The 56,952-nt window shown below is 47.5% G+C and overlaps 2 protein-coding genes across 2 annotated transcripts; both read left to right on the top strand.

The window, feature by feature from the left end:
• Nucleotides 1–31,191: 31,191 nt before the first annotated feature.
• LOC311105777 (olfactory receptor 11A1-like) lies at nt 31,192–32,154 on the top strand (the record flags this gene model as incomplete). Its single annotated transcript, XM_084147981.1, has 1 exon — nt 31,192–32,154. One exon carries the CDS (start codon nt 31,192–31,194, stop codon nt 32,152–32,154), a length of 963 nt encoding a protein of 320 aa, XP_084004107.1.
• Nucleotides 32,155–45,817: 13,663 nt separating this feature from the next.
• Nucleotides 45,818–46,780, top strand: LOC311105776 (olfactory receptor 11A1-like; the record flags this gene model as incomplete). Its single annotated transcript, XM_084147980.1, has 1 exon — nt 45,818–46,780. One exon carries the CDS (start codon nt 45,818–45,820, stop codon nt 46,778–46,780), a length of 963 nt encoding a protein of 320 aa, XP_084004106.1.
• Nucleotides 46,781–56,952: the final 10,172 nt, after the last annotated feature.

The raw sequence follows: 56,952 nt of genomic DNA, 5'->3' as shown, positions 1-56,952 counted from the left end.
GAGGTCCTGATCGATGAAATTATCCGCGGCCCCAGAGTCCACAAATGCTTGAATATGGTGCTGACAGTTGTCCCAGTGGAGGGTTGTGGGTAGTGACAGACGGTGACTGAGTAGCCTGGGGGTCACTGCACAGCTCATCAGGGCCTCCCCTTGTCCTGGCGAGCCCCAGCGTTTCCCGTCAGCTCTGGGCATGTAGAACGGAGATGGCCGAGACCTCCGCAGTAGAGGCAGCAGCCTTCGCGTTCCTGTGAGCTAAGACGTGTGCGTCACAGCTGCATGGGCTCCTGAGTGCTGGGCTCTGGGGGCTTGGGGTGCTCGGGGATCCGGGATACTGGGGTGGTGTCAAAGGGGTGCTGTCTCACTCGTTCTCGGATGCGGTTGTCGATCTTGATTTCCAGCGTTATCAGGGACTCGAGGTCCTCTCCCAGTTCCCGAGAGGCCAATTAATCCTTGACAGAGTTAGACAGACCCTGGTGGAAGGCGGTGACCAGTACCTCAGTATTCCACCCACTCTCGGTGGCAAGGGTGCTGAACTCAATGGCAAAGTCGACCACTGGTCTTGTCCCTTGGCGGAGGTAGAATAGCTGGCTCGACGCTTCTCGTCCTTCGACTTGGTGGTCGAAGACTCGTTGCAACTCAGAAGTGAAGGCCGATATGGAACTGCAGAATGGTGGCTGCTGTTCTCACACCGCCGTTGCTCACGCCAGGGCTTTGCCCGAGAGTAGAGAGATGATGTAGGCGATCTTGGCCTTATTGGTGTGGAACGAGGAGGGCTGTAGCTCGAACACCTGAGAGCACTGATTGTGGAACCCTTTACATCTTCCCGGGTGGCCGTCAAACCGCTCGGGGGCTGGGATCTTGGATTCACGGTACAGGTTCCTGGGGGATCTACAGCGACGACTTGAGCACTGGGCGCTGAGACTTGGGCAGTGGCTCCTCCTGGGTTGGGGGTGTGCAGTGGTTGGAGGGAGTCGGTAAGTGCCCGGAGAGTGTCTGATATTTGGGAGAGTTGTTCTTGCTGCCACCCCAGCAGTGCTCCATTGCGGGTTATAGCGTTCTTGATATGGTCAATCTCTGCTGGGTCCATTTTGGAGGCAGAAGCTTGCTGTGACATGATGTGACCGATTGAATGCTAGTTCACACCGCCAACTGAAATTCGACTCCAAACACCTCACTGCACACTCAAACACACCATATGCAAGTATTCCCTTTGTAGAACCGCAGAGTGAAGGAAAAGCAGCCAACAAGTGCTCAGCATATGTGGGAACTCCTTCAAAACTGTTGGAAAAGCATTCCAGGTGAATCTGGCTGAGAGAATGCAAAGAGTGTCCAAAGCTGTCATCAAGGCAAAGGCTGGCTACTTTGAAGAATCTCAAATATATTTTGATTTGTTTAACACTTATGGTTACTACATGATTAGATATGTGTTATTTCATAGTTTTGATGTCTTCACTATTATTCTACAATGTAGAAAATAGTAAAAATAAAGAAAAATCCTTGAATGAGTAGATGTTCTAAAACTTTTGACCAATAGTGTATGTCTATATATCTTCTAAGAGTTTAATTCGGGAGATGGGAACTCGTTAAACAACTTATTCCGTGGTGCCCCAAAATCCTAATGAGTTAATTGTTACATGATTAATTTAATTGAGTGACAATTAAACATATTTAGTTGATTCGATAAATAACTGTCATCATATTAAGGAAAGTCACATTACGACAGGGTGTTATTTACATGTATGGGAAGCGGCAAGACTATAGAGACCATAGCATTTATGATTATATATACTGTTACGCACGCCTCTCGGAAGAGGGAACGCAACACCCTGCTACAACTCAACTCTCCGTGGTGTGAAAGAGGTATGGGACTGTAGGTGTGAGTAAGGATGACAAAAGGCAGAGAATACCGTTAACAGGGAATTTATTCCTTCGCACAGTAAGTTTGGGGAAAAGGGGCTGGACGGAACCAAAGCCCCCTCTCCTACCTTACCTGCCTACCCACTACTTACTTAACTAGCACCACCTGGTGCACTAACCAAAATACAAGGGATGGTCCGCCCAGGTCTTTCCTAGTGTGCATAGACAGTCAACTTCTACGGGTAATGTATGCCCGCGGGCCTCTTGCCTAAGCACTCCCTAGGTGCCTTCCCCTTCCCCCCTTGGGAACAAATTAAACAGAATAATACAAACTGGTTCACAACAAAACCTGAGAAAAAAAACTAACTCAGGACATTAAAGATACTCTCTGAGCAACAAACTAACACAAAACATTTCAATCAGCTCTCACAGCAACAACTACACAGTACATACCAAATGTCTTAGCAACAACCAACATGCTATAACTCTCAGCAATTCTGGTTCCCCTCTTTTCTGAGCAACTGGGGCTTATATAGCTTCAGGAGGAGTTGGTAAATTGGAGACAGCTGCGTCCTGACGAGGGCGCGGTGTCAGCTCTCCAATCATCAATGTTTTGACCAATCAGCTGCTTGTTGGGGAATTTCAGGAACCCATTTCCTGAAATACATACATGAAAATACACAACCTACAACACAGAAACTGGGTAACGTAACACGCCCACCACAGAAAATGCAAACAGACAGTTTGTAATAACAAAAACCAACGCATCCCCAGTTATTAAACCCGTGATAGGGCGTCGGCAACCACATTTGCCGAGCCCTTCACATAGGCTATCTGTACATTATATCCTTGTACAATCAGAGCCCACCGCATAAGGCGGCGGTTCTGATTGTACATTTGCTTTAAGAACACTAACGGATTATGGTCCGTGAAGACCATAACAGGCAAGGCACTGGAGCCCACATATACCTCAAAGATCTGTAAGGCTAGCAATAAAGCCAGCGTCTCCTGTTCAATTGTGGAGTACCTTGACTGACACGAGTTGAACTTACGGGAGAAGAAACTGACGGGTCGATCCACTCCATCTTCATCTTCCTGCAAGAGAACCGCACCCACACCCACTATACTAGCATCTACCTCCAACTTAAAAGGTTTGTCAAAGTTGGGGGCGGCAAGCACTGGGGCACTACAAAGTAGCGCTTTAGCGGACTCAAAAGCATAGTTATAGTCCTGGGACCACATAAATGGTACCTTAGGACTAAGCAGAGATGTAAGGGGAGCTACTACCGTCGAGAAATTCTTACAGAATGTACGATAGTACCCTACCATCCCCAGGAATCTGCGCAACTGGCGGCGATTCGTGGGAGCAGGAAAAGCAACAATTGCTTCCACTTTGCCAGTTACTGGGCGCACTTGACCTCGTCCGAGTTGTTTCCCTAAGTAAGTCACAGTAGCCTTCCCAAACTCACACTTGGCCAAATTGAAGGTTAAAGAAGCATTCTCCAACCGCTGAAACACACTTTTCAAGGTGGCGAGATGATCAGACCAAGTAGACGAATGAATCACCACATCATCAAGGTAAGCAGTACAATTTGGCACATCGGCGAACACAATGTTAACTAGCCGCTGAAAGGTAGCAGGTGCATTACACATTCCAAAGGGCATCACAATGTATTGTACGAAGTTATCTGGCGTAATGAAAGCCGAGATGTCAGAAGCTCAAGAGGTCAGAGGCACCTGCCAATAACCTTTTAGCAAATCTAACTTGCTAACATAAGCAGCAGAGCAAATTCTATCAATGCAGTCTTCTAAGCGAGGTAGAGGAAAAGAATCAGACTTTGTAACGGCATTTACTCGACGATAGTCCGTACATAAGCGAGATGTACCGTCAGGCTTAGGAACAAGAATACACGGAGAACTCCAGGAGCTGTAACTGGGTTTTGCCATGTCATTCTGTAATAAATAAGCTACTTCACTTTTCATTACCTCCCTTTTCTTTGCATTAACTCAGTACGGATACTGTCTTATGGGAGCCGCGTTCCCCACATCCACGTCATGTTCCAAGATAGACGTGCGACTTGGAACGTCCTGAAACACATTGAGAAAACTGTTTATCAATAGGATAAGATGCTTAGTTTGCTCGTTATCAAAATGTTCCATTTGAGAGGGTAACTTTTTCAAGATCTCTGAATTACATAAGCGTTCACACTGCTGTAACGTATGGCGCAACTCCAACCCATCCTCTTTATCCTCCTCTAGGTCCAAGCCAGGCTTTAGCACAACCGCAGCCACACTGGAGACGGTGGCCTGGACCGGCTTACCTGAGGAACTGTTGGGAAAATCACGCACATAATATGCTTTCAGCATGTTAACATGACACACTCGGGAAGAACGCCTCCGATCTGGGGTCTTTATTACATCATTGGTGTCACTCAGTTTCTTTTCCACTAGATATGGTCCAGAAAAATGTGCTGACAGAGATGATCCAGGGATTGGCAACAAAACTAAAACTTGATCCCCTGGTGCAAAAGAACGGCCAACAGCCTTTTTGTCATAATGCAACTTCATGCGTTTTTGAGTAGAGGAGAGAGACTTTTGGGCTAACGCACATGCAGTGTGCAGTCTCTCCCGCATCTTACTGACATAATCCAACACATTTCTAGGGGCACTACTGGGTGTAGGAGATAAGATATGCTCCTTCAACACTTTCAGCGGACCCCTTGGGGTGTGTCCAAACACAAGGTCAGCAGGGCTGAACCCTAAGGACTCTTGTATTGCTTCCCTACTAGCAAATAGGACAAAGGGCACCCCCTCATCCCAATCGGTACTGGTATCCATGCAATACTTGCGTAGCATTGCCTTCAGTGTCTGATGCCAGCGTTCGAGAGCCCCTTGACTCTCCGGATGATACGGACTGGAGACCTGATGGGAAATACACAGCATCTTCAACACATTTGAGAACAGCTTTGACATAAAATTGGATCCCTGATCAGTTTGGATTACTTTAGGGAGTACAAACGTAGAGAAGAACTTTACCAGTGCCTTCACAACAGTCTTAGCCGTTATTGTACGGAGAGGAATAGCCTCTGGGTATCAAGTAGCACTGCACATTATTGTTAGTAAGAACTGGTTACCTGACCTGGTTTTCGGCAACGGACCTACACAATCAATTATCACTTTTTCAAACGGTTCCCCCACCACAGGAATCGGGCAGAGGGACGCACGAGGAACTGTTTGATTCGCTTTCCCAGTGAGTTGACATACGTGACATGTTTTACAATATTGGACAACGTCAGACTTCAAACCTGGCCAAAATTTTTTTTGAAGGACTCGGTTATAAGTCTTCGTGATCCTCAAGTGTCCGGACCAAGCCTGGTCATGGGCGAGTGACAGCACCTGCGGTCGGAACGGTGTAGGAACAACCACTTGACACACTTCACTCCAGTCACTAACGGTGTCATGAGCTGCCCATTTACGTATCAAAACTCCTGCTTCCATAAAGTAGGCAGTCTCCTTAGTTTTAGCTTCCTCAATGGACATTACCGAAGTAAAACACTTGCGAAGACTGGTGTCTCTCTTTTGACATTCAATCACCTTCTCAGGGGTGGCAGACAAAAGAATGTCATGTAATTGGGGCACGATTTCACTTTCCCCTGCCTTAGTTTTTACGGGAGTAGAAACTGTCAGCATAGCAGAAGGAATACTCAGTGCATTGTCTTCTACCTCAACCTTCTCAAAAATGGAACTAGCCAAATCCACCACATCTCCTAGCTTGCGAGATTGTGCCCTCGTTAACACACAAGCTGGAAAAACATGTGGAAATGCTTGAACCAGCTTATCATCTGCAATTCTGATTTCTGGGTTGTCTACTACCTCTAACACAGGAGGGACGTTACCACCAGCAATATAATTCCCTAGTAACAATGTAACTCCTTTTACTGGCAGTGTAGACACTACACCAACTCGGAAACATCCTGATACCAAGTCTGACACTAAGTGGACCCAGTGTAATGGTACATGTACTGTTTTTGTCTCGATCCCCTGTAATATGACATGCGAGCCACAATATGTTTCATGAGACCAGGGTAAAGCATCAGTAACCATTACTGACTGTGCCGCCCCGGTGTCTCGCAAGATTTGAATGGGCTTTTGATCAGCTTGTTCTCCAGTTAAGGAAACACAACCGGCAAATATAAACAGAGCATAGACAGGATCCGGTTTCTCAAATGCTGAATCAATAACTCGGTCCAACGGACGAGCCAAAGACTTGACTAAACCCATACTTTTCATTTTTGGGGTCGGTGACCGGGACTGTTTCGGTTTATTTTTCAAAACCGGGCAGTCCGCAATCACATGACCCTTTTGGTGACAGTAAAAACATTCACGGTTTTCATGAAAAGGCTTAGGGTTGTCAGAGGAAAAGTGACCTGAACGAGGCACTGATGATTTAATCGTTCGGTCTTCAAAACGAGGCGCACCAAAGACAGTCTGATTCTCACCTCCTTTTCCTTTTCAATTTCCATTTTCCTTATTTCAAGTTCAAACTGCATCTGTCTCTCTTTATCTTTTTGCTCCATTTCTAACCGGGCCAGCCTCACCTTAAGCCTAGCGGTCCCGCTTGAACGACCTGAAGCAGAAGATAAAGGATCGAATCGGGGCAATGTAAAGGGGGTACGAGCAACCCCTTCCTCCGTCCAGTCCTCCGACTTGGCATCGGAAGGTCTACCCGTCTCCTCTCCTGAAGCCTCCCGCTCCTCATCTTGAAATGAGAGAATTCGCTCTCTCATTAAACCCTCCCTGACTAGCACCAAAAGCTCCGCCTTTAGGGCTTTCTCAGGGACAACAATTCCATAATGGTGAGCAATAGCGAAAATATCTGTTTTCCGAAACCTCACCAAACTATCAACAGAGGGCGCTTCAATGAACTTGGAGATGGCTGAGGCAGCCATCTTGTATACAGCAGCCTCCTGAATAGACACAAACTAAACAAGTCACCCAAACTCACAACCTACCATCACACCTCAATCACAACTCAGAGAGCTCAGTGCAGCAGGGTCCGGTGGGTTTAATGAAATCCCGGACGAGCCCCCATTATGTTACGCACGCCTCTCGGAAGAGGGAACGCAACACCCTGCTACAACTCAACTCTCCGTGGTGTGAAAGAGGTATGGGACTGTAGGTGTGAGTAAGGATGACAAAAGGCAGAGAATACCGTTAACAGGGAATTTATTCCTTCGCACGGTAAGTTTGGGGAAAAGGGGCTGGACGGAATCAAAGCAAAGAAAGTAAATATCAAAGCCCCCTCTCCTACCTTACCTGCCTACCCACTACTTACTTAACTAGCACCACCTGGTGCACTAACCAAAATACAAGGGATGGTCCGCCCAGGTCTTTCCTAGTGTGCATAGACAGTCAACTTCTACAGGTAATGTATGCCCGCGGGCCTCTTGCCTAAGCACTCCCTAGGTGCATTCCCCTTCCCCCCTTGGGAACAAATGAAACAGAATAATACAAACTGGTTCACAACAAAACCTGAGAAAAAAACTAACTCAGGACATTAAAGATACTCTCTGAGCAACAGACTAACACAAAACATTTCAATCAGCTCTCACAGCAACAACTACACAGTACATACCAAATGTCTTAGCAACAACCAACATGCTATAACTCTCAGCAATTCTGGTTCCCCTCTTTCCTGCCTTTTCTGAGCAACTGGGGCTTATATAGCTTCAGGAGGAGTTGGTAAATTGGAGACAGCTGCGTCCTGACGAGGGTGCGGTGTCAGCTCTCCAATCATCAATGTTTTGACCAATCAGCTGCTTGTTGGGGAATTTCAGGAACCCATTTCCTGAAATACATACATGAAAATACACAACCTACAACACAGAAACTGGGGAACGTAACATATACTACTGAGACTATTTTTTTTTGGGTCGTTTAGCAGACGCTCTTATCCAGAGCGACTTACAATTAGTGAGTGCATACATTTTTCAAACTGGCCCCCCGTGGGAATCAAACCCAAAACCCTGGCGTTGCAAGCACCATGCTCTACCAACTGAGCTACAGGAGGGCCAGTATGACACGGAGACTATAGATACTGTAGAGAGTATAGATACTTATTATGGACAGAGCATGCCATCTACAGGGGACTGATAGACAGTGCAACCCAGTTAATGCATGTTGATCCCTCCAAAGCATGAAATATGAATCTTAAAATAATAAAAATTTAATAAATTTTTAAGCAGAAAGTGAATATCCAACAGCCATTTGAAATAACTATAGAGTAACCTTTAAAGGTATACCAAGATGAAGACAATGCCTTCCAATATGGAGAAAGTTACCATGTTTGTTTTGTTTTAAACCTTGCAATAGGGGGAAAAGCAGAATGTTGTTTGAGAGTGATCCATGTGTTTAAGCAGTAGTGATTGATGTCTTGCTATTGGGAAGGAAGTCCAAGTTGAGGGAAACAGATATGGAGACTAGTGAAAGTAACAATTGAGTGGTAATTGGCTTTCAGATAGCCCAATAATGCAATATCTTAGTAATTTCAAGAAATAAGACAGAGGGATTGAGCATTGCAATTTAAATTAGAGGCCGCTCACTCTTCAAGGCCTGGTCCACTGCTCTCGTGTTTAAGCCATCTGGTGTTTGGGTTAAGAGATAAGCTAACTGTGGAAAAATAGACAGCTGCCAGTACACACTGAACTCAAACAGGCTGTAAGAGAGACAGTGGGGAAATTTGGGACAGAGGTATGAATAATTGAATAAGACACGTTTTTGACCATTTCCAATTACTATTTCTCAATTCTATAGTTTGGGTAGCACCAGGGATTTAAGTAAGAAGGTAATGTCATCTAAAACAACAATAAGTTTCCATTACGTGGAATTGTGTCCAGAATGAAGTAGATCCAAGTAAATGTTTTAAGTACCGAATATTGAGCTGATAAGCCAGCACCAACTTTTTGAAGGTCTTAACAGATTTGTTAAACAACAGGTTTCATATTTTGACTAGTTTATAGCCCAGGGACAGTTTGTACAGAACATGCAACAGGTCAAAATGACAATGATTACAAGAGAGGAGCTCTGGGAATGTTTACTTTGGAAGGTGCCTATTCATCTTGACGAGATACTGTATCATCTGATGTGTCTGAAGTATAATTCTGTGTACGACTGACGGAATGTCCGCTACCAAGTTTTTTAAATGTATATCAATTATTCTGTATCTCTTCCTTTGAAAGGCTTCCTAAGGCAAGTGCCTTAGGAGAGCAGTTAAAGGTACCTGGATCCAGCTGTCAAGGGAGTTCCCAAATTAAGTAAGTCCTGGCCATTTTGTTTGAATACAAACATGAATGAATATTTGTTAGTGTTTTTTTGTGGGTTTTTCACGTTAGAAAGGATGCTGTACAAAAATGAAAGTTTCTATTTTCAGAGTTTTGGGTGCACACGTAAATTCTCTTGATTAGAAGAAATGTACTGAAAAACCCAATGTAAACCCGATACACAAAATATCTTTAAATAATGTCTGATGTACAGGAAAACAAACACTCACTTAATAGGGCTGACTGACCTCTGACTTCTGTTCTGGCCTGATCATCCTCACTAGAAAGACTGGAGACATTGGGTGAGATTTAAATTGGCTATGTAAACACTAATAATTAGAAGAAGTTTATCATTTATCAATAGTCCTATGTGTGATTTGGACCACGAGAAGGACAGAGAGAGCGCTGCCCCTGAATGAGGGACACCTGTCTCTAGCCTATTTTAGCATTACCAATGGGATACAATTATTTCCTTATGAAGTTATCAAGAGTTGTAATTCTATTTTGATTTGTTATTCTAATTTGTTTCTTTCAGATTTAACAGGCAGTGTTGTTGTTTGTCTGGATGCTGTCACACCCTGATCTGTTTCACCTGTCTTTGTGATTGTCTCCACCCCCTTCCAGGTGTCGCCCATCTTCCCCATTATCCCCAGTGTATTTATACCTGTGTTCTCTGTTTGTCTGTTGCCAGTTCATTTTGTTTGATCAAGCCTACCAGCATTTTTCCCCTTGCGCCTGTCTTTTTCAAGTTCCTGTTTTCCCGGTTATGACCATTCTGCCTGCCCTGACCCTGAGCCTGCTTGTCGTTCTGTACCTTGTCACACCACCCTGGATTACTGACCTCTGCCTACCCTTGACCTGTTGTTTGCCTTCCCCCTGTTTTTGTAATAAACTTTTGTTACTTCGACACTGTCTGCATCTGGGTCTTCTCCTGAAACGTGAGCGTACGAACTGGCCATGACTGACACAGCAGACTTGGGCCAGCTCCACAAAGCCATCTCCTCCCAAGGAGCCACCATTGGAAGGCATGAGGAGTTGCTTCGTGGTCTCATTGAAGGGTTCCACACCTAGGCCGAAAGCCATGATCAAGCGTTTAACACATTGCTGGAGCAATTCCGCGGGTTGTCTGTTAGGCAGCCTACCACGACGATAACCACCCAGCCCCTCAGTAATGGCTGTTAGCAGTGCGGCAACCCCGGTTTCCCGAGAACCCCGCTTACCTCCCCGGAACGCTTCGCTGGAGAGTCAGGAACCTGTCCGGCATTTCTCGCTCAGTGTTCGCTCATTATTGAGCTGCAGCCCTCCTCCTTCCCCTCGAACCGCTCTAAGATAGAGTACCTCATCACGCTGATGTCCGAGAGGGCTCTCGCATGGGCTATGGCAGTGTGGGAACAACAGTCGGCCGTATGCTTCAGTCTGGAGGAGTTCATGCAGGAGGTAAAGGTTTTCGATGCTCTATTGTCCGGGAGAGAGGCTGCCCGGAAGTTACTCCAGCTTTGGCAAGAATCCTGCAGTGAGGCAGACTATGCAGTGGATTTCCGCACGTTGGCAGCTGAGTGTGTTTGGAACACGGAAGCGCTGTTCGACACGTTCCTGCATGGAGTTTCGGAGGAAGTAAAGGACGAGCTTGCAGCCCGGGAACTACCGACGGATCTCAACTCGCTCATCGCCTTGACCATTGGGATCGATAGGCGACTACGGGAATGTAGGAAGGAGAGGAAGTCAGATTCCACCTCACCTCCGAGGCATCTCGGAAGACCCCGACGGCTCCATTGCCGAGAGAACCCAAGGCTACTCGAGTTCCCCCGAGAGTCTCAGAAGTCTGCCGATCCACCTCTTCACGAGCTGATGCAACTAGGCAGAGCTAGGCTGTCTCCAGCCAAACGGCAAAACAGGCTTCACACGAAGAGTTGCCTGTATTGCGGGAATATTGGTCATTTTGGGTCCACCTGTCCACTAAAAGACCAGGCTCACCGGTAGGAACGAGTACTCTGGTGGGCCATATGTTGAACTTTTCCTCTCCCCTTACTCGCACCCCTTTTCATGCCATCTTGCTGTGGGGGAACCAGTCAATCTCTCTAGGGTACTCATCGACTCTGGGGCCGATGAGAGCTTTATGGACGATACCCTGGCGTCCGAGCTGGGCATCCCCACTCAGCCCCTCTCCATTCCCATGGACGTTAGAGTGCTGGACGGGCGCTCTGTAGGCCGGGTCACCCACAATACCACCCCCATCAACCTACAAGTATCAGGGAACCACAGTGAGACAATCCAATTCCTGCAAATTAAGTCTCCTCAGGTTCTTGTGGTATTGGGTTTCTCTTGGCTCCAGCGACACAACCCCTTTATTGACTGGTCTACTGGTGCATCATGGGCTGGAGCCCGTTATGCCACGCTCATTGCCTGAAGTCAGCGCAGCCTGCCCCGGGACATCTTCCTGGGGCTTGGAAGTTGCCTCGGACCTCTCCCCATTCCCACGGAGTACCAGGACATCCGGGAGGTATTCAGTAAGGCCCGGGTGTGACGACCCTCCCACTCTGTCTGCCGAATTCTCTCTTTGTTCTTGTTTTCCTTAATATGATGTCGGTGGGCGGAGCTGGGAGTGTCATCAGAGAAATGGAACACACCTGGGCTCGGGTGTGTCACGGGATAAATATACCTTTCCCCCTTTCATTGTGGAGACTCTCTCCATGCAGACACTGTTGGTTTTTGGTTGTGGCTGCATTGTTTGTTTGCTTGCTTTGGCACCTTTCAACACTCATTATCACATCTATGCACGCATCCACTCACACTACTGATTACTGACTACACACACCATTGTTAATTTTATATAGTTTGCTTTAGTTAATCTTAACTTATCTCCATGTTTTCTCCCTATTTGATATGGGCTGCGAGCCAGTTCGTGACAAGTGGAGGCTCGTCTGGGATCATCATCATAAGGTTGGTTCCTAGACATTTTGGTGTATAGTATTTTGTTGTATTATGATGGGTTAATGTAACTTGGGATGCACTTTGGTTGGTATTCACTGCATAGTCTTATAAGTGTTTGGTATAGTGCCTTAGAGGGATTTTGGTTGTCCAGTGACGTTATCAAACGGTGCATTGCTTGGTAAAGTATGCCAGTAGGCATGTTTGGCTAACTGGTTAGAGTATTTTGTTTGAGAGAAAATGTGGAGTTAGTGTTCGATAAACTCTTTAGGTGCTTTGTTTGCATATTTTGGTACAACTTTTGAGTTGTGATGTTTGGTAGGCCCAGTGTTGGTTGCCTTTTGTTTGTTAAACTAGCCACTGTGGTGGGTAGTTTTGTGTGCTGCATTGGAGAGAGTACATTGGTTAGTTTCCAGGCCCCTGCCCAGGCTGGAAACTCTTGCTCTACTCGCTGTTGGGACATTGGTCCGAGGAGGTGAGTACAATCGGCTGTGTACCTCAGTGGGAGATTTGGGTAGGGTAGTGCTATTTGCTACCCGGAGCTTTAGCCTTTCTTTCCCCTGTTAGGCTTAGCAATGTGTTCCACTTTGGAATACGTTGGGCATGGTTATTTTGTTTGTTATTTTTGTGTGGTGTCCGTGGACGGAGCAATTGACTCGGGGTGCACATCCATGGCTTGGGTGGAATCCGCCAGCGTGCTGTTTTTTATTTCCCCATGACAGTGGGCTACAGTGCGTAATTACCCACCGCGAATCCGCATGAAGACTAGGGTTGAGTTATTGTAGGATTTGGGGAAGCTCCTTATATATATCTCTCATGTGGTGTCCAGTGTGATTGGCTTTTCTCTTGTTGTGGTCCGGTCTGGTGTGCTCAGCAGAAGGGAAGAGCGAGATTCTTTTTAGTATTTCTTTGTGACTATGGCATCTAATGTAGACGAGTTCATTCACATTGCATCAGAGGAACTGTTAGAATTATGTACTAAAGAACAGCTAGATACTCTGTTTCAGGGGCAGAGTTTCGTTTGCCTAGGGTTGAGCCTGGCTCCCGTGGTAAAGCTGACTTCGGTCAAATGTGTCACTACTGTCAGGGTTCAGGTCATTGAAAAAATGAATGTCCTGTTCTTAAGGATAAGAGGACATTCAATAATCGTGCTAACGTTAAACCTAGGCCTAAGGCGTTAGCAGCACCTGTCCCACATCAGTTCACTCCTGTCACTCCGTCTCATGCCCAGGTGCATGTGAAAGTCCCAATTGACCCAGATTATTTACCTTTCATTACGGACGGTTTTGTGTCTATGTTAGGAAGTAATGACCTAGTGCCAGTGAAGATCCTAAGGGACACAGGTGCATTCTCTGCTGAGACTGATTCAGGGAATAGTGTTTTAATTAGGGGAATTGGTTTGAACACTGTCAGTTCCATTGCATAAACTGATGCTGGATTCTGAACTGGTGAAAGGCGAGGTAGTTGTAGAGGTGCATCCTTCGTTGCCTATTGAGGGTATCGACGTTATCCTTGGGAATAACTTGGCTGGTGAACGTGCATGGCCTGTCGTGTCTATCTCTAGTGGTTTCCTGTAAGCCGTCATTTGTAGGGATTCCTGATGTTTGCGCGCAGAGTTTCCCAGAGGTGTTTTCTGCGTGCATAGTGACGTGTTCCATGAGCCGTGGTGACCTGGTCACAGCGCCGGCTAATGATGAGGGTACAAAGAAATCTGTCATTACTTTCCCTGTTTTCCCATTATGTGTGCCTCGCTCTGATCTAATCAAAGAGCAACAGGCTGACCCTACATTAGAAGAGTTGCGTGACAAAATTGTGCCTGTGGAACAGTTGGGAGATGTCGTCCATGGCTATTCTCTCCAGGATGATGTCCTGATGAGAAAATGGGTGCCTCATGGTAGTAGTTTTGTGGGGGAGGCAATTAGTCAGGTTGTGGTACCAGTTAAGCTTTGTGAGTTGGTGCAGAAAACTTCCCACAACAATGTTGCTGGACATCTGGGCGTGAAGAACACCAACAATCGCATACTGAGACATTTCTTTTGGCCTAGGTTAAAGAGGGATGTTTCTGCGTTCATCAAAACCTGTCACACCTGTCAATTAACGGGTAAACCTAATCAAGCTATTAAGCCAGTACCGCTGTTTCCTATTCCCATACTCAGCCAACCTTTTGAGTATCTGATTATTGACTGTTGGCCCTCTGCCTCGCTCTAAGAATGGTAGAAGTTACCTGTTCACTGTGATGTGTCAGACCACTAGGTTTCCTGCTGCCTATCCTCTCCGGTCTATCACGACTAAGTCTGTGCTAAAAGCTTTGACTCAGTTTCTCACTGTTTGGAATCCCTAAGGTCATTCAGAGTGATCAAGGTTCTAATTTCACCTCTAATCTCTTTGGTCAGGTTCTGGAACAGGTCCATATTAAACATAATTTGGCTAGCGCCTATCACGCGCAGAGTCAAGGAGAACTGGAACATTTCCATCAAACACTTTTTTGTTGAGAGCTTAATGTACAGAGATGGATAAGGATTGGGAGGAGGGGTTGCCTTAGTTACTGTTAGCCGCCAGGGAGGTTTCACAGGAGAGCACGGGTTTCAGTCCAAATTACCTAGTGTTCAGACATAGTGTTCGTGGATTTCTAGCGGTGCTCCAAGATGACTGGAAGTATCCTGAGCCACCTCAGTCTCTTATCTTATGTATTTGATTTCCGGTGATGCCTGTACGCTGCTGGTGAGATGGCTAAAGAGATGAAAGGCATATTTGATCGGCGAGCTGAGCCTCGTCACTTTAGTCCAGGTGACCAGGTTCTTGCTCTGCTGCCAATTGTTGGTTCTCCTTTTCACGGCAAGTTTCAAAGTCCATATACGGTTGTGCACCAGTGCACTAAGCAAAACTATCTAATTGCCACTCCGTAATGGCGGAAAGCGCATCAACTGTGCCATGTAAATCTGCTAAAACCCAATTACACATGTTCCTCTGGGGCCGAAGAGTGAGTACGCAGAGGACGGTAAACCTGTTCTTTTGGCCAGTACTGTTACATCGCTGGGTTCTTCTTTTTGTCATGCTAAGTCCATGCATGGTGAGGAGGATGTCCCTGGTCCCAACGATTATGTACTGCAGGGTAGATTGAAAATTTTTGGGGGGATAGCCTTCTCACTCATCTACCTGCTGATAGGAGAGACGAGTTGGTTGGTCTGATTCAGCGTTTTCCAGTTTTGTTTTCTGATACACCTACTCGTACAAACTTAATAGAACACGATATTGACGTTGGGGATGCTGACCCCATCCGTCAGCGGTTCTATAGAGTTTCTACAGAGAAACGGCGTTGTCTGGATGCTGAGATAAGGTACATGCTGGAGAGTGATTTTGCAGAACCTTCTTTCTCTAGCTGGGCTTCTCCCTGTATCTTGGTCAGTAAACCGGATAGGACAACCAGATTTTGTACGGATTACCGTAAGATAAACAGTGTCACTAAGCCAGATTAATTTCCTCTTCCTCGGATGGAGGACTGCGTTGATCAGGTCGGAGCAGCTAAGTTTGTGAGCAAGGTTGACCTGTTAAAGGGCTATTGGCAGGTGCCACTGACGAGTAGGGCACATGAAATCGCTGCCTTTATTACACCCTCTGGTCTGTACTCGTATTCGGTTATGAGTTTCGGCCTGCGTAATGCACCTGCCACTTTTCAACGTCTTATGAATAGGAGCATCTGTCCCGTATTCAAGCCTTGTTTCGACCGCCTGGCGGCGGGTCGCCTCACTATCAATCTGGCTAAGTGTGAGTTTGCTCATGCGACCATTACGTACCTTGTTAAGGTGGTTGAGCTGGGTGAAGTGTGTCCTGTTCGGGCTAAAGTAGTAGCTATTGATGCTTTTCCACCGCCAACTACTAAAAATGAACTGATGCGTTTCTTGGGAATCATTGGTTATTACCGTAGTTTCTGTAAGAACTTCTCTACCGTAGTCACTCCCCTGACAGATTTGCTGAAAGCTAAGGCGGTTTACATCTGGTCTGGATGCAAAGAGGTTACTTATTTCAACTCCGGTGCTGGCTGCTCCTTGCGTGGATTTGTCCTGTCCAAGCAAGTCCAAGTCCTGCTGCAAGCAGATGTGTCCAGCATTGATAGGCATGTTTCTTTTCCAAGAAATTTTACCGTTATCAGTACTAATCTGTGGTGGTAAAAGAAGCGCTAGTACTCATATAGACGCTAAAACACTTCGAGGTGAATGTCGGGTCAGGTGTAGTACCTATTGTGGTCCACACTGACCATAACCCTCTCACCTTCTTGAGGTCTATGATGTGTCCCAACCAGACGATAATGAGATGGTGTTTGTTTTACAGGCCATCCATCTCGATGTGTGGCACATCATGGGCACTGATAATGTTGTTGCTGACACGCTCTCTCGTGCGCCCAGGTCCTGAACGAATCTGGTCCTATTGATCGGTGCATGTCCACCGATCAATAGGACCAGATTCGTTTTCTCATACGCGTGGTCCTCGAGCGTATGCGTTTCGTCCACGTGACTGACTACTGTTTATTTTGTATATTTTGGGTTGTCATGTTGCTCCTGTTTTCTGTTCCCTGGTGTTCTCGTTTTCTTCTTTCCTCTTAAAGGTTGCTTCCTGTGCGCAAAGGTTGCTGAGGTCTGGGGAGAACAAGGTTGGCTGGGGCAGTGGGATCGGGGTAACCAGGGCAGTATTTTGTTTGTTGTATGTATGTATGGCTGGTGTGGTGTTCCGGGATCCTTGGTGGTCCCCGGTTTTATGTGTGGCTGGTGTGGTGTTCCGGGGTCCTTGGTGGTCCCCGGTTTTATGTGGGGTGGGGGGGCTTTGGCTGTTTTTGTTTGTTTGCTTTGGCACCTTTCAACACTCCTCATTATCACATCTATGCACACATCCACTCACTTACACTACTGATTACTGACTACACACACACCATTGTTAATTGTATATAGTTTGCTTTAGTTAATAAATATATTTTGTTATTCCTTATCTTCACGTTGTCTCCCTATTTGTTACGGGCTACGAGCCCTACAACTGCGGAATCGATCTTCGCCCAGGCACCACTCCGCCCCGGGGACGACTGTACTCGCTGTCGGGACTGGAGACCAAGGCTATGGAGACCTACATTGAGGACTCCCTAGCTGCCGGGTTCATCCGTCCTTCTGCCTCCAGTGGGCCAACGTGTTTTCCAAGCTGGACCTATGGGATGCCTACCACCTGGTGTGGATACGGGAGGGGGATGAGTGGAAGACTACCTTCAACACGGCCAGCGGTCACTACGAGTATCTGGTCATGCCATTTGGCCTTACCAATGCTCCAGCTATGTTCCAGGCCCTGGTTAATTATGTTCTCTGCGACATGTTGAACCAGTTCGTCTTCATCTACCTCGATGACATCCTCGTCTTCTCCCGCTCCGCCCAAGAACACGTGCTTCACGTCCGACAGGTCCTCCAACGCCTCCTGGAGAACCAGCTTTTTGTGATAGCGGAGAAATGCAAATTCCATCGCTCCACTATCCCCTTCCTGGGCTACATCATCGCAGCAGAGAGTGTACAGATGGATCCCGGGAAGGTGAGAGCGGTGGTGGATTGGCCCCAGCCTACGTCCAGAGTGCAGCTGCAACTATTCCTGGGGTTCGCCAACTTTATCCAGGCTTACAGTACCCTGGCTTCCCCCCTGTCTGCACTCACCTCTCCGAAGGTTCCGTTCACATGGTCCCCAGCTGCTGACCAGTCGTTCCGGGACCTCAAACATCATTTCACCACTGCTCCCATCTTGGTTCATCCTGACCCATCCCGCCAGTTCGTGGTGGAGGCTGATGCTTCGGATGACAGAGTGGGGGCGGTCCTGTCCCAGCATTTGGCCCTGGACCTCAAGTTACATCCCTGTGCCTTCTTCTCCCATCGCCTCAACACCACGGAGAGGAATTACGACATGGGGAATCGTGAGCTTCTCGCGGTGAAGATGGCATTGGAGGAGTGGGGGCACTGGCTGGAGGGGGCGCAACATCCATTCATTGTGTGGACAGACCACAAGAACTTGGAATATCTCCGCACCACCAAGCACCTAAATTCCAGGCAAGCTAGGTGGGCCCTGCTTTTCACCCGGTTCAACCTCTCCCTCTCATACCGACCGGGATCCAAGAATGTCAAGCCAGATGCGCTGTCACGCCACTATAGCCCCGCGGCTACACCCCCGGAATCCGAGACATTGGGGGGGGGGGGGGGGGGGGGGGGGGGGGTACTGTCACACCCAGATCGGTTTCACCTGTCTTTGTGATTGGCTCCACCCCCCTCCAGGTGTCGCCCGTCTCTCCCATTTATCCCCAGTGTATTTATACCTGTGTTCTCTGTTTGTCTGTTGCCAGTTCGTTTTGTTTCGTCAAGCATACCAGCGCTTTTCCCCTTGCTCCTGTCTTTCTCAAGTACCTGTTTTGACCATTCTGCCTGCCCTGACCCTGAGCCTGCCTGCCGTTCTGTACCTTGTCACACCACCCTGGATTATTGACCTCTGCCTGCCCTGACCCTGAGACTGCCTGCCATTCTGTACCTTTTGGAATCTGATCTGGATTACTGACCTCTGCCTGCCCTTGACCTGTTGTTTGCCTGCCCCCTGTTTTTGTAATAAACTTTTGTTACTTCGACACTGTCTGCATCTGGGTCTTCTCCTGAAATGTGATAGACGCATTAATCACGATATGAGTCGTGTCCAAAATGGGAATTGCCAGTCCCCTGGGGCCCTGGCCCTTTGGTAAAAAAACAAATCAATTTTGTTCACATGCCTGCCTATAAAATAAGAAATATACAGTACCATATCATACCTTCTTTATTTCCTGCTCTCATGACTCATTTGGTTACAGATGTCCATGCAGTTTCCACTGTGTACTGTTACCTACAGATCTTTTGCATGTACACATATGCATCTATTGAATTCAGCAATTTAGCAGTCATGTCCTATGACATAGAACATACAGTAGTCCTATGTCTACACCACAGCAGTCTGGAGAAAGACACCAGGTGATACAGACCTACATCCTGTTTTAATATATACACTACCAGTCAAACGTTTATACACACCTATTCATTCAAGGGCTTTTCTTTATTTTTACTATTTTCTACATTTTAGAATAATAGCGAAGACATCAAAACTATGATATAACACATATGGAATCATGTAGTAACCAAAAAAAGTGTTCAAAATAAACGAATCAAAATATATTTTTGATTCTTCAAAGTAGCCACCCTTTGCCTTGAAGACAGCTTTGCACACGCTTGGCATTCTCTCAACCAGCTTCACCTGGAATGCTTTTCCAACAGTCTTGAAGGAGTTCCCACATATGCTGAGCACCTGTTGGCTGTTTTTCCGTCACTCTACGGTCCAACTCATCCCAAACCATCTCAATTGGGTTGAAGTAGGGTGATTGTGGAGGCCAGGTCATCTGATGCAGCACTCCATCACTCTCCTTCTTGGTCAAATAGCCCTTACCAGATGGGATGGCGTATCGCTGTGGTAGACATGCTGGTTAAGTGTGCCTTGAATTCTAAATATATCACTGACAGTGTCACCAGCAAAGCACCCCCCATATCATACCTCCTCCTCCAAGCTTCACGGTGGGAACCACACATGCGGAGATCATCCGTTCACATCTATGGACTCTGTGTAATTGTGTTGAATGTCGTTGTCACTTTAATTACTATTATGTCCTCTTATATTAAAATTCTGACTATTTGTTTGAAATCTTCCATCAACGCCAGACAGAAAGCTTTCAGAACCTGTATTCCTCATCTGGCCTCAATGCTCAACTTCTCTTTCGGCTGTTTCTTAACTGTGCTCCAGAGTAGATTTGATAGGCCTATGAGAAATGTTCCAACTGTGCTTCACACTATTTTATCAGTGTACTTTCTGATGTGCCAGCCACTTTTTAATCCTATCGTGTATGGAGTTAGGATGGCTAAAATCAGACAGGCTTTTAAAAACATACTACCTGTAGGTCTCTACCCTAAAAGATTAACCAAACATTAGTGTGACCTTTTCTGTCCTGATTGTTAGATTTTTGTATTGTTGACTTGTGTGTTTTGTTACTTATAGGCTAGTTGCAATAATGAATGGGGGTGAGGACGGCAGAAATAATTTGCTAATTTGTGAAATATTGTCATTTACCTTCTATTCACTTGCTGATCTCCATTGGTTCCATGTCTCTCAAAGAATTGACTTAAAATGATCCTTGTGTACAAAGCCCTAAATGGCATCAAACCCTCCTACCTATCAGACCTACTCTCCCCTATGAACCTCCACGCACCCTAAGTTCAAGCCACGCCAAACTGCTCCATGCACCCAGGACCTGGCTCCACAGAATGGAGGACTGTTTATTTTCCTCCCAAGCACCACATCTTTGGAACTCCCTTCCTGACAATCTCAGGGCTCCTCAGAAAGTTGGGGCTTTAAATCAGGCCTTAAGATGTATCTTTATCGGCTGGCCTTCCCTTCCTCCTTGACTTTGATTGGTTCATGATATGGTTATAAATCAATATTATTTTTTCAAAATGTTTTTAGTTCATCTTTTATTCTATGCACTTTGAGATCATTCTTGTAATGAAAAGCACTTTACAAATGTTGTATATTATTATTATTAGTAGTAGTAGTAGTAGTAGTAGTTGTAGTTAAATAAATACTTGACTTCCTCTTCATTACTTAAATTGACACTTCTGCCTTATCCAAGTATCTAACAAATCAAGACATACAAAACCGTCTGGATTGATTGACAACAGTGAATAAATGTGATGTAAATGTGTAAAAGATAAGCCCAACTTACAGCCCACATGGCACTATTACATCCATCACTAATGGAAAATGGGTCTGTACGGTACATACAGTACAAGCATGATGATTGTTTGACATTTTGAAAGATACATCTCGGGAAATACTGTAAAATGAAAACAAACAAATTCGGTCATGAATCTGAATGCATGTCATGTTATCTGACGGCCAACTGTTTAATGTAACATGATATCTGTGTGCTAGCTAGCTGACAGATGGCCAGATACCTTTTTTGAGGTAAGGCGTCTTGTTTGTCCAGGGTCACTGTGAGATATGTTTGACCCAAATAATCCAGTAAGGGTCAATGTATTCCATCCATCCTTTAAAGATAAAAGGGTGCCATTTCAACACTTAATAGCCATATTTTGTTACTGTTAGTATTCTCAGCTACACTTAACATTGAACTGTTCTTTTGCCTGTGTAATAAAACAGTAATTACTTTTGGAGCAACATTTTATTAGTATGTTGTTACATAATACTTTGATAATTGCATTTTCATTGCATAGCAATGAGCTGAGTTTTTGTAACTCCTGTGAACAACAGGAATAGTGACTGTTCCTTATTCCAACTTATGTAATAACATTATTATGCAATTATAAACCAATTTACAAAGTCCTAGGTAACAATGTTGCTATTGTAATAATCAAAGTTACTACACATGTATAAGAACATGATGTAAAGTGTTACTGTATTACCTTATGTCTCTCATTATGAAAATACACTGATTCTACAAAACATTAAGAACACCTTCCTAATATTGAGTTGCAAATATATGTTTTTGTTCAGTGTAGTTGTAGTCACCTCCCAAAGTAACTATTTGTTCCCCCCAAAAATACACATATTTTTTTTATTTATTCAACATGCAACAATTTGACTGAGTTACAGTCCATATAAGGAAATCAGTCAATTGAAATAAATTCATTAGACCCTAATCTATGGAGTTCACATGACTGGGAATACGAATATACATTTGTTGGTCACAGATTCCTTTAAAAAAAATGGTATGGGCATGGATCAGAACCAGTCAGTATCTGGTGTGACCACCATTTGCCTCATGCAGCGCGTCATATCTCCTTCACATAGAGTTCATCAGGCTGTTGATTAGTACCTGTGGAATTTGGCCCACTCCTCTTCAATGGCTGTGTGAAGTTTCTGGAAATTGGCGGGAACTGGAACACGCTGTTGTACACGTTGATCCAGAGTATCCCAAACATGCTCAGTGGGTGACATGTCTGGTGAGTGTGCAGGCCATGGAAGAACTGGGACATTTTCAGCTTCCAGGAATTGTGTACAGATCCTTGCGACATGGGGCCGTGCATTATCACGCTGAAACATTAGATGATGGCGGCGGATGAATGGCACGACAATAGGCCTCAGGCTCTGCCATAGATAAAATGTAATTTTAATTGCCTGTAACTTATGCCTGCCCATACCATAACCCCACTGCAACCATTGGGCGCTCTGTTCACAACGTTGACATCAGCAAACCGCTCGCCCAGACGCCAGAGCGTCGCTCGCCATCTGCCCGGTACAGGATTAATCTGTGAAGAGCACACTTCTCCAGCGTGCCAGTGGCCATCGAAGGTGAGCATTTGCCCACTGAAGTCGGTTACTACACTGAACTGCAGTCAGGTCAAGACCCTGGTGAGGACGACGAGCATGCAGATGAGCTTCCCTGAGACAGTTTCTGACAGTGTGTGCAGAAATTCTGCAAACCAGTGGAGGCTGCTGAGGGGAGAATGGCTCATAATAATGGCTGGAATGGAGTAAATGGAATGGTATCAAACACATCATGTGTTTGATACCGTTCCATTCACTCCATTATATTTAATTCCAGTTTCATCAGCTGTCCGGGTGGCAGGTCTCAGACGATCCCGCAGGTGAAGAAGCCGGATGTGGAGGTCCTGGGCTGGCGTGGTTACACGTGGTCTGCAGTTGTTAGGCTGGTTGGACGTGCTGCCAAATTCTCTAAAACGACATTGGAGGCGGCTTATGGTAAAGAAATGAACATTCAATTCTCTCTGGCAACAGCTTTGGTGGATATTCCTGCAGTCAGCATGACAATTGCACGCTCCCTTAAAACTTGAGACATCTGTGGCATTGTGTTATGTGACAAAACTGCACATTTTAGTGGCCTTTTATTGTCCCCAGCATAGGGTGCACCTGTGAATGATCGTGCTGTTTAATCAGCTTCTTGATATGCCACACCTGTTAGGTGGATGGATGATATTGGCAAAGGAGAAATGCTCACTAACAGGGATGTAAACAAATTTGTGCACACAGTTTGATAGAAATAAGCGTTTTGTGCGTATGGAACATTTCTGGGATCTTTTATTTCAGCTCATGAAACATAGGACCAACACTTTATATGTTGCATTTATATTCTTGTTCAGTATAAAGTGCTGTGAAAAAGTATTTGCCCCCTTTCTAATTTTCTCTACTTTTGCATATTTGGGATACTGAATGTTATCAGATCTTCAACCAAAACCTAATATTATATAAAGGGAACATAAGTGAACAAATAACACAACAATTACAAATGTATTTCATTTATTTCATAAACAAAGTTATGCAACACCCAATTCCCCTGTGTGAAAAGTAATTGCCCCCTTACACTCAATAACTGGTTGTGCCACCTTTAGCACAGTTTTGGAATGGCCTAGTCAAAGTCCAGACCTAATCCCAATTGAGATGTTGTGGCAGGATTTGAAACGAGCAGTTCATTGAGTGTAAGTGGGCAATTACTTTTTCACACAGGGGAATTGGGTGTTGCATAACTTTGTTTATGAAATAAATATGTAATTGTTGTGTTATTTGTTCAGTTATGTTCCCTTTTTCTAATATTAGGTTTTGGTTGAAGATCTGATAACATTCAGTATCACAAATATGCAAAAGTAGAGAAAATTAGAAAGGGGGCAAATACTTTTTCACAGCACTGTACATAGACTGAAAAAAACCTGCAATACCACAGCTATCCCTTGGTGGCGCAGAGGTTTCATTATCTGGCTGCAGATCTGAAAAGTTAAGTGTGGCTTGAATTCTAAATAAATCACTGACAGTGTCACCAGCAAAGCACCCCCATATCATACCTCCTCCTCCACGCTTCACGGTGGGAACCACACATGCAGAGATCATCCATTCACCTACTCTGCCTCTCACAAAGACACGGCGGTTGGAACCAAAAATCTAACATTTGGACTCATCAGACCAAAGGACAGATTTCCTCCAGTCTAATATTCATTGCTCGTGTTTCTTGGCCCAAGCAAGTCTCTTCTTCTTATGGGTGTCCTTTAGTAGTGGTTTCTTTGCAGCAATTCGACCATGAAGTATTCTAAAATTAAATTGATCCTTTAATGATGCAAGAAGCAATGGTACATTTATTTAATAAACGTTTTTGTTCATGGCTTACTAACACGCACACACACACACACACAGAGGGAAGGAACTCTTAGAGCAACATATATAAAAGTTGCTCAACCTCATTACATTTCGTTGGGAATCATTGATGGACAGCAAAACTGTCACGATCGTTGACTGATGATGAGACGGACCAAGGCGCAGCATGATAAGCGTACATTTTTATTAAGTACACACACGAACCATTTACATTACATTTACATTTTAGTCATTTAGCAGATGCTCTTAACCAGAGCGACTTACAGGAGCAATTAGGGTTAAGTGCCTTGCTCAAGGGCACATTTACGTCATTTAGCAGACGCTCTTATCCAGAACGACTCACCAATTGGTGCGTTCACCCTATAGCCAGTGGGATAACCACTTTACAATTTTTTGGGGGGGGGGGGGGGTAGAACCAAAACAACAAACAAACGATACGTGAAGTCCTAGGTTACAACACAAACCTTAACGGAACAAGATCCCACAACCTAACATGCCAAAAGGCTGCCTAAGTATGGTCCCCAATCAGAGACAACGAGCTACAGCTGCCTCTGATTGGGAACCACCCTGGCCAGCATAGATCTACACGATCTAGAAAACACAACATAGAAAATATAACAAAGAAAATCCACACCCTGGCTCAACATTTAAGAGTCCCCAGAGCCAGGGCGTGACAGTACCCCCCCCCCAAAGGCGCAGACTGCGACCGCGCCAACCAAACACAACAGGGTAGGGGCCAGGTGGGCATTCCGCCTCGGAGGCGGATCCGGCTCCGGGCGTGACCACCATTCTCTCTCCACCCCCCCATTGCGCCCCTGGTCTGGTCCCGCTGGCCGGAGCTGGACTGGACACCGGTGGAGCGGATTGCTCTGGCTCCGGAGTGGATCCGCTGACTGGAGTTGGACCGGACCCCGGTGGAGCGGATTGGTCTGGCTCCGGAGTGGAGCAGCTGACGGGCCGTGCCGGACTGACGACGCGCACCAATGGCTTGATGCGGGGAGCAGAAACAGATCTACACGATCTAGAAAACACAACATAGAAAATATAACAAAGAAAATCCACACCCTGGCTCAACATTTAAGAGTCCCCAGAGCCAGGGCGTGACAGTACCCCCCCCCAAAGGCGCGGACTGCGACCGCGCCAACCAAACACAACAGGGTAGGGGCCAGGTGGGCATTCCGCCTCGGAGGCGGATCGGGCTCCGGGCGTGACCACCATTCTCTCTCCACCCCCCCATTGCGCCCCTGGTCTGGTCCCGCTGGCCGGAGCTGGACTGGACACCGGTGGAGCGGATTGCTCTGGCTCCGGAGTGGATCCGCTGACTGGAGTTGGACCGGACCCCGGTGGAGCGGATTGGTCTGGCTCCGGAGTGGAGCAGCTGACGGGCCGTGCCGGACTGACGACGCGCACCAATGGCTTGATGCGGGGAGCAGAAACGGGCCAGACCGGTCTGACGACGCGCACCACTGGCTTGGTGCGGGGAGCAGGAACGGGCCGGACCGGGCTGACGACGCGCACCACTGGCTTGGTGCGGGGAGCAGGAACAGGCCGGACCGGGCTGACGACGCGCACCACTGGCTTGGTGCGAGGGTCAGGAACAGGCCGGAACGGGCTGGCGACGCGCACCACTGGCTTGGTGCGGGGAGCAGGAACAGGCGGGACCGGGCTGGCGACGCGCACCACAGGCTTGGTGCGAGGGACAGGAACAGGCCGGACCGGTCTGGCGACGCGCACCACTGTCTTGGTGCGGGGAGCAGGAACAGGCCGGACCCGGCTGGCGACGCGCACCACAGGCTTGGTGTGGGGAGCAGGAACAGGCCGGGCTAGACTGGGAGCACGCACCATAGGCTTGGTGCGGGGAGCAGGAACAGGCCGGACCGGGCTGGCGACGCGCACCACTGGCTTGGTGCGGGGAGCAGGAACAGGCCGGACCGGGCTGGCGACGCGCACCACAGATTTGGTGCGGGGAGGAGGAACAGGCCGGGCTGGACTGGGAAAACGCACCATAGGCTTGGTGCGGGGAGCAGGAACGGGCCGGACCGGGCTGACGACGCGCACCACTGGCTTGGTGCGGGGAGCAGGAACAGGCCGGACCGGGCTGACGACGCGCACCACTGGCTTGGTGCGGGGAGCAGGAACAGACCGGACCGGGCTGACGACGCGCACCACTGGCTTGGTGCGGGGAGCAGGAACAGGCCGGACCGGGCTGACGACGCACACCACTGGCTTGGTGCGGGGAGCAGGAACAGGCCGGACCGGACTGGCGACGCGCACCACAGACTTGGTGCGAGGGACAGGAACAGGCCGGACCGGGCTGGCGACGCGCACCCCTGTCTTGGTGCGGGGAGCAGGAACAGGCCGGACCGGGCTGGCGACGCGCACCACTGGCTTGGTGCGGGGAGCAGGAACAGGCCGGACCGGGCTGGCGACGCGCAGCACAGGCTTGGTGCGGGGAGCAGGAACAGGCCAGGCTGGACTGGGAGCACGCACCATAGGCTTGGTGCGGGGAGCAGGAACAGGCCGGACCGGGCTGGCGACGCGCACCACTGGCTTGGTGCGGGGAGCAGGAACAAGCCGGACCAGGCTGGCGACGCGCACCACAGGCTTGGTGCGGGGAGCAGGAACAGGCCGGGCTGGACTGGGAACACGCACCATAGGCTTGGTGTGGGGAGCCGGAACGGGCCGGGCCGGACTGTGGAGGCGGACTGGAGGTCTGGAGCGGAGAGCTGACACAACCCGTCCTGGCTGAATGCCTACTTCCACACAATATGTGTGAGGCATCAGCACAACACGTAGAGGGCTGTGCACTCGTACTGGCGCTACAGCACGTGGCACTGGCGCAGGATATACGGGACCGAGGAGGGGTACTGGAGGCCACGAGCGTTGAGCCGGCACACCCCGTCCTGGCTGCATGCCCACCTTAGCACGACACGTGCGTGGTGCTAGCACAGGACGTACAGGACTGTGCCGGAACACTCGCGGCACAGTACGTGGCTCCGCATAACACGGAGCCTGCCCTTTTAGCCCCCCCCAAAAAAATAATATTGGGGCTGTCTCTCGGGCTTCCTCCTCAGCCGGTACCCTCTGCGTTGCCGCTGCTCCTCTCTGTAGCGCGCCTCCACAGTCTCCTCTCCTGCCTGGGCATTCACCTTTGCCCATGGCCCTTTCCCCATGAATATCTCCTCCCAAGACCACCATTTGCCCACCTGTGACATCGCCATCTTCTCCTCCTGGGCACGCTGCTTGGTCCTCTTAAGGTGGGATCTTCTGTCACGATCGTTGACTGATGATGAGACGGACCAAGGCGCAGCGCAGCGTGATAAGCGTACATTTTTATTAAGTACACACACGAACCAAAACAACAAACAAACGATACGTGAAGTCCTAGGTTACAACACAAACCTTAACGGAACAAGATCCCACAACCTAACATGCCAAAAGGCTGCCTAAGTATTTTCCCCAATCAGAGACAACGAGCTACAGCTGCCTCTGATTGGGAACCACCCTGGCCAACATAGATCTACACGATCTAGAAAACACAACATAGAAAATATAACAAAGAAAATCCACACCCTGGCTCAACATTTAAGAGTCCCCAGAGCCAGGGCGTGACAAATACTTAAACCTTGTCTCTGATTTGCAAGCAAAATGTCAGTCAGGACTGAGACTATACCACTCAGGAACACTAAACCGCTATTGGAAAGCCATTCTTGTGTGTCTTTGGTATTAAAAGTTAAACTGAAAAATAAAACGATCTCAGGGTTAGGTATTCAGAAGACTGAAGTGGGGTTTCCTCTATCTTTTCTATCCTGACAAACTCCCCAGTCCATTCTGATGACAAGCATACCCATAACACAATTGAAAATAGTGTTTCACTCTGTTGTGTTATATTTGACCCAACTCTGTAGTTTTTAATTTAGGTGAAAACATTCATTTATTTGCTATGTTGTCTTGCGGTATTACTTAACAGCCTTGTTGCAAACAGAATGGATGGTTTGGAGTGGATTTTTTAACACAGGCTTCTTTCTTTTCACTTTGTCATACAGTAATATGGAGCGAATGCAATGTTGTTGAATGAAATTTATTGTGTGTCTTAAATGTCTTCCATTTCCTAATAATTGCTCCCACAGTTGATTTCTTCAAACCAAGCTGCTTACCTATTGCAGATTCAGTCTTCCCAGCCTGATGCAGGTCTACAATTTTGTTTCTGGTGTCCTTTGACAGCTCTTTGGTCTTGGCCATAGTGGAGTTTGGAGTGTGACTGTTTGAGGTTGTGGACAGGTGTCTTTTATACTGATAACAAGTTCAAACAGGTGCCATTAATACAGGTAACGAGTGGAGGACAGAGGAGCCTCTTAAAGAAGAAGTTACAGGTCTGTGAGAGCCAGAAATCTTGCTTGTTTGTAGGTGACCAAATACTTATTTTCCACCATAATTTGCAAATAAATTCATTAAAAATCCTACAATGTGATTTTCTCATTTTGTCTGTCATAGTTGACATGTACCTATGATGAAAATTACAGGCCTCTCTCATATTTTTAAGTGGGAGAACTTGCACAATTGGTGGCTGACTAAATACTTTTTTTCCCCACTGTACTTAAAAATCATACAATGTGATTTTCTGGATCTTTGTTTTAGATTCCGTCTCTCACAGTTGAAGTGTACCTATGATAAAAATTACAGACCGCTACATGCTTTGTAAGTAGGAAAACCTGCAAAATCGGCAGTGTATCAAATACTTGTTCTCCCCACTGTATGCTGAGCACCTGTTGGCTGTTTTTCCGTCACTCTGCGGTCCAACTCATCCCAAACCATCTGAATTGGGTTGAAGTAGGGGGATTGTGGAGGCCAGGTCATCTGATGCAGCACTCCATCACTCTCCTTCTTGGTCAAATAGCCCTACCAGATGGGATGGCGTATCGCTGTGGTAGACATAATGGTTAAGTGTGCCTTGAATTCTAAATAAATCACTGACAGTGTCACCAGCAAAGCACCCCCCATATCATACCTCCTCCTCCACGCTTCACAGTGGGAACCACACATGCGGAGATCATCCGTTCACCTACTCTGCCTCTCACAAAGACACGGCGGTTGGAACCAAAAATCTAACATTTGGACTCATCAGACCAAAGGACAGATTTCCTCCGGTCGAATGTTCATTGCTCGTGTTTCTTGGCCCAAGCAAGTCTCTTCTTCTTATGGGTGTCCTTTAGTAGTGGTTTCTTTGCAGCAATTCGACCATGAAGTATTCTAAAATTAAATTGATCCTTTAATGATGCAAGAAGCAATGGTACATTTATTTAATAAACGTTTTTGTTCATGGCTTACTAACACGCACACACACACACACACAGAGGGAAGGAACTCTTAGAGCAACATATATAAAAGTTGCTCAACCTCATTACATTTCGTTGGGAATCATTGATGGACAGCAATACTCAAACCTTGTCTCTGATTTTCAAGCAAAATGTCAGTCAGGACTGAGACTATACCACTCAGGAACACTAAACCGCTATTGGAAAGCCATTATTGTGTGTCTTTGGTATTAAAAGTTAAACTGAAAAATAAAACGATCTCAGGGTTAGGTTTTCAGAAGACTGAAGTGGGGTTTCCTCTATCTTTTTACCTGGGCTTTGCTCCTTTCATATTTATTTTGATCATGACAAACTCCCCAGTCCATTCTGATGACAAGCATACCCATAACACAATTGAAAATAGTGTTTCACTCTGTTGTGTTATATTTGACCCAACCCTGTAGTTTTTAATTTAGGCGAAAACATTCATTTATTTGCTATGTTGTCTTGCGGTATTACTTAACAGCCTTGTTGCAAACAGAATGGATGGTTTGGAGTGGATTTTTTAACACAGGCTTCTTTCTTTTCACTTTGTCATACAGTAATATAGAGTGAATGCAATGTTGTTGATCCCTTTGTATTTTCAGGTATTATTGTTCATGAGAGAAATGTGCAGTTATGCACATTTTGCAGTGGGGCAGGGAGAACATTTAGCAGTTGTTTTTTGGTTGCCAGGGGGGACGGGGGGAATTATGTCACTTACTGGCTGAGCTGGCACTGCACTAACCTAACCACCCACGGGAGGCTGAGAGTCAAACCATGACAATTTAATTGTTGGTGTCATTGGAGTTCAAGTAAACACACTGCTGTATACAGTTTTTGTTCTTCCTTTAAAAGGTATAAAAGGTCAGTGATGTGACAGTAGTTTATGTGGAATAGCCCACTGACACAACATACAGTAGACCTATGTCTACACCACAGCAGTCTGAAGAAAGATACCAGGTGATATAGACTTACATACTGTTTTAAAATATATGTATATGTATGTATATATTTGTATTGGTGTTTTGATTATTTTTTCAGACAGTAAGAAAATCAAAGTGGGACACAGGCAAGTGGGAGAAACATGGACACAGGGATTGAACCCTGGTCTCTGGTGGGGAGATGTTTGTGATTTATGATGAGTGTTACCACACCACATCTCTGCACGACTCGCTTCCTGTTTGATTCTCACACTATGATTGGAGTGTTTGTAAGTGTAACAGTAGAGGAAAGACTGGTAAACTGAGTGTCAAAAATATGAAAATTATTGAACTACTCTAGGGATAAATTATTTAGCTGTATGGTCTACTCAATGTCCATTACAGCCACAGGTAACACTTTTTTTCCATGGTGATGCCTATGGAATCACTTTGAAGAGTAATACTGTTGCAATAATGAAAACAGTCTTGATAATTGATGGCAATTCTAAGAATGATGCAATTATGCGATGTCAATAAGAAATTGATAGTTTCACCTAATAGACACTGTTATCCTTGTCTTGTAAAGCAAATATATCTACAAATACTTCTATAGGTACTATTAGGAAAATGGAGAACTCAACGCAATTCACGTCATTTATACTAGCTGGATATAGTGATAGTGGACACTTAAAGTACTTGTATTTCATTTTAGTAACTGTGTTATACGTCTCCATAGTTTTTGCGAACACAGTGCTTATTGTGGTTATATGTATGGAGAGAAGCCTTCATGAACCCATGTATCTGTTTCTGTGCAGTTTGTTTGTGAATGAGTTGTATGGTAGCACTGCTTTGTTTCCTGCTCTTATGACTCATTTGGTTACAGATGTCCATGCAGTTTCCACTGTGTACTGTTACCTACAGATCTTTTGCATATACACATATGCATCTATTGAATTCAGCAATTTAGCAGTCATGTCCTATGACAGGTACCTTGCTATATGTTACCCACTACAGTATAACGTCATCATGACACCCAACAGGGTGTGTATTTTAATTTGTGTAATATGGTTGTACCCTTTTGTAACAATTACCACAACACTGTCTTTAACTATTCGTTTGCAATTGTGTGGAAATGTTATAGACAAAGTATATTGTGACAACTACCTGGTAGTGAAACTTGCCTGTTCAACTTCAGACACGACAGTTAATAACATCTATGGACTCTGTGGAATTGTGTTGACTGTCGTTGTCACTTTAATTACTATTCTGTCCTCTTATATTAAGATTCTGACTATTTGTTTGAAATCTTCCATCGACGCCAGACAGAAAGCTTTCAGCACCTGTTTTCCTCATCTGGCCTCAATGCTCAACTTCGCTTTCGGCTGTTTCTTAACTCTGCTCCAGAGTAGATTTGATAGGCCTATGAGAAATGTTCCAACTGTGCTTCACACTATTTTATCAGTGTACTTTCTGATGTGCCAGCCACTTTTTAATCCTATCGTGTATGGAGTTAGGATGGCTAAAATCAGACAGGCTTTTAAAAACATACTACCTGTAGGTCTCTACCCTAAAAGATTAACCAAACATTAGTGTGACCTTTTCTGTCCTGATTGTTAGATTTTTGTATTGTTGACTTGTGTGTTTTGTTACTTATAGGCTAGTTGCAATAATGAATGGGGGTGAGGACGGCAGAAATAATTTGCTAATTTGTGAAATATTGTCATTTACCATCTATTCACTTGCTGATCTCCATTGGTTCCATGTCTCTCAAAGAATTGACTTAAAATGATCCTTGTGTACAAAGCCCTAAATGGCATCAAACCCTCCTACCTATCAGACCTACTCTCCCCTATGAACCTCCACGCACCCTAAGTTCAAGCCACGCCAAACTGCTCCATGCACCCAGGACCTGGCTCCACAGAATGGAGGACTGTTTATTTTCCTCCCAAGCACCACATCTTTGGAACTTCCTTCCTGACAATCTCAGGGCTCCTCAGACAGTTGGGGCTTTAAATCAGGCCTTAAGATGTATCTTTATCGGCTGGCCTTCCCTTCCTCCTTGACTTTGATTGGTTCATGATATGGTTATAAATCAATATTATTTTTTCAAAATGTTTTTAGTTCATCTTTTATTCTATGCACTTTGAGATCATTCTTGTAATGAAAAGCACTTTACAAATGTTGTATATTATTATTATTAGTAGTAGTAGTAGTAGTAGTAGTTGTAGTTAAATAAATAAAAACAAGAAGTTCATGACTTCCTCTTCATTACTTAAATTGACACTTCTGCCTTATCCAAGTATCTAACAAATCAAGACATACAAAACCGTCTGGATTGATTGACAACAGTGAATAAATGTGATGTAAATGTGTAAAAGATAAGGCCAACTTATAGCCGACATGGCACCATTACATCCATCACTAATGGAAAATGGGCCTGTACGGTACATACAGTACAAGCATGATGATTGTTTGACATTTTGAAAGATACATCTCGGGAAATACTGTAAAATGAAAACAAACAAATTCGGTCATAAATCTGAATGCATGTCATGTTATCTGACGGCCAACTGTTTAATGTAACATGATATCTGTGTGCTAGCTAGCTGACAGATGGCCAGATACCTTTTTTGAGGTAAGGCATCTTGTTTGTCCAGGGTCACTGTGAGATATGTTTGACCCAAATAATCCAGTAAGGGTCAATGTATTCCATCCATCCTTTAAAGATAAAAGGGTGCCATTTCAACACTTAATAGCCATATTTTGTTACTGTTAGTATTCTCAGCTACACTTAACATTGAACTGTTCTTTTGCCTGTGTAATAAAACTGTAATTATTTTTGGAGCAACATTTTATTAGTATGTTGTTACATAATACTTTGATAATTGCATTTTCATTGCATAGCAATGAGCTGAGTTTTTGTAACTCCTGTGAACAACAGGAATAGTGACTGTTCCTTATTCCAACTTATGTAATAACATTATTATGCAATTATAAACCAATTTACAAAGTCCTAGGTAACAATGTTGCTATTGTAATAATCAAAGTTACTACACATGTATAAGAACATGATGTAAAGTGTTACTGTATTACCTTATGTCTCTCATTATGAAAATACACTGATTCTACAAAACATTAACACCTTCCTAATATTGAGTTGCAAATATATGTTTTTGTTCAGTGTAGTTGTAGTCACCTCCCAAAGTAACTATTTGTTCCCCCCAAAAATACACATTTTTTTTTTTTTTATTCAACATGCAACAATTTGACTGAGTTACAGTCCATATAAGGAAATCAGTCAATTGAAATAAATTCATTAGACCCTAATCTATGGAGTTCACATGACTGGGAATACGAATATACATCTGTTGGTCACAGATTCCTTTAAAAAAAATGGTATGGGCATGGATCAGAACCAGTCAGTATCTGGTGTGACCACCATTTGCCTCATGCAGAGCGTCATATCTCCTTCACATAGAGTTCATCAGGCTGTTGATTAGTACCTGTGGAATGTGGCCCACTCCTCTTCAATGGCTGTGTGAAGTTTCTCGAAATTGGCGGGAACTGGAACACGCTCTTGTACACGTTGATCCAGAGTATCCCAAACATGCTCAGTGGGTGACATGTCTGGTGAGTGTGCAGGCCATGGAAGAACTGGGACATTTTCAGCTTCCAGGAATTGTGTACAGATCCTTGCGACATGGGGCCGTGCATTATCACGCTGAAACATTAGATGATGGCGGCGGATGAATGGCACGACAATAGGCCTCAGGCTCTTGTCACGGTATCTTTGTGCATTAAAATTGCCATAGATAAAATGTAATTTTAATTGCCTGTAACTTATGCCTGCCCATACCATAACCCCACTGCAACCATTGGGAGCTCTGTTCACAACGTTGACATCAGCAAACCGCTCGCCCAGACGCCAGAGCGTCGCTCGCCATCTGCCCGGTACAGGATTAATCTGTGAAGAGCACACTTCTCCAGCGTGCCAGTGGCCATCGAAGGTGAGCATTTGCCCACTGAAGTCGGTTACTACACTGAACTGCAGTCAGGTCAAGACCCTGGTGAGGACGACGAGCACGCAGATGAGCTTCCCTGAGACAGTTTCTGACAGTGTGTGCAGAAATTCTGCAAACCAGTGGAGGCTGCTGAGGGGAGAATGGCTCATAATAATGGCTGGAATGGAGTAAATGGAATGGTATCAAACACATCATGTGTTTGATACCGTTCCATTCACTCCATTATATTTAATTCCAGTTTCATCAGCTGTCCGGGTGGCAGGTCTCAGACGATCCCGCAGGTGAAGAAGCCGGATGTGGAGGTCCTGGGCTGGCGTGGTTACACGTGGTCTGCAGTTGTTAGGCTGGTTGGACGTGCTGCCAAATTCTCTAAAACGACATTGGAGGCGGCTTATGGTAAAGAAATGAACATTCAATTCTCTGGCAACAGCTTTGGTGGATATTCCTGCAGTCAGCATGAAAATTGCACGCTCCCTTAAAACTTGAGACATCTGTGGCATTGTGTTATGTGACAAAACTGCACATTTTAGAGTGGCCTTTTATTGTCCCCAGCATCGGGTGCACCTGTGAATGATCGTGCTGTTTAATCAGCTTCTTGATATGCCACACCTGTTAGCTGTATGGATTATATTGGCAAAGGAGAAATGCTCACTAACAGGGATGTAAACAAATTTGTGCACACAGTTTGATAGAAATAAGCGTTTTGTGCGTATGGAACATTTCTGGGATCTTTTATTTCAGCTCATGAAACATGGGACCAACACTTTATATGTTGCATTTATATTCTTGTTCAGTATAAAGTGCTGTGAAAAAGTATTTGCCCCCTTTCTAATTTTCTCTACTTTTGCATATTTGGGATACTGAATGTTATCAGATCTTCAACCAAAACCTAATATTATATAAAGGGAACATAAGTGAACAAATAACACAACAATTACACATTTATTTCATTTATTTCATAAACAAAGTTATGCAACACCCAATTCCCCTGTGTGAAAAAGTAATTGCCCCCTTACACTCAATAACTGGTTGTGCCACCTTTAGCACAGTTTTGGAATGGCCTAGTCAAAGTCCAGACCTAATCCCAATTGAGATGTTGTGGCAGGATTTGAAACGAGCAGTTCATTGAGTGTAAGTGGGCAATTGTTGTGGGTAATTGTTGTGTTATTTGTTCATTTATGTTCCCTTTTTCTAATATTAGGTTTTGGTTGAAGATCTGATAACATTCAGTATCACAGATATGCAAAAGTGGAGAAAATTAGAAAGGGGGCAAATAATTTTTCACAGCACTGTACATAGACTGAAAAAACCCTGCAATACCACAGCTATCCCTTGGTGGCGCAGAGGTTTCATTATCTGGCTGCAGATCTGAAAAGTTAAGTGTGGCTTGAATTCTAAATAAATCACTGACAGTGTCACCAGCAAAGCACCCCCATATCATACCTCCTCCTCCACGCTTCACAGTGGGAACCACACATGCAGAGATCATCCATTCACCTACTCTGCCTCTCACAAAGACACGGCGGTTGGAACCAAAAATCTCAAATTTGGACTCATCAGACCAAAGGACAGATTTCCTCCGGTCTAATGTTCATTGCTCGTGTTTCTTGGCCCAAGCAAGTCTCTTCTTCTTATGGGTGTCCTTTAGTAGTGGTTTCTTTGCAGCAATTCGACCATGAAGTATTCTAAAATTAAATTGATCCTTTAATGATGCAAGAAGCAATGGTACATTTATTCAATAAACGTTTTTGTTCATGGCTTACTAACACGCACGCGCACACACACACACAGAGGGAAGGAACTCTTAGAGCAACATATATAAAAGTTGCTCAACCTCATTACATTTAGTTGGGAATCATTGATGGACAGCAATACTGTCACGATCGTTGACTGATGATGAGACGGACCAAGGCGCAGCATGATAAGCGTACATTTTTATTAAGTACACACACGAACCAAAACAACAAACAAACGATACGTGAAGTCCTAGGTTACAACACAAACCTTAATGGAACAAGATCCCACAACCTAACATGCCAAAAGGCTGCCTAAGTATGGTCCCCAATCAGAGACAACGAGCTACAGCTGCCTCTGATTGGGAACCACCCTGGCCAACATAGATCTACACGATCTAGAAAACACAACATAGAAAATATAACAAAGAAAATCCACACCCTGGCTCAACATTTAAGAGTCCCCAGAGCCAGGGCGTGACAGTACCCCCCCCCCAAAGGCGCGGACTGCGACCGCGCCAACCAAACACAACAGGGTAGGGGCCAGGTGGGCATTCCGCCTCGGAGGCGGATCCGGCTCCGGGCGTGACCACCATTCTCTCTCCACCCCCCCATTGCGCCCCTGGTCTGGTCCCGCTGGCCGGAGCTGGACTGGACACCGGTGGAGCGGATTGCTCTGGCTCCGGAGTGGATCCGCTGACTGGAGTTGGACCGGACCCCGGTGGAGCGGATTGGTCTGGCTCCGGAGTGGAGCAGCTGACGGGCCGTGCCGGACTGACGACGCGCACCAATGGCTTGATGCGGGGAGCAGAAACGGGCCGGACCGGTCTGACGACGCGCACCACTGGCTTGATGCGGGGAGCAGGAACGGGCCGGACCGGGCTGACGACGCGCACCACTGGCTTGGTGCGGGGAGCAGGAACAGGCCGGACCGGGCTGACGACGCGCACCACTGGCTTGGCGCGGGGAGCAGGAACAGGCTGGACCGGGCTGACGACGCGCACCACTGGCTTGGTGCGAGGGTCAGGAACAGGCCGGAACGGGCTGGCGACGCGCACCACTGGCTTGGTGCGGGGAGCAGGAACAGGCGGGACCGGGCTGGCGACGCGCACCACAGGCTTGGTGCGAGGGACAGGAACAGGCCGGACCGGTCTGGCGACGCGCACCACTGGCTTGGTGCGGGGAGCAGGAACAGGCCGGACCCGGCTGGCGACGCGCACCACAGGCTTGGTGTGGGGAGCAGGAACAGGCCGGGCTGGACTGGGAGCACGCACCATAGGCTTGGTGCGGGGAGCAGGAACAGGCCGGACCGGGCTGGCGACGCGCACCACTGGCTTGGTGCGGGGAGCAGGAACAGGCCGGACCGGGCTGGCGACGCGCACCCCAGATTTGGTGCGGGGAGCAGGAACAGGCCGGGCTGGACTGGGAAAACGCACCATAGGCTTGGTGCGGGGAGCAGGAACGGGCCGGACCGGGCTGACGACGCGCACCACTGGCTTGGTTTGGGGAGCAGGAACAGGCCGGACCGGGCTGACGACGCGCACCACTGGCTTGGTGCGGGGAGCAGGAACAGACCGGACCGGGCTGACGACGCGCACCACTGGCTTGGTGCGGGGAGCAGGAACAGGCCGGACCGGGCTGACGATGCACACCACTGGCTTGGTGCGGGGAGCAGGAACAGGCCGGACCGGGCTGACGACGCGCACCACTGGCTTGGTGCGAGGGTCAGGAACAGGCCGGACCGGGCTGGTGACGCGCACCACTGGCTTGGTGCGGGGAGCAGGAACAGGCCGGACCGGGCTGGCGACGCGCACCACAGACTTGGTGCGAGGGACAGGAACAGGCCGGACCGGGCTGGCGACGCGCACCCCTGTCTTGGTGCGGGGAGCAGGAACAGGCCGGACCGGGCTGGCGACGTGCACCACTGGCTTGGTGCGGGGAGCAGGAACAGGCCAGACCGGGCTGGCGACGCGCAGCACAGGCTTGGTGCGGGGAGCAGGAACAGGCCGGACCGGGCTGACGACGCGCACCACTGGCTTGGTGCGGGGAGCAGGAACAGGCCGGACCGGGCTGACGACGCGCACCACTGGCTTGGTGCGGGGAGCAGGAACAGGCCGGACCGGGCTGGCGACGCGCACCACAGACTTGGTGCGAGGGACAGGAACAGGCCGGACCGGGCTGGCGACGCGCACCCCTGTCTTGGTGCGGGGAGCAGGAACAGGCCGGACCGGGCTGGCGACGCGCACCACAGGCTTGGTGTGGGGAGCAGGAACAGGCCGGGCTGGACTGGGAGCACGCACCATAGGCTTGGTGCGGGGAGCAGGAACAGGCCGGACCGGGCTGGCGACGCGCACCACTGGCTTGGTGCGGGGAGCAGGAACAGGCCGGACCGGGCTGGCGACGCGCACCACAGATTTGGTGCGGGGAGCAGGAACAGGCCGGGCTGGACTGGGAAAACGCACCATAGGCTTGGTGCGGGGAGCAGGAACGGGCCGGACCGGGCTGACGACGCGCACCACTGGCTTGGTGCGGGGAGCAGGAACAGGCCGGACCGGGCTGACAACGCGCACCACTGGCTTGGTGCGGGGAGCAGGAACAGACCGGACCGGGCTGACGAGGCGCACCACTGGCTTGGTGCGGGGAGCAGGAACAGGCCGGACCGGGCTGACGACGCACACCACTGGCTTGGTGCGGGGAGCAGGAACAGGCCGGACCGGGCTGACGACGCGCACCACTGGCTTGGTGCGAGGGTCAGGAACAGGCCGGACCGGGCTGGCGACGCGCACCACAGACTTGGTGCGAGGGACAGGAACAGGCCGGACCGGGCTGGCGACGCGCACCCCTGTCTTGGTGCGGGGAGCAGGAACAGGCCGGACCGGGCTGGCGACGCGCACCACTGGCTTGGTGCGGGGAGCAGGAACAGGCCGGACCGGGCTGGCGACGCGCAGCACAGGCTTGGTGCGGGGAGCAGGAACAGGCCGGACCGGGCTGACGACGCGCACCCCTGTCTTGGTGCGGGGAGCAGGAACAGGCCGGACCGGGCTGGCGACGCGCACCACAGGCTTGGTGTGGGGAGCAGGAACAGGCCGGGCTGGACTGGGAGCACGCACCATAGGCTTGGTGCGGGGAGCAGGAACAGGCCGGACCGGGCTGGCGACGCGCACCACTGGCTTGGTGCGGGGAGCAGGAACAGGCCGGACCGGGCTGGCGACGCGCACCACAGATTTGGTGCGGGGAGCAGGAACAGGCCGGGCTGGACTGGGAAAACGCACCATAGGCTTGGTGCGGGGAGCAGGAACGGGCCGGACCGGGCTGACGACGCGCACCACTGGCTTGGTGCGGGGAGCAGGAACAGGCCGGACCGGGCTGACAACGCGCACCACTGGCTTGGTGCGGGGAGCAGGAACAGACCGGACCGGGCTGACGAGGCGCACCACTGGCTTGGTGCGGGGAGCAGGAACAGGCCGGACCGGGCTGACGACGCACACCACTGGCTTGGTGCGGGGAGCAGGAACAGGCCGGACCGGGCTGACGACGCGCACCACTGGCTTGGTGCGAGGGTCAGGAACAGGCCGGACCGGGCTGGCGACGCGCACCACAGACTTGGTGCGAGGGACAGGAACAGGCCGGACCGGGCTGGCGACGCGCACCCCTGTCTTGGTGCGGGGAGCAGGAACAGGCCGGACCGGGCTGGCGACGCGCACCACTGGCTTGGTGCGGGGAGCAGGAACAGGCCGGACCGGGCTGGCGACGCGCAGCACAGGCTTGGTGCGGGGAGCAGGAACAGGCCGGACCGGACTGACGACGCGCACCACTGGCTTGGTGCGGGGAGCAGGAACAGGCCGGACCGGGCTGACGACGCGCACCACTGGCTTGGTGCGGGGAGCAGGAACAGGCCGGACCGGGCTGACGACGCGCACCACTGGCTTGGTGCGGGGAGCAGGAACAGGCCGGACCGGGCTGACGACGCGCACCACTGGCTTGGTGCGGGGAGCAGGAACAGGCCGGACCGGGCTGACGACGCGCACCACTGGCTTGGTGCGGGGAGCAGGAACAGGCCGGACCGGGCTGGCGACGCGCACCACAGGCTTGGTGTGGGGAGCAGGAACAGGCCGGGCTGGACTGGGAGCACGCACCATAGGCTTGGTGCGGGGAGCAGGAACAGGCCGGACCGGGCTGGCGACGCGCACCACTGGCTTGGTGCGGGGAGCAGGAACAGGCCGGACCGGGCTGGCGACGCGCACCACAGATTTGGTGCGGGGAGCAGGAACAGGCCGGGCTGGACTGGGAAAACGCACCATAGGCTTGGTGCGGGGAGCAGGAACGGGCCGGACCGGGCTGACGACGCGCACCACTGGCTTGGTGCGGGGAGCAGGAACAGGCCGGACCGGGCTGACGACGCGCACCACTGGCTTGGTGCGGGGAGCAGGAACAGACCGGACCGGGCTGACGAGGCGCACCACTGGCTTGGTGCGGGGAGCAGGAACAGGCCGGACCGGGCTGACGACGCGCACCACTGGCTTGGTGCGAGGGTCAGGAACAGGCCGGACCGGGCTGGCGACGCGCACCACAGGCTTGGTGCGAGGGACAGGAACAGGCCGGACCGGGCTGGCGACGCGCACCCCTGTCTTGGTGCGGGGAGCAGGAACAGGCCGGACCGGGCTGGCGACGCGCACCACTGGCTTGGTGCGGGGAGCAGGAACAGGCCGGACCGGGCTGGCGACGCGCAGCACAGGCTTGGTGCGGGGAGCAGGAACAGGCCGGACCGGGCTGACGACGCGCACCACTGGCTTGGTGCGGGGAGCAGGAACAGGCCGGACCGGGCTGACGACGCGCACCACTGGCTTGGTGCGGGGAGCAGGAACAGGCCGGACCGGGCTGGCGACGCGCACCACAGACTTGGTGCGAGGGACAGGAACAGGCCGGTCCGGGCTGGCGACGCGCACCCCTGTCTTGGTGCGGGGAGCAGGAACAGGCCGGACCGGGCTGGCGACGCGCACCACTGGCTTGGTGCGGGGAGCAGGAACAGGCCGGACCGGGCTGGCGACACGCAGCACAGGCTTGGTGCGGGGAGCAGGAACAGGCCGGGCTGGACTGGGAGCACGCACCATAGGCTTGGTGCGGGGAGCAGGAACAGGCCGGACCGGGCTGGCGACGCGCACCACTGGCTTGGTGCGGGGAGCAGGAACAGGCCGGACCGGGCTGGCGACGCGCACCACAGGCTTGGTGCGGGGAGCAGGAACAGGCCGGGCTGGACTGGGAACACGCACCATAGGCTTGATGTGGGGAGCCGGAACGGGCCGGGCCGGACTGTGGAGGCGGACTGGAGGTCTGGAGCGGAGAGCTGACACAACCCATCCTGGCTGAATAACTACTTCCACACAATATGTGTGAGGCATCAGCACAACACGTACAGGGCTGTGCACTCGTACTGGCGCTACAGCACGTGGCACTGGCGCAGGATATACGGGACCGAGGAGGGGTACTGGAGGCCACGAGCGTTGAGCCGGCACACCCCGTCCTGGCTGCATGCCCACCTTAGCACGACACGTGCGTGGTGCTAGCACAGGACGTACAGGACTGTGCCGGAACACTCGTGGCACAGTACGTGGCTCCGCATAACACGGAGCCTGCCCTTTTAGGCCCCCCCAAAAAGAATATTGGGGCTGTCTCTCGGGCTTCCTCCTCAGCCGGTACCCTCTGCGTTGCCGCTGGTCCTCTCTGTAGCGCGCCTCCACAGTCTCCTCTCCTGCCTGGGCATTCACCTTTGCCCATGGCCCTTTCCCCACGAATATCTCCTCCCAAGACCACCATTTGCCCACCTGTGACATCGCCATCTTCTCCTCCTGGGCACGCTGCTTGGTCCTCTTAAGGTGGGATCTTCTGTCACGATCGTTGACTGATGATGAGACGGACCAAGGCGCAGCGCAGCTTGATAAGCGTACATTTTTATTAAGTACACACACGAACCAAAACAACAAACAAACGATACGTGAAGTCCTAGGTTACAACACAAACCTTAACGGAACAAGATCCCACAACCTAACATGCCAAAAGGCTGCCTAAGTATGGTCCCCAATCAGAGACAACGAGCTACAGCTGCCTCTGATTGGGAACCACCCTGGCCAACATAGATCTACACGATCTAGAAAACACAACATAGAAAATATAACAAAGAAAATCCACACCCTGGCTCAACATTTAAGAGTCCCCAGAGCCAGGGCGTGACAAATACTTAAACCTTGTCTCTGATTTGCAAGCAAAATGTCAGTCAGGACTGAGACTATACCACTCAGGAACACTAAACCGCTATTGGAAAGCCATTCTTGTGTGTCTTTGGTATTAAAAGTTAAACTGAAAAATAAAACGATCTCAGGGTTAGGTTTTCAGAAGACTGAAGTGGGGTTTCCTCTATCTTTTCTATCCTGACAAACTCCCCAGTCCATTCTGATGACAAGCATACCCATAACACAATTGAAAATAGTGTTTCACTCTGTTGTGTTATATTTGACCCAACTCTGTAGTTTTTAATTTAGGTGAAAACATTCATTTATTTGCTATGTTGTCTTGCGGTATTACTTAACAGCCTTGTTGCAAACAGAATGGATGGTTTGGAGTGGATTTTTTAACACAGGCTTCTTTCTTTTCACTTTGTCATACAGTAATATGGAGCGAATGCAATGTTGTTGAATGAAATTTATTGTGTGTCTTAAATGTCTTCCATTTCCTAATAATTGCTCCCACAGTTGATTTCTTCAAACCAAGCTCCTTACCTATTGCAGATTCAGTCTTCCCAGCCTGATGCAGGTCTACAATTTTGTTTCTGGTGTCCTTTGACAGCTCTTTGGTCTTGGCCATAGTGGAGTTTGGAGTGTGACTGTTTGAGGTTGTGGACAGGTGTCTTTTATACTGATAACAAGTTCAAACAGGTGCCATTAATACAGGTAACGAGTGGAGGACAGAGGAGCCTCTTAAAGAAGAAGTTACAGGTCTGTGAGAGCCAGACATCTTGCTTGTTTGTAGGTGACCAAATACTTATTTTCCACCATAATTTGCAAATAAATTCATTAAAAATCCTACAATGTGATTTTCTCATTTTGTCTGTCATAGTTGACATGTACCTATGATGAAAATTACAGGCCTCTCTCATCTTTTTAAGTGGGAGAACTTGCACAATTGGTGGCTGACTAAATACTTTTTTCCCCACTGTACTTAAAAATCATACAATGTGATTTTCTGGATCTTTGTTTTAGATTCCGTCTCTCACAGTTGAAGTGTACCTATGATAAAAATTACAGACCGCTACATGCTTTGTAAGTAGGAAAACCTGCAAAATCGGCAGTGTATCAAATACTTGTTCTCCCCACTGTATGCTGAGCACCTGTTGGCTGTTTTTCCGTCACTCTGCGGTCCAACTCATCCCAAACCATCTGAATTGGGTTGAAGTAGGGGGATTGTGGAGGCCAGGTCATCTGATGCAGCACTCCATCACTCTCCTTCTTGGTCAAATAGCCCTACCAGATGGGATGGAGTATCGCTGTGGTAGACATAATGGTTAAGTGTGCCTTGAATTCTAAATAAATCACTGACAGTGTCACCAGCAAAGCACCCCCCATATCATACCTCCTCCTCCACGCTTCACAGTGGGAACCACACATGCGGAGATCATCCGTTCACCTACTCTGCCTCTCACAAAGACACGGCGGTTGGAACCAAAAATCTAACATTTGGACTCATCAGACCAAAGGACAGATTTCCTCCGGTCTAATGTTCATTGCTCGTGTTTCTTGGCCCAAGCAAGTCTCTTCTTCTTATGGGTGTCCTTTAGTAGTGGTTTCTTTGCAGCAATTCGACCATGAAGTATTCAAAAATTAAATTGATCCTTTAATGATGCAAGAAGCAATGGTACATTTATTTAATACACTTTTTTTTTCATGGCTTACTAACACGCACACACACACACACACACAGAGGGAAGGAACTCTTAGAGCAACATATATAAAAGTTGCTCAACCTCATTACATTTCGTTGGGAATCATTGATGGACAGCAATACTCAAACCTTGTCTCTGACTTTCAAGCAAAATGTCAGTCAGGACTGAGACTATACCACTCAGGAACACTAAACCGCTATTGGAAAGCCATTCTTGTGTGTCTTTGGTATTAAAAGTTAAACTGAAAAATAAAACGATCTCAGGGTTAGGTTTTCAGAAGACTGAAGTGGGGTTTCCTCTATCTTTTTACCTGGGCTTTGCTCCTTTCATATTTATTTTGATCATGACAAACTCCCCAGTCCATTCTGATGACAAGCATACCCATAACACAATTGAAAATAGTGTTTCACTCTGTTGTGTTATATTTGACCCAACCCTGTAGTTTTTAATTTAGGCGAAAACATTCATTTATTTGCTATGTTGTCTTGCGGTATTACTTAACAGCCTTGTTGCAAACAGAATGGATGGTTTGGAGTGGATTTTTTAACACAGGCTTCTTTCTTTTCACTTTGTCATACAGTAATATAGAGTGAATGCAATGTTGTTGATCCCTTTGTATTTTCAGGTATTATTGTTCATGAGAGAAATGTGCAGTTATGCACATTTTGCAGTGGGGCAGGGAGAACATTTAGCAGTTGTTTTTTGGTTGCCAGGGGGGACGGGGGGAATTATGTCACTTATTGGCTGAGCTGGCACTGCACTAACCTAACCACCCACGGGAGGCTGAGAGTCAAACCATGACAATTTAATTGTTGGTGTCATTGGAGTTCAAGTAAACACACTGCTGTATACAGGTTTTGTTCTTCCTTTAAAAGGTATAAAAGGTCAGTGATGTGACAGTAGTTTCTGTGGAATAGCCCACTGACACAACATACAGTAGACCTGTCTACACCACAGCAGTCTGAAGAAAGATACCAGGTGATATAGACTTACATACTGTTTTAAAATATATGTATATGTATGTATACATTTGTATTGGTGTTTTGATTATTTTTTCAGACAGTAAGAAAATCAAAGTGGGACACAGGCAAGTGGGAGAAACATGGACACAGGGATTGAACCCTGGTCTCTGGTGGGGAGATGTTTGTGATTTATGATGAGTGTTACCACACCACATCTCTGCACGACTCGCTTCCTGTTTGATTCTCACACTATGATTGGAGTGTTTGTAAGTGTAACAGTAGAGGAAAGACTGGTAAACTGAGTGTCAAAAATATGAAAATTATTGAACTACTCTAGGGATAAATTATTTTGCTGTATGGTCTACTCAATGTCCATTACAGCCACAGGTAACACTTTTTTTCCATGGTGATGCCTATGGAATCACTTTGAAGAGTAATACTGTTGCAATAATGAAAACAGTCTTGATAATTGATGGCAATTCTAAGAATGATGCAATTATGCGATGTCAATAAGAAATTGATAGTTTCACCTAATAGACACTGTTATCCTTGTCTTGTGAAGCAAATATATCTACAAATACTTCTATAGGTACTATTAGGAAAATGGAGAACTCAACGCAATTCACGTCATTTATACTAGCTGGATATAGTGATAGTGGACACTTAAAGTACTTGTATTTCATTTTAGTAACTGTGTTATACGTCTCCATAGTTTTTGCGAACACAGTGCTTATTGTGGTTATATGTATGGAGAGAAGCCTTCATGAACCCATGTATCTGTTTCTGTGCAGTTTGTTTGTGAATGAGTTGTATGGTAGCACTGCTTTGTTTCCTGCTCTTATGACTCATTTGGTTACAGATGTCCATGCAGTTTCCACTGTGTACTGCTACCTACAGATCTTTTGCATGTACACATATGCATCTATTGAATTCAGCAATTTAGCAGTCATGTCCTATGACAGGTACCTTGCTATATGTTACCCACTACAGTATAACGTCATCATGACATCCAACAGGGTGTGTATTTTAATTTGTGTAATATGGTTGTACCCTTTTGTAACAATTACCACAACACTGTCTTTAACTATTCGTTTGCAATTGTGTGGAAATGTTATAGACAAAGTATATTGTGACAACTACCTGGTAGTGAAACTTGCCTGTTCAACTTCAGACACGACAGTTAATAACATCTATGGACTCTGTGGAATTGTGTTGACTGTCGTTGTCACTTTAATTACTATTCTGTCCTCTTATATTAAGATTCTGACTATTTGTTTGAAATCTTCCATCGACGCCAGACAGAAAGCTTTCAGAACCTGTATTCCTCATCTGGCCTCAATGCTCAACTTCGCTTTCGGCTGTTTCTTAACTCTGCTCCAGAGTAGATTTGATAGGCCTATGAGAAATGTTCCAACTGTGCTTCACACTATTTTATCAGTGTACTTTCTGATGTGCCAGCCACTTTTTAATCCTATCGTGTATGGAATTAGGATGGCTAAAATCAGACAGGCTTTTAAAAACATACTACCTGTAGGTCTCTACCCTAAAACATTAACCAAACATTAGTGTGACCTTTTCTGTCCTGATTGTTAGATTTTTGTATTGTTGACATGTGTGTTTTGTTACTTATAGGCTAGTTGCAATAATGAATGGGGGTGAGGATGGCAGAAATAATTTGCTAATTTGTGAAATATTGTAATTTACCTTCTATTCACTTGCTGATCTCCATTGGTTCCATGTCTCTCAAAGAATTGACTTAAAACGATCCTTGTGTACAAAGCCCTAAATGGCATCAAACCCTCCTACCTATCAGACGTACTCTCCCCTATGAACCTCCACGCACCCTAAATTCAAGCCACGCCAAACTGCTCCATGCACCCAGGACCTGGCTCCACAGAATGGAGGACTGTTTATTTTCCTCCCAAGCACCACATCTTTGGAACTCCCTTTCTGACAATCTCAGGGCTCCTCAGACTGTTGGGGCTTTAAATCAGGCCTTAAGATGTATCTTTATCGGCTGGCCTTCCCTTCCTCCTTGACTTTGATTGGTTCATGATATGGTTATAAATCAATATTATTTTTTCAATGTTATTAGTTCATCTTTTATTTTATGCACTTTGAGATCATTCTTGTGTAATGAAAAGCACTTTACAAATGTTGTAAATTATTATTATTAGTAGTAGTAGTAGTAGTAGTAGTAGTAGTAGTTGTAGTTAAATAAATAAAAACAAGAAGTTCATGACTTCCTCTTCATTACTTAAATTGACACTTCTGCCTTATCCAAGTATCTAACAAATCAAGACATACGAAACCTTCTGGATTGATTGACAACAGTGAATGAATGTGATGTAAATGTGTAAAAGATAAGGCCAACTTATAGCCGACATGGCACCATTACATCCATCACTAATGGAAAATGGGCCTGTACGGTACATACAGTACAAGCATGATGATTGTTTGACATTTTGAAAGAGAAATCTCGGGAAATACTGTAAAATGAAAACAAACAAAATTCGGTCATGAATCTGAATGCATGTCATGTTATCTGACGGCCAACTGTTTAATGTAACATAATATCTGTGTGCTAGCTAGCTGACAGATGGCCAGATACCTTTTTTGAGGTTAGGCGTCTTGTTTGTCCAGGGTCACTGTGAGATATGTTTGACCCAAATAATCCAGTAAGGGTCAATGTATTCCATCCATCCTTTAAAGATAAAAGGGTGCCATTTCAACACTTAATAGCCATATTTTGTTACTGTTAGTATTCTCAGCTACACTTAACATTGAACTGTTCTTTTGCCTGTGTAATAAAACTGTAATTACTTTTGGAGCAACATTTTATTAGTATGTTACATAATACTTTGATAATTGCATTTTCATTGCATAGCAATGAGCTGAGTTTTTGTAACTCCTGTGAACAACAGGAATAGTGACTGTTCCTTATTCCAACTTATGTAATAACATTATTATGCAATTATAAACCAATTTACAAAGTCCTAGGTAACAATGTTGCTATTGTAATAATCAAAGTTACTACACATGTATAAGAACATGATGTAAAGTGTTACTGTATTACCTTATGTCTCTCATTATGAAAATACACTGATTCTACAAAACATTAAGAACACCTTCCTAATATTGAGTTGCAAATATATGTTTTTGTTCAGTGTAGTTGTAGTCACCTCCCAAAGTAACTATTTGTTCCCCCCAAAAATACACATATTTTTTTTATTTATTCAACATGCAACAATTTGACTGAGTTACAGTCCATATAAGGAAATCAGTCAATTGAAATAAATTCATTAGACCCTAATCTATGGAGTTCACATGACTGGGAATACGAATATACATCTGTTGGTCACAGATTCCTTTAAAAAAAAGTATGGGCATGGATCAGAACCAGTCAGTATCTGGTGTGACCACCATTTGCCTCATGCAGCGCGTCATATCTCCTTCACATAGAGTTCATCAGGCTGTTGATTAGTACCTGTGGAATGTGGCCGACTCCTCTTCAATGGCTGTGTGAAGTTTCTGGAAATTGGCGGGAACTGGAACACGCTGTTGTACACGTTGATCCCAAACATCCCAAACATGCTCAATGGGTGACATGTCTGGTGAGTATGCAGGCCATTGAAGAACTGGGACATTTTCAGCTTCCAGGAATTGTGTACAGATCCTTGCGACATGGGGCCGTGCATTATCACGCTGAAACATTAGATGATGGCGGCGGATGAATGGCACGACAATAGGCCTCAGGCTCTTGTCACGGTATCTTTGTGCATTAAAATTGCCATAGATAAAATGCAATTTTAATTGCCTGTAGCTTATGCCTGCCCATACCATAACCCCACTGCAACCATTGGGCGCTCTGTTCACAACGTTGACATCAGCAAACCGCTCGCCCAGACGCCAGAGCGTCGCTCGCCATCTGCCCGGTACAGGATTAATCTGTGAAGAGCACACTTCTCCAGCTTGCCAGTGGCCATCGAAGGTGAGCATTTGCCCACTGAAGTCGGTTACTACCCTGAACTGCAGTCAGGTCAAGACCCTGGTGAGGACGACGAGCACGCAGATGATCTTCCCTGAGACAGTTTCTGATAGTGTGTGCAGAAATTCTGCAAACCAGTGGAGGCTGCTGAGGGGAGAATGGCTCATAATAATGGCTGGAATGGAGTAAATGGAATGGTATCAAACACATCATGTGTTTGATACCGTTCCATTCACTCCATTATATTTAATTCCAGTTTCATCAGCTGTCCGGGTGGCTGGTCTCAGACGATCCCGCAGGTGAAGAAGCCGGATCTGGAGGTCCTGGGCTGGTGTGGTTACACGTGGTCTGCAGTTGTTAGGCTGGTTGGACGTGCTGCCAAATTCTCTAAAACGACATTGGAGGCGGCTTATGGTAAAGAAATGAACATTCAATTCTCTCTGGCAACAGCTTTGGTGGATATTCCTGCAGTCAGCATGACAATTGCACGCTCCCTTAAAACTTGAGACATCTGTGGCATTGTGTTATGTGACAAAACTGCACATTTTAGAGTGGCCTTTTATTGTCCCCAGCATAGGGTGCACCTGTGAATGATCGTGCTGTTTAATCAGCTTCTTGATATGCCACACCTGTTAGGTGGATGGATGATATTGGCAAAGGAGAAATGCTCACTAACAGGGATGTAAACAAATTTGTGCACACAGTTTGATAGAAATAAGCGTTTTGTGCGTATGGAACATTTCTGGGATCTTTTATTTCAGCTCATGAAACATGGGACCAACACTTTATATGTTGCATTTATATTCTTGTTCAGTATAAAGTGCTGTGAAAAAGTATTTGCCCCCTTTCTAATTTTCTCTACTTTTGCATATTTGGGATACTGAATGTTATCAGATCTTCAACCAAAACCTAATATTATATAAAGGGAACATAAGTGAACAAATAACACAACAATTACAAATGTATTTCATTTATTTCATAAACAAAGTTATGCAACACCCAATTCCCCTGTGTGAAAAAGTAATTGCCCCCTTACACTCAATAACTGGTTGTGCCACCTTTAGCACAGTTTTGGAATGGCCTAGTCAAAGTCCAGACCTAATCCCAATTGAGATGTTGTGGCAGGATTTGAAACGAGCAGTTCTTTGAGTGTAAGTGGGCAATTACTTTTTCACACAGGGGAATTGGGTGTTGCATAACTTTGTTTATGAAATAAATATGTAATTGTTGTGTTATTTGTTCATTTATGTTCCCTTTTTCTAATATTAGGTTTTGGTTGAAGATCTGATAACATTCAGTATCACAAATATGCAAAAGTAGAGAAAATTAGAAAGGGGGCAAATACTTTTTCACAGCACTGTACATAGACTGAAAAAAACCTGCAATACCACAGCTATCCCTTGGTGGCGCAGAGGTTTCATTATCTGGCTGCAGATCTGAAAAGTTAAGTGTGGCTTGAATTCTAAATAAATCACTGACAGTGTCACCAGCAAAGCACCCCCATATCATACCTCGTCCTCCACGCTTCACGGTGGGAACCACACATGCAGAGATCATCCATTCACCTACTCTGCCTCTCACAAAGACACGGCGGTTGGAACCAAAAATCTAAAATGTGGACTCATCAGACCAAAGGACAGATTTCCTCCGGTCTAATGTTCATTGCTCGTGTTTCTTGGCCCAAGCAAGTCTCTTCTTCTTATGGGTGTCCTTTAGTAGTGGTTTCTTTGCAGCAATTCGACCATGAAGTATTCTAAAATTAAATTGATCCTTTAATGATGCAAGAAGCAATGGTACATTTATTTAATAAAAGTTTTTGTTCATGGCTTACTAACACACACACACACACACACAGAGGGAAGGAACTCTTAGAGCAACATATATAAAAGTTGCTCAAGCTCATTACATTTAGTTGGGAATCATTGATGGACAGCAATACTGTCACGATCGTTGACTGATGATGAGACGGACCAAGGTGCAGCGTGATAAGCGTACATTTTTATTAAGTACACACACGAACCAAAACAACAAACAAACGATACGTGAAGTCCTAGGTTACAACACAAACCTAACATGCCAAGATCCCACAACCTAACATGCCAAAAGGCTGCCTAAGTATGGTCCCCAATCAGAGACAACGAGCTACAGCTGCCTCTGATTGGGAACCACCCTGGCCAACATAGATCTACACGATCTAGAAAACACAACATAGAAAATATAACAAAGAAAATCCACACCCTGGCTCAACATTTAAGAGTCCCCAGAGCCAGGGCGTGACAGTACCCCCCCCCCCCCCCCAAAGGCGCGGACTGCGACCGCGCCAACCAAACACAACAGGGTAGGGGCCAGGTGGGCATTCCGCCTCGGAGGCGGATCCGGCTCCGGGCGTGACCACCATTCTCTCTCCACCCCCCCATTGCGCCCCTGGTCTGGTCTGGCCCCACTGGCCGGAGCTGGACTGGACACCGGTGGAGCGGATTGCTCTGGCTCCGGAGTAGATCCGCTGACTGGAGTTGGACCGGACCCCGGTGGAGCGGATTGGTCTGGCTCCGGAGTGGAGCAGCTGACGGGCCGTGCCGGACTGACGACGCGCACCACTGGCTTGATGCGGGGAGCAGAAACGGGCCGGACCGGTCTGACGACGCGCACCACTGGCTTGGTGCGGGGAGCAGGAACGGGCCGGACCGGGCTGACGACGCGCACCACTGGCTTGGTGCGGGGAGCAGGAACAGGCCGGACCGGGCTGACGACGCGCACCACTGGCTTGGTGCGGGGAGCAGGAACAGGCCGGACCAGGCTGACGACACGCACCACTGGCTTGGTGCGAGGGTCAGGAACAGGCCGGACCGGACCGGGCTGGCGACGCGCACCACTGGCTTGGTGCGGGGAGCAGGAACAGGCCGGACCGGGCTGGCGACGCGCACCACAGGCTTGGTGCGGGGAGCAGGAACAGGCCGGACTGGACAGGGAACACGCACCATAGGCTTGGTGCGGGGAGCAGGAACGGGCCGGACCGGGCTGACGACGCGCACCACTGGCTTGGTGCGGGGAGCAGGAACAGGCCGGACCGGGCTGACGACGCGCACCACTGGCTTGGTGCGGGGAGCAGGAACAGGCCGGACCGGGCTGACGACGCGCACCACTGGCTTGGTGCGGGGAGCAGGAACAGGCCGGACCGGGCTGACGACGCGCACCACTGGCTTGGTGCGAGGGTCAGGAACAGGCAGGACCGGGCTGGCGACGCGCACCACTGGCTTGGTGCGGGGAGCAGGAACAGGCCGGACCGGGCTGGCGACGCGCACCACAGACTTGGTGCGAGGGACAGGAACAGGCCGGACCGGGCTGGCGACGCGCACCCCTGTCTTGGTGCGGGGAGCAGGAACAGGCCGGACCGGGCTGGCGACGCGCACCACTGGCTTGGTGCGGGGAGCAGGAACAGGCCGGACCGGGCTGGCGACGCGCACCACTGGCTTGGTGCGGGGAACATGAACAGGCCGGACCAGGCTGGCGACGCGCACCACAGGCTTGGTGCGTGGAGCAGGAACAGGCCGGGGTTGGACTGGGAACACGCACCATAGGCTTGGTGCGGGGAGCAGGAACGGGCCGGACCGGGCTGACGACGCGCACCACTGGCTTGGTGCGGGGAGCAGGAACAGGCCGGACCGGGCTGACGACGCGCACCACTGGCTTGGTGCGGGGAGCAGGAACAGGCCGGACCGGGCTGACGACGCGCACCACTGGCTTGGTGCGGGGAGCAGGAACAGGCCGGACCGGGCTGACGACGCGCACCACTGGCTTGGTGCGGGGAGCAGGAACAGGCCGGACCGGGCTGACGACGCGCACCACTGGCTTGGTGCGAGGGTCAGGAACAGGCCGGACCGGGCTGGCGACGCGCACCACTGGCTTGGTGCGGGGAGCAGGAACAGGCCGGACCGGGCTGGCGACGCGCACCACAGGCTTGGTGCGGGGAGCAGGAACAGGCCGGGCTGGACTGGGAACACGCACCATAGGCTTGGTGTGGGAAGCCGGAACGGGCCGGGCCGGACTGTGGAGGCGGACTGGAGGTCTGGAGCGGAGAGCTGACACAACCCGTCCTGGCTGAATGCCTACTTCCACACAATATGTGTGAGGCATCAGCACAACACGTACAGGGCTGTGCACTCGTACTGGCGCTACAGCACGTGGCACTGGCGCAGGATATACGGGACCGAGGAGGGGTACTGGAGGCCACGAGCGTTGAGCCGGCACACCCCGTCCTGGCTGCATGCCCACCTTAGCACGACACGTGCGTGGTGCTAGCACAGGACGTACAGGACTGTGCCGGAACACTCGCGGCACAGTACGTGGCTCCGCATAACACGGAGCCTGCCCTTTTAGCCCCCCCCCCAAAAAAAAATATTGTGGCTGTCTCTCGGGCTTCCTCCTCAGCCGGTACCCTCTGCGTTGCCGCTGCTCCTCTCTGTAGCGCGCCTCCACAGTCTCCTCTCCTGCCTGGGCATTCACCTTTGCCCATGGCCCTTTCCCCACGAATATCTCCTCCCAAGACCACCATTTGCCCACCTGTGACATCGCCATCTTCTCCTCCTGGGCACGCTGCTTGGTCCTCTTAAGGTGGGATCTTCTGTCACGATCGTTGACTGATGATGAGACGGACCAAGGCGCAGCGCAGCGTGATAAGCGTACATTTTTATTAAGTACACACACGAACCAAAACAACAAACAAACGATACGTGAAGTCCTAGGTTACAACACAAACCTTAACGGAACAAGATCCCACAACCTAACATGCCAAAAGGCTGCCTAAGTATGGCCCCAATCAGAGACAACGAGCTACAGCTGCCTCTGATTGGGAACCACCCTGGCCAACATAGATCTACACGATCTAGAAAAGACAACATAGAAAATATAACAAAGAAAATCCACACCCTGGCTCAACATTTAAGAGTCCCCAGAGCCAGGGCGTGACAAATACTTAAACCTTGTCTCTGATTTGCAAGCAAAATGTCAGTCAGGACTGAGACTATACCACTCAGGAACACTAAACCGCTATTGGAAAGCCATTCTTGTGTGTCTTTGGTATTAAAAGTTAAACTGAAAAATAAAACGATCTCAGGGTTAGGTTTTCAGAAGACTGAAGTGGGGTTTCCTCTATCTTTTCTATCCTGACAAACTCCCCAGTCCATTCTGATGACAAGCATACCCATAACACAATTGAAAATAGTGTTTCACTCTGTTGTGTTATATTTGACCCAACTCTGTAGTTTTTAATTTAGGTGAAAACATTCATTTATTTGCTATGTTGTCTTGCGGTATTACTTAACAGCCTTGTTGCAAACAGAATGGATGGTTTGGAGTGGATTTTTTAACACAGGCTTCTTTCTTTTCACTTTGTCATACAGTAATATGGAGCGAATGCAATGTTGTTGAATGAAATTTATTGTGTGTCTTAAATGTCTTCCATTTCCTAATAATTGCTCCCACAGTTGATTTCTTCAAACCAAGGTGCTTACCTATTGCAGATTCAGTCTTCCCAGCCTGATGCAGGTCTACAATTTTGTTTCTGGTGTCCTTTGACAGCTCTTTGGTCTTGGCCATAGTGGAGTTTGGAGTGTGACTGTTTGAGGTTGTGGACAGGTGTCTTTTATACTGATAACAAGTTCAAACAGGTGCCATTAATACAGGTAACGAGTGGAGGACAGAGGAGCCTCTTAAAGAAGAAGTTACAGGTCTGTGAGAGCCAGAAATCTTGCTTGTTTGTAGGTGACCAAATACTTATTTTCCACCATAATTTGCAAATAAATTCATTAAAAATCCTACAATGTGATTTTCTCATTTTGTCTGTCATAGTTGACATTTACCTATGATGAAAATTACAGGCCTCTCTCATCTTTTTAAGTGGGAGAACTTGCACAATTGGTGGCTGACTAAATACTTTTTTTCCCCACTGTACTTAAAAATCATACAATGTGATTTTCTGGATCTTTGTTTTAGATTCCATCTCTCACAGTTGAAGTGTACCTATGATAAAAATTACAGACCGCTACATGCTTTGTAAGTAGGAAAACCTGCAAAATCGGCAGTGTATCAAATACTTGTTCTCCCCACTGTATGCTGAGCACCTGTTGGCTGTTTTTCCGTCACTCTGCGGTCCAACTCATCCCAAACCATCTGAATTGGGTTGAAGTAGGGGGATTGTGGAGGCCAGGTCATCTGATGCAGCACTACATCACTCTCCTTCTTGGTCAAATAGCCCTACCAGATGGGATGGCGTATCGCTGTGGTAGACATAATGGTTAAGTGTGCCTTGAATTCTAAATAAATCACTGACAGTGTCACCAGCAAAGCACCCCCCATATCATACCTCCTCCTCCACGCTTCACAGTGGGAACCACACATGCGGAGATCATCCGTTCACCTACTCTGCCTCTCACAAAGACACGGCGGTTGGAACCAAAAATCTAAGATTTGGACTCATCAGACCAAAGGACAGATTTCCTCCGGTCTAATGTTCATTGCTCGTGTTTCTTGGCCCAAGCAAGTCTCTTCTTCTTATGGGTGTCCTTTAGCAGTGGTTTCTTTGCAGCAATTCGACCATGAAGTATTCTAAAATTAAATTGATCCTTTAATGATGCAAGAAGCAATGGTACATTTATTTAATACACTTGTTTGTTCATGGCTTACTAACACGCACACACACACACACACACAGAGGGAAGGAACTCTTAGAGCAACATATATAAAAGTTGCTCAACCTCATTACATTTCGTTGGGAATCATTGATGGACAGCAATACTCAAACCTTGTCTCTGATTTTCAAGCAAAATGTCAGTCAGGACTGAGACTATACCACTCAGGAACACTAAACCGCTATTGGAAAGCCATTCTTGTGTGTCTTTGGTATTAAAAGTTAAACTGAAAAATAAAACGATCTCAGGGTTAGGTTTTCAGAAGACTGAAGTGGGGTTTCCTCTATCTTTTTACCTGGGCTTTGCTCCTTTCATATTTATTTTGATCATGACAAACTCCCCAGTCCATTCTGATGACAAGCATACCCATAACACAATTGAAAATAGTGTTTCACTCTGTGTTGTGTTATATTTGACCCAACCCTGTAGTTTTTAATTTAGGCGAAAACATTTATTTATTTGCTATGTTGTCTTGCGGTATTACTTAACAGCCTTGTTGCAAACAGAATGGATGGTTTGGAGTGGATTTTTTAACACAGGCTTCTTTCTTTTCACTTTGTCATACAGTAATATAGAGTGAATGCAATGTTGTTGATCCCTTTGTATTTTCAGGTATTATTGTTCATGAGAGAAATGTGCAGTTATGCACATTTTGCAGTGGGGCAGGGAGAACATTTAGCAGTTGTTTTTTGGTTGCCAGGGGGGACGGGGGGAATTATGTCACTTATTGGCTGAGCTGGCACTGCACTAACCTAACCACCCACGGGAGGCTGAGAGTCAAACCATGACAATTTAATTGTTGGTGTCATTGGAGTTCAAGTAAACACACTGCTGTATCCAGTTTTTGTTCTTCCTTTAAAAGGTATAAAAGGTCAGTGATGTGACAGTAGTTTATGTGGAATAGCCCACTGACACAGCATACAGTAGACCTATGTCTACACCACAGCAGTGTGAAGAAAGATACCAGGTGATATAGACTTACATACTGTTTTAAAATATATGTATATGTATGTATATATTTGTATTGGTGTTTTGATTATTTTTTCAGACAGTAAGAAAATCAA

The sequence above is a fragment of the Coregonus lavaretus genome (genome assembly GCF_964263955.1).
Source record: "Coregonus lavaretus genome assembly, chromosome: 30".
Classification (NCBI taxonomy): domain Eukaryota; kingdom Metazoa; phylum Chordata; class Actinopteri; order Salmoniformes; family Salmonidae; genus Coregonus; species Coregonus lavaretus.
This window is presented reverse-complemented; position numbering and strand designations above follow the sequence as displayed.